We start from the raw sequence: 54,070 nt of genomic DNA, 5'->3' as shown, positions 1-54,070 counted from the left end.
AACAGAGAAAAAACACAGTTATGTCTTATTATAATAGATGAAATTAAACGTTAGAATTAATTGTTAATTTCCCACATGATAGACATAATTAATTACCTTTTAAACTACAACTGCACTAATTTATTTCACTACATTTCGCCCTCCAAATTGTATTTGTGAATGCTAATTGATGTAGTATTTTTCTTTTAAGCATTAAGATATGAAGGAAATTTGTAATGAGATTTAAACTTGACTTCCATGGTATATATGAGATGGGTCAAAGGATTTTGCACACAAGGGGATTAAAACTAAGACCTCTCTATCAATAGAATTTTAAATCACAGAATACTCTATAAATACATAGAATTTTAAATCACCCAATATTATGATTACCAAAAATTGCAACCTCTCATCACACTGAAATCACTAATGATTAGTGACAATGTTAAGAAGATTAACCCTACATCTCACCAATTCCCTAAACACCCTCTCTAAACCCTCTTCAATCCCATCAACACAACGATCAAGATTTTGCAAACTCATCAACACCCTCTCCTTACCAAATCCACCATCCCTCAAAGCCAAATCCACACATCCAACCTCATTCACAACACCTTTGTCATGATGTTCACATTTGTTACCCACCACCCTCGCCACCCGAGACCTAACCGAAAACGACGACGACGATGAGAAGAAGAGCAACGCGCTCCTAAACACCCCCACGGTGACGCCCCTCAAAACATGATCCGACGCCTCCAATTTCTTGAGCGCCTTGAGGCATTTCTTGACGCACTTGTTCACCCGCTTCCGTGATTCCGCGTAAGAAGCGACGTCGTTTTGGAGGGCTGCGTTGCGTCGCAGCGCGGACTGGAGGGCTCGGGCGCTCTCCTTCGCCATCTGCGTTACTTCTCGGATGCTGCTACAGCAGTCGAGGAGCTCCAGCGATTCCTCGAGGGCGTGGTCGATCGATCTCTGTGTGAGGTTGTGGATGGAGTTGTTGTAGAGCTCGGCCAGCGTTACTAGACTGGAGATGATGGTGTTTGAGGTGAGAGAAGAGGTGGATTTGAGCTTCTCTAGTTGAGCTTCGAATTCTGTTGGATGCAGCCTTGATGGGAGACTGATTGACCTAATGTCCATTTAAAGAGAGGTTGAGAAATGGCTGTGTTGTTTTTGCAAATGGTTGGTGATTAACTGATACTATATATATATATATATATATATAGGGACAGCCACTTTGTGGAATGATTAATGATTGTATTTTTTATATTGACTTTGTTGGGGTATTCACTATCAGTCCAGCATAATATAATGTTTTTTTGAAAAGATTAGGGTGATGGCAAGAGGAGAGACATTGTTTAATATTTTAAAATTTTGCAAAGCAGTCACACAAATGCATTGAATATTGACCATGGACTAATACTAGAATTTATATTTGTCTCTCGGCCTCCCCAACCAATACTAGGATTCATTCGACCAATTCTAGTCCCATTTTTATTTTTATGTCACTTGAAGGACTTTCAACATATTTGTACGTACGAACTTGAATTGCTATTGCTAATGGCTGCTAATATTTTTTTTATATAAATTATACTCCTAATTACACCACGAATGCCACGTGGCATCCTACCATATAAGGATTGTGTTGATAAAAGGTGAGATACAAGTCTTGCCGCGAAAATTACAAGGAAAAGGAAACAATGAAAATTACACGTTAAACGACTGAACAATTACACGGAAATATGTTGTGAAAAGCGGTAAGCCGAGTCGAGGAGTCCTCTTTCCGCAAGACGAGATACGCCCCGGTAGTGCTCTCGGTTTGGCGTGTCGTCCCCAAAGATAAAACGGCTTCGTCTCTGGAGTAGCAGCATCGCTAGCAACAGAGCTCCGACGAACCGGAGTGAGGCGGGGGCAGAGCTTCGACGGGAAGTTATGCAGAGAAGGAGTATGAAAAAATGCTTGTGTTATGTTCTATCTAGAATGCAGAGGATGCATGCCTATTTATAGGCCAAGTCCACCTGCAGGGCATTGATGGAGTCAACAGCCATTATGTGTGCCATGATGGCTTGACTGTAACCGCCGGGGGTTATTGACTGGTGCACTAGCCAGTGGGAGTTGAAGAGACACGACGCACCTGGACACGCTACACGACGGGATACACCATGGACCCGGCGGGGTCCATCGGGGATCTTTTGCCTCCCGTTATGGGTCGGGGTCCAGCGGGGACCTTTTGACTCCCGTTGTGAGTCGGGGTCCAACGGGGACCTTTGGTCTCCAGTTATGCGTCGGGGTCCAACGGGACCATGACGTGAACCAGGACCCGTCGGGGATAGCGTGGAGTTTGGGGTGGTCTAAAAAGAACAAGCGGGGCTCGAACCACGCTCAACGAGCAGCTCCAAAGAACAGCCCAAAGATCACACAAGGCACCCGATGCACGGGTCGCGGGCGGGCGGCGGCGGCGCGCCCGTGTGGGCTCTGTCACCCATCTTATTCCACGATAATTATGACACATGATAATTCATCTGATTAAATACTTCATCAAAGAAGTCTATCATCCCCGATGTGGGATAATTAACACTTAGTTAATTAATCCCTTAGTCTTTTTACATAGCTCATTTCTAGCTTTATTGTGACCAACTTTAATATATTATTTCTCACTCACCGGGAATCGGATTTGAGAAAATGAATATACTACGGTCATCTACTCGGAACGTAGATCGACGTTATTGCATTTAATTTCACAAAATTAAATGTCTTGTAACATTTATTATTAATCAAAAATCATTTGACCAAGCTCAATTCCAACATATTGTAGTATTCATTCTTGCCTATTGCAATATAGCTAGCTAGATTGATAGTTGTAAACTATGTTTAGGAAACATTGACCATGTGTGACAGTGACAGAACTCTATTTAATTTCAAGAATATAGTAATCTTCACTACTACGTACCATTTCCAAAAGACATGATCAATTTCGATGCTGTAAATTAGCTTAACATTGTTTCGACACAAATAGTGTTTACCACACTAGAATTAATTAACCTTGAACAAAAACCAATGATTTCAACATCAATATATTATTGGTAGCTAGGTGCTAAAAGGTTTGTTGAAAAGGAAAACTATAGGTAGAATATCTATATATGAAATGAAAATGAGTTGGCATGATAGGCTATGTTAGGCAGACAAGGAAGCACTCCGAATATGTGTCATTAGATTTGCTAATTATTGATTGATCCAGCGATCCGAGATTTGGAGTGGGAGAGGGTGGTTGCAAAATATACAAATGTAGATTTTTATTACACAAACTATAAACAGAAACTATAAAAAGCTTCTTCTAATGAGATTGATGCACAGAGAAGAGGAGACATGGGCATGTGTTTGAAGGCCAGAAAAAGAGCCAATTGTATGATTAGAGAGTATAAAAATCTTATCCCTATAAAAAGAATCAAATGAATACATTTTGGTTATAAACCATGTTTACCTTACAAGAAACAACAAGTACGAGATTTATACTGCAGCTCCACTACAACCATATAATTTACCTAAGAGTGGAGCAATTTTTGGCTTATTACTCTACTACTACAACAAACATGTGCTCGTAAAGGATTAATGTTGGGTACAGAAGAAGACAAATATAAGCTTGAACTATATAGAGTTCATTAGAGTTACAAGTTACAAACTACCACCCAAACGAAGACTCGTTGCCTCCATACCTGATCGAGCTGTTTCATATAAGAAATTCGAAAAACTGAAACTGTAATACTATATGATCAATGCTTATAGACGATTAGCACATGTCGCAGATAGAGTTCAACATCAATTCGGAACGGTTACTTCAATCCTGGAGTTATAAGTGTATTGTCTTAAAGAAATTGGAACAATAAGATGGAAACAAGTCTTAATTATAAGATGCAATGTATGGTATGCTCTTGCTCTCAATCACTTGATCAAAAACCTCATAAACTTTAGCAACTCCGTCTTGCCTACATAATGCCATCATGCAGTGGCGGAGCCAAAATTTTGACATTGGAGGCCCAATACTTAATAGTTGTAGGATATTTTTTGAAACTAGCGTCGCCGAAAGCAGCTCTGGCGTTAATAGCAGAAGATGTAAGAGGGAGAAATTAGAGGGTAAGTAATAGTAAGTGAACATATGTACATTGATTGTCACTAAAAGCAACGTTGACATCAAAAGAGTTGACATTTGGGATTTTAGCATTGGCATGCCATCATTCTTAGCTGCTATTAATAACACTATTCCTTAACAATGCTTAGTAACACCAAATAAAATATAATATAATTTCCTAAGAACAAAGCCTTAAAATTAAATGCATATAAATTTACACGTTTAATTCAAAGTACATAACACTTATTCAATAAATTATGCAAATAATTCAACATAATCAAAATTTGCAAAGGGAATTGACACAATAATGAGTAGTAGTACTAAAAATGAATTCATTTTAACGTAAAATAATAATAATCCATATATATTCAAAATAAAAACATAAGATGTAGAAGTCTTAAGGATAATAAATAGAATTAGAGAAGGATAAGAAAAATAATTGATAAAAAAACAAGATTGTATTTATAATTGTCAATCCTATGCTCTCATTTAACAGATCGAGCCAGGGGCGGAGCCAGCATGTATGGAGCAGGGTCAAATGCCCCCCTCATGCCTTCAACACTATAGTATTTTTATATATAAAATGCCAATTATATTAACAAACTACACTAAATGCCCCTCTTAAATGCATAAAATTTTTCTACACAATATATTTTTGCCCCTCCTCAATTAAAATCCTAGCTTCGCCCCTGGATCGAGCCATGAGTAAAAATGACTACTACACTAGTTTCTTCTGATCCTCTTGTTGTGATTGCCGGATTCGGTTCGAGAAGCACGGGGTAAGGACTTGGGCATGTTGGTAAGATTGAGATAGTCCCGCAAGTTTCGTGTGAGCCCAGCAAGGCCAATGGAAGTGAAGAAGTTAATAGCATACCTTGCGTTTTTGGGATGGTCGCCCTTGGGGACAATAGAGTGTTGCAAGAGACGTTGATCAAGCAAGTTGATGAAGATATGAGAAGAAGAGGTGGTGTCTTCTTCGGTGAGACATACGAGGGCCAAAACCTGCCAGGGCAAGGCATCGGCGGCAATCAAATGTGCATAGAACATAGCGAGGTTGGTGAGTTTGATGGTATCGAGACGGTGCACAGTGGAATAGTGTTGGGCAAAACATTTGTGGAAGTTGTGCTGATAGATTTTGTTCATGAGACACAAGCTCTGGCCAACAAGTGCGTAGTAGAGTGAGTAGCTTGTCATCCGGCCGCAACACTCCAAAAGCATATTGCAGAGTTCCATCTCCCCACCAGCAGCCCCCTCTAGTTTGATAATCTTTAAGAGCTTATGCCCTGCTTCTTCAAAATTGAGACTTGACATGATGGTTAAGTAGATGGCTTTGCGGAGGTTAATCAAATTTGTCTCAGTGTCGTCCTTGATTGAATATGCTGAACCAGACTCTTCTTCATCTTCATCATCTGCTTCTTCTTCTTCTTCTTCGTCATCAGGCAGTAATTGCTTCTTTAGATCTTGGTACCTGGTCTCGTTCTGTAGGAAGTGGGGATCGGGGTGGAAAACATCTAAACTGTTATGACCATCAATCCTGGTCCACTAGGTCGAGCGCTGGAGGGACGCCCTGAAACTTAGCTGCTTTGCGCAATGCAAAGAGGTCAAAGACAACGATACACGCACGGTGATGGTGGAGGAAAGATCCACATTCTATAACAAAGCCAACCGCAACCTCAACACTGTCATTGGTGGGATTTTCCAACAGCAAAGTGAGCATCTCAAGAGCAATAAGCTCATCAACCACCTGCTGCATCACCAGGTGAGCTATGAACTTGAGGGGAGGACCGCGACGAGCTGTGAATTGTCGTTGCGTTTGTAGGCCCTCTTAGGACGATCCTCCCGACCAGGAGACGGCCTATTTTAGGGAACTTAGTGTTGACCACAGAATACATCGGTGAATGTGGAGATGCCATTTGTGATTTTATGCAGGCGCGGCAGAAGAGGCCACGCCCTCGTATCAGATTTTCGGAGAAGAGCTCTGGGATGATGTTCTTGATGTTGGCTGCGTTCAGCAATCCGTTGATGCTCTTCCTCAGAGCCTCCCATTCCGTTCGTTGATACGCGAGGCTGCTTTTATCCCCCTCGATTTCCTTCATCCTCGGAGGAGCGGCTACGTACACACCAAGGCTCCCTTCCATATTCAACGATTCCGATGGAAAATTTGGGATGAGAAAAGGGAATATATATAAGGGAGAAGTAGAGCGCATGAGTTTAATTAAGGCAGGAAATCCATGCTAGGAGTAATTATGAAAGGAAAGTTTTTTTTATTTAAAGTTATAAAGGTAATATTTATAAAATAATAGTAGTAAATAAAATTATATGATACTATATTTACAAGATTAATAAAAGCGTGATCAAATAATGGTAATGATAAAAAATGCTCTATATATATAATAAATTCAAAATAAAAATATTTGAAATTCAAAAATCTTAACGCACACTAATTAAATAAATTATACTCCTTTCACCATTATGGTAGTTGAGTTGTATTTACTTCAACTTGGCTCATAGTTGAGTTATTTCATTTTTTAACAAAAAAATTATTTTCACTCTTATTTCTCTTTCTCTTTCTCTTTCTTTCTCGTACTTTATTATATTATTTGGTAATCCTTTATTAAAAAATTCGTATATAAAAATAATAATTAGTAAATACTTAGTAGTATAATTTTTAGTTTAAAAAAAGGACTCCCCTCGTTCCATGTTAATAGAGACGTTTTCTTTTCTGCACTCATTTCAGAAAATTAATAATAAATAGTTAAGTGGAGAAAAAGTAAATTAAGAGAAATAATAATGTAAAGAAGACTCTTCTCTATATTATTTTCTCTCTTATTTTACTCTTTCTTCACTTTAACTATTCATTACTCCATTTGTCCCACTTTAGGAGTCCCGGTTGACCATATTTGGGTGTCCCACTTAAGGAGTCATGATTGAAACATTCCATAAATGGTAATAGACCCCACATTCCACTAAATTTTTTACACTAACATTTTATTATAAAACTAATATATAAAAGTAGGATCTACATTCAATTATTTTTTTTCATCAACTTTCCTTTACATTTTTTAAACTATTGTCAAACTCAAATGAGACTCCTAAAGTAAGACAAAGAGATTATTTTTTTTCTGAAATGAGTGCAGAAAATGAAACGCCTCAATTAGTTAAGGCGAAACATAGGGAGTGTATTTTATCAATTTACTGATATTTTGTAGCTTAAATATAATGTATTATATCTTAAATTGTTGTTATGCACGTCTATACATATAATCATTTCTATAATAAAATAACTGTATTACTTATATCTGTAATGATACTGATGATAATTTTTTTATTTTGTATATTACTGCCCGTTGTCTATAAAATATTTTCCAAATTTCATAATATCATATTCCCTTCGTCCTACAAAAATATGCATTTTTTTCATTTTAATTCGTTCCAAAAAAATATGCACTTTCTAATTTTAGAAACTTTTATCTCTTTAATGAGGTGCGACTCATTATCAACTAACAATTGATTACTTTTCCTCTATACCTCTATCTTTCTTTACCAATTTTGCATTAAAACACGTGTCGAATCCAAAATGCATATTCTTTAGGGATGTAGGAAGTATATTATTGTGATGAAATGTACTAATTTTGAAATTAATTTGTATCGTATATTCTTCTATCATTAGTCTAGCTACATGCCGATATGAAAAATGCAGTGCGTATACTTCCAATATTTGTCCATAATGGAGTAGTATTTTTAAATCTCTTTCGTAATTATATGCTATTAAATTTAATCATTTAAGAATTCAAAAGAAGAAAGCTGATATAATATTTATTTCTTTCTATTTTGTTTTATAATTTAAGCTCATAAATATAGTTTGATAACAAGCCATGAAAGTCGAGAATTACCTAATGACGAGGTACATTGCAAAATTTTAAAGAATGAAAGAATCTACATGAGGTGATCAGTGGATTAGACAAAATTTAGTAAGGCAAAATTTAGTTTGATAGTTAACCTAAGACGATATTTATCAGTATAAAATTAATCTAAATTTAGATGATTTTGATCCCTCATAATAAAATTAATCAATAGCAACCAAACACTACTACTATTATCAATGTCGTACTAGTATATACTCCCTCCGTCCACAAATAGGAGTCCCGATTCACTTTTACCATAAATGGTAATAGGGTCTCACCTTTCACTAACTCATTTCACTCACATTTTATTTAAAACTAATATATACAAGTGAGACCCCTATTCCATTAACTTTTTCCACCTATTTTTTCTTAACATTTCTTAAAACTTATGCCACCAAGAAATGAGACTCGTAATGGCGGACGGAGAGAATAATTAGATTTCCTTTTCAAACGACAAGAAACATATTGGACTGAAATTGGGCCAGTCTGCTATATTACTTCATAGACGAAAAATAATCAAATCATACTTGAGAGAAGCAAATTTAAGATCACGACACTAGATGGGCCCACAGTTGGAAGTTGCCTATCGGATCGACTCAAGATGACCCTCCTAACTAAGATACTTATTACAAAAGGTAATAAAATATATTTATTTTTACTTTATCTCTTTTATACTTACATTCTCCTTTTACTTGACAAGTAAAATAAAATAAAATAAAACTGTTTAAAATCATATATCGCTTATCGCTCGAATATGAGGTCATTTTTTGGGCATCCACCTAGAATGTCCTTTAGTCTTCTCCAAGTTATAATTCACCTAGTCATGTTAGTATTTACTTCTTTTTCAGACTACAATTCATAATGTTATCTATCCAATTAATTTGCTTTATTCGCTATTTTTTACTTCAAATAGTTATAAATTTAAAATACATAGCAAAGTTACTTCATTAAAAAAAGAAAATTATCCATCCAAAATTTTAAAATTTAAAATCCTATAAACCAACCCCATCCTCCTCCCCGTCCCACGCCCCCATCTACAATGGACAATGCTGCTTGTTGGGACAGCTCGGGCGGCACGACACCTTCCCATGGCCTCCATTGCAGATGGCCTAGTTACTATTATTCGGTCTACGATTAAATTATCTGTTTTGTTATTTTGATTGCTCACAATTAAATGATTCATTTATTTATTCTTTATTTAGAGTAAGTGAATCTTATACTCCACTAATTTATTACTTTCAAATTTTATTATAAAACTAATATGAAGATGAGCCTCATATTATATTAGATTTTTTATTCACTTTATTTCAAAGTTAAATAGTGTCTTCAAATTGTGATAAGTCATTTAATTTATTGTTTTTACATTTTATTATAAAATAAATAAAGTTAAATAGTGTCTTAAAATTGTGATAAGTCATTTAATTTATTGTTTTTACATTTTATTATAAAATTATATATGAAGATTAATCTTATGTTTCACTTAATTTTTTATTTATTTTATTTCACAAAGTTAAATGGTGTCTTAAATTTCGTGATAAGTCATTTAATCACGAAGGAAGAGACTAGTAGTATCTTTAAACAATTCGTTGAATTCTAAAAATACCATGTGCCCTATTAATTTTATGGATTTCGATAAATATCATGTGCCAACCCAACCCCACTTGCACCGTGTCACCTTCAAACATAATTAAATTATTGAAGATTTCTTAATTAATTATTGTCTAGTAGCTTGGTACAACTAATTAGATAATGTTAATATTTCATGATAGCTCAATCAACCCATTTAACTTGCTTTATATTTCATGATAATGTTGTATGAACTTGCTTTATATTTTAGTTTCTTTGTTAGTTTACACATCATAAACTTGATTTTTTTAAGCTAATTTACTCATTATATATTTAAATAAAAATTATTTAAATTATTTTTAAAATCCGTGATAAGAAAAATGAGAGCTAAGCACTTAACTAGAAAAAAGTGTTCAATCATAGCAATAATCTAGTGAACTGATTTCGTTTAATTTTGTATGTAGATTATACCCGGTTTTTCTTATTAAAATTAAGTAAATACTTTTATTTCAGGATATTCAAATTCTGGAGTTAATAATTTTTTTAATCCCTTAACTAGATTCAATCTCATCAATTGTTTCTACTCTGAAATTTTGTTGTATCGATAAGAAATGTAGGTCCTATATATTTCTACTATATAATAGAATAACAAAAAAAAAAGTTTATTTTCATGACCAAATATATTGACGTCTGTTTAATTAGTTACTTTTGGGAGGACCAATTTGCGAAACCCCCAAATATTTAAACTTCCTTCAACTAGATTTTCCATTTTCTAATAATTTCGAGAGGATATTCATGCGAAGATTATCACTACAGCGCACACCCACACAAATAAAGACAAAGCCCCCACAAATAGCTAATCGAGTTTTTGATTGGTTCCATATTCAAAATTTTCACCTCAATTATAACACGATTAATCACAGAAGCTCTAGCCCTAGAAACAGCCATCATCCCAACATCGAACTGCAGCATGGAAGCTGATGTCTTGATTTCCCCATAGTTTGAAACCCCTTTTTTTAGATTTATTGAGCAAATAAAAGAAAATTGGAGAAGAGGGTTTTACGGGCTTTGTTGTAAATTTGGATAAAGTTGGGATTTTTACGGCTGGATGAAGATGTCTGATTTCTGGGTGTTATTCTGCTACTTGTTTTGTTTAATGGGCACTTTCGCAGCTTATGGAAACGTGGTTTTGATAGGCAACAATGTTACCTTGTCGTTCGAAGACATTGAAGCTAATTTTGGTTAGTTTTTTTTTGTTTTTTGTTTTTGGGGTGTGTTTCTGTATGATTTTTAGTTTTGGCGGAGTTTTCAACTCTTATTCAATAAATTTTGGGTGAAAAAATCGGATCTTTCTCATGTAAAACAGAGGTTCTTGAATCTAACTGGAGCTATGTGTCAGTTTGGTAAATTGAAATATTTTCCTAGCTAGTTATTAATGATAATTGGTTGTTGGGATGTTTATGTTAAGCTGTGATTTATAGATTTCGAGTTTGTGATTTCGAAATACAATTTTCTTGTTTATTACTGTTAAATTCAATAACTTGAAAACACAATTCTTGTTTTCTATGAATGGCCTATGACTGGTGTGGTTTATTGTGATTTCAGCTCCGTCCATTAAAGGATCCGGGATATGTGGGACGCTGTCTGTGGCTGAGCCTTTGGATGCTTGCTCACAACTGACTAATAAAGTCGTCCCAGTAGCGAATAACACCAGGTCTCCGTTTGTGCTGATAGTCCGAGGTGGGTGTAGCTTTGATGAGAAAGTCAGAAGAGCTCAGGCTGCAGGGTTTAGCGCGGCCATTGTCTATGATAACGAGGATGATTTGGTTGCAAGTATGTCTTCTCTTCTCCGCCTTAGCTTCATACCTACATTTCCTTAGATACATAGCTTCATCGTTCCTTAGGATATCCTCTTCTAATTAACCTAAGATATGTAACGTACTTTTTTCAGATAGTCACTGAATATGTTTGTTCTAAAATTTTTCGACATGGAAGTTGGTATTTCTTCGTGGCTCAAGTGTAATCTCTAGGGCAGCATCTTAGGTTACAGAAGTCGGGGTTTAAAGTAGGTTTCGACATGAATTTGGTATTTCTGCGTGAATCACAAACTCAACTTTTCCTGGTTATGAATCTTTGAGCCTCCATCTCTTTTACTTGTAAGGACTGAGCTGAGCCTAATGCTATAGTGATCATATATGTAAGCATTTCTACGTCGCTTTAGTGGATGTTTACTTTGAGTGATATTAATCTTAGACAGATTACAATAATATAGGTTGATTCACAGCATATTTTGATGGATTGAACGATTTTGAGTTGTTTGTTCATGTAATCGTTCAAATACTCGTTCATATATATTGTTTGTCTAATCTACATTAATAAAGGCTTCCTAGGGTAACTTCTACTTGTTCGGGTCCTTCATATCTGCTCTATTTTTAGCTGTGAAATGGTAATGGTCTCTCTATACGATCGAATATAATATACCCTGCATCCTCATTGTCGAGAGTATACGAAGAGGTTAAGATCTTGAAATATTTGTATCTTCTAAGTGGCTTTGCTTTTCCGTAATGTTTGATTCCAGTCTCTTCGATTTGATAATGTACTAAAAGCATTGGTTTTTGACATGAAAATGCAGTGGCTGGAAATTCTGCCGGTATAAAGATTCATGCTGTGTTTGTCAGAAAAGTCTGTGCCGAGGCACTGAAGAAATATGCCAATGTTAGTGACACGGAGGTGTGGATAGTGCCGAGCTTTGAAGACTCGGCGTGGTCTATAATGGCTATCTCCTTCATCTCGTTGCTCGCCATGTCTGCTGTGTTGGCTACATGCTTCTTTGTCCGAAGGCACCGTAGTAGAAGAGGACGACCTCAAGCTCCACGTGTGCGAGAATTCCACGGGATGAGCAGCCGCTTGGTGAAAGCCATGCCGTCCCTAGTGTTCACGGCTGTTCTCGAGGACAACTGCACTTCCGCGACTTGCGCCATATGTCTCGAAGACTATACCATGGGCGAGAAGCTACGGATACTGCCATGTCGACATAGTAAGTGGTCCCCTCTTTCGGCTGCATCTCAATTGTTCTTATGTATAAATTGCACTACAGTTGATAAATTTCTTGTTATTGCAGAATTCCACACGATGTGCGTCGACGCGTGGCTGACGTCATGGAGAACGTTCTGCCCAGTATGCAAGCGCGACGCCAGGACCAGCAACGGCGAACCACCAGCGAACGAATCCACACCACTGCTCTCGTCCGCGGCAGGTTCCCTCGCTTCCTCCTCACTCTTGTCGTCTTTTAGGTCGTCGCTAGCATCGTCATCAGCCATCCAAATAGGTGGATCTTCTCGGACACCGTCAGTCTCTCTGCCTCAGTCTGTCTCCTCGACCCCTTACAACCCGCATTCGCTCCTCTCTCACCACCAATCCTCTCATCTGAGTGCTAGCCGGAGCTCCGTCAACCTCCAGAACATGTCGTCGCAACGATCCCTCGGAGCTTATTTAGTTTCACCCCACTCTTTAGGTTACCCTTCCTTGTCATCTCTCAACTCAAGATACATGTCCCCTTACATCCCAAGCCCCGGCATGGGCTCCTCAAGCTACCTCGGGTCTTCAAGTCATCAAGCTAACCAGTTGCTCTATGGCGAGTCGGCCACGACTGAGTCGAGACCATTGCATTATAGTGGGTCGGTTACGAGCTTCTACGAGGGGTCTTCGAGCCATCAAGCTAACCCTTTGCACTATGGTGAGTCAGCCATGACTGAGGCGAGAGCGTTGCATTATAGTGAGTCGGCCATGAGCTTCTCGCCGTTCGCCTCAGCTCATTCGCTGCCGGACTGTTAGTGAAGAAGCTTCGTAGCTTACAGATACAGTGAGTGTTTGATTGGCGTGCTCAGTTGTTGTTAAACTTGTAAATTTGCCGTGTAAGTTGGTAATTATAATGATAAAAGCCTGTGCCTTTAGTCACTCACTTTTATTTTTCTTCTTTTCTAATTTGTGGGTTGTGCTCTTGTTTTGTATATATATATATATTTAAGATTGTTGGTGCAATTCCAGTTTGTGAGTTAGGGATTCTTACTTTAATTTTCTGACAATAAGATGTGAAAATGATTTAACAGAGTTAATTTGTTGGACAACAAAATGTTTTTTTCTTTGATTCATTGGTAATTAAAAAAATGACAATTACAACACCATCTTTAACTTTTTTTTTGGAAATAACTTAATTATATCAGTGATGAAACCATATACATTAGTGATTATAACCAATACATATAAGCTACCTTTTTGGTGACTACTGAGCATTTTTATCTAAAGCTTGTAATAGTAATAAGCAACAAGAAATTTTAACAAGAGGATTACTGATTCTTCTCTTTTCCATATGTACAAAATGGCGAAAGAGAGCCAAAATAAGCTACCTTTTGGTGACTGCTGAGCATTTTCTCCTAGCCTTCATTTGGGGATCAAGAGGCAACCCTGCAGCGACGACGACACAATCAGATTTGTGATGAGGAAGATAGAAGCAATACGAACAGAGCATAACCATACGTCGTTTACTGTAAAATGGTCTGAGCAGTTAAGTGATGGCAATAGCCATTCTGTTGAGAAAGTAGGCCGGTTCTGATGCTTGCTTTCACAGTCTGAGGGGACAAGTTACCATGAGTGATGGCGATGATGATAGGTAACAATGAACGAACAATTATAGGCACGGAGGGTTAGTCGATCCAAACCTAAAGCGCGCAGAAGCATTCTGTGTGAAACGAAGGACTGCATATTTGAGTGGAAACCTTAAACTGTGTGAGTAATACAGTTTTGCAGGGGTAATTAAGTTATATCATGATCGTGTGGAATCAGATCATACCTGCCACACTGATGGCATGAAACAACGATGTGGTTTATTTTGAGCACATCTTGGATCAGGTGTCTTCTCATTGGGCCTTTTTCTGGAACAAGACAGGCGACAAACATAAAGGAATAGAAACAGCAGTTGCAGAAATAAACCAAACTAGGCGTAGCAGTTCAGCATGATCAACGAGGAATCTTATATACTTGGCCTAACCTTATCACTTCAGTTATCGATTGTTTATCACCAAATGCAGCTGACTTAGTGGCTAAAACAAGCATGGGATGCACCACCAGAAGCCTCTGGATCTCCTGAACGACAGTTTCAACCACCGTCTGCAGGGAGAGGCTCTTCCTGTCCACAAGTAAGATAAAGGATCCGTTAGGGAGCATGGCAGTAAAGGAAAACTGGTAAATCGAAGCATACACAGCAAACCGAGAAACTAAACCAGCAATGCAGATGTCAAGAGCACAATAAATAAAGGCATGAAGACAAAACTAGTTCAGATTGATTGTATGCCTTAACATGAGGTAAGGGGAATGTATCAACTTGTGAGAAACCTTATGACTCAATGAGTAAGACCAGAAGCTGAAGAAAGAATTAGAATGATGAAATGACAGGCAAATAAGCTAAGAATCATCACAGAGACATCACCGGTTCTTGTTGTTCCCGGTTGATAAAGTTGGTAGAGCACGGTCCATCCAGTAAAAAGCCCCTATGCTGGTTCAGAGAATTGCTTATATGTTACTGATATTACATAGGTATCTACAAAATAGTTCTATGAACAAACTGCTCAAGAATTATAAAGTAAGACAATAACACATGAAGTTGCATAACTGTGTAAGCCATATTTCACCAACAATTTGTTATCTAAGCCACAATAGGAAAGGGCATTAAAGCCCTGGTGTATTGTCCATTCCATTCATCACCCATAACAGAAATGATCGTGCTACTCAGTCGACATTTGGCCTTCAAGACTATGAAAAGCTAATCCCAGAATCCAAGGTCATATACCTGCTTAAGGCCTTATCAGCATTTTGGGGTTTTGTGAATGAATCGGTTCTTGTGAAAGGAACTATGCACAAACTCGAATATGCTGCTAAACATAGCTAAACCAACCTGTCAATCAAAAGCATATATACAGCACTACCTCCCTTCTCCTTCTCCTGCTGAATCCGATGATGCAGTGTCTGCAACAAATGGACGAACGCTTTAGTGAGAACTATGCATAAACGAAATCTCATCACTTTTTCAAGTGGATGTATGACTTCATGATCTTTGATAGATAAATAAATGTCCAGAGCTGATGCACAGAAACTTAATTTCATCCTCTCTCAGAATCGAGGCATCCATTTGATGAAAAATAGTACAGTAACTGGCACAGATCTACAGCATATAATGAGACCTAATGTTTATGGGAGAAAAGAAATTGACAAAACTTGCAGTATAATTCATCACTATGGTAACTAGAAAACCCAATCCTCTCACCTTAAGAGTAGCAAGAAATTCGAAACTATTGTAACATCGCATATACAAGAAACGCCTCATGGATGCAGCAAACAACTCTTTATCATATTCATTTCCATTTCCCTTCAAGCTGCTTCTTCTTAACCCTGAACATCATCCACATATCAAACTCCCCCTTTCCAATTTCAGTTTATGGGTATACACTATCAGTCAATTAATCATCTAAATAAGTTCGATTCAGTAAAAAATTACCATTAGCATCGATGATTCGCCGCTGCAAAGCTCGTGCGATGCTCAAAACGTCAAAACGGCAGTCCAGATCGACGAATAGCACAGCGCGCTCCAGCCCTCCATAGCTCACGCCCTTCCACTCTTTAGGCAAAATGCAATTTATCGCCGCCTGCGTAAAATCCCAGCCATAAAAAATTTTTAACTATTAATTGAGCTTCAAGGAAACGAGGGGCATGCTATTATAGCGATTGGTCGGTGGAATCGAGGGCCGAGGCTATTTAGCTGCGGTTTTTACCTGGATGAGGATTAGGGTTTTGGCCGAAGGAGAGGGCCCCACGATTTCGACGACGTTGCCGGCGCGGAGGGGGAGGCGGTGGAACGGCGGCGGCAGTATGAGAAACGGGCGCTCTTTGAAGATTCTGACCAGTGCTTGCTCAGCTGTTTCGTCTGCTGTGATCCATGAAAATGCTGACGTCATGTTTCTCGGCGGGAAGAAGAGAAAAATTGCTTATATATGTTATTTTAGTTTTAAAATTGGACAAAATATAAATCATAAAATATGATCAAATTATAATTCATCCCATAGTTTTTTAAAAATTGAATTACATATAATGAACCGTTTAATTTTCATAGTCATCTTATTTTTCTCTATTTCGATGACATTTTCCCTTGTTTAAAATTGACTTTATACATTTGATCAAAATTTGATAAACTTTCACAAATTTACTATGCAAAAAACTTCCATTAATGATTTAAGTCACTCAAATATAGTGTCAAATAAAATATAGAAAATATAACCTCTATCGATAGTTTTTCCTACGTATTTTTCGACATGAATGCATTAGGGCATCAGTAACCCCGTCCCCATTTCCGGCCCCAAGTCCCCTCCACGTCATCATTCCTCTACAGTTGCGGCCCAGGCCCCAACTGCTGTAACCCTGCAGGCCGCAACTCGGGCCGCAACTAATAAATGACACTATTCACAACTCCAACCTATTTAACTCGAAAACGCAATTCGTTGAACAATTGAAACCGGGAAAATGCATTGTTCATTCGAAATTAACATTACATTACTAGACGAAGCAAATTTAAAATACAAGAAACCCGGGCCACGACTACTACTTCTTCATTTGGGCGCGAAGGTAGGCGATCATCTCACGGTGCAACTCGAGCTCCTCGTCCGACATCTTCGATGTATCCCTCGCTGTCAACTCCGTCAGCTGGCTCATCCGCCATGTAATATTCATCTCCGACAAAGTGTCGGACATCTTATCCACAGACGGATTGGTCGGCGGTGGCACCATAGCGGAGTTGCTCGCAGCTGCCTTCCCCTTTGCTTTCCTCTTGGCCGCCTTTGTTCCTGTCGGGCGGCTCTGAATGCTAGGAGAGGAGTAGAAGACATCGTCGTCTGTCACGTTGAGGTCGATCGCCGGACCTCCTTCGCTCGAAGAGTAGTTTCCGGAGGCGGAAACTTTGGTTCTCTTCGCCGCCCCAGTTGCCGCCGGCTCAGCACCGCTGGTGTACTTCGGGCTCTTCTCGACGAGCTTCCAAACTTCGAAGTACTTGAAGGTCTTCTTCCCGTCAGTGAAGAACGCTTCCTTTGCCTTCTCGACGAGGTCCGCCTCGCTGTGCCCGCTCGGCCACATACGGACTACGTTGGCCCACTTTCCGTTCCACTTGCTCATATCCGCCTGGACCCGGCCCCAATGCTTGCGCAGCTTCACGTAGCTACGCTCGCTCGACCCTTCCGGACGGCCAGCGTTATATTTCTGCGCAATCCGCTCCCAAAAAGCCTTGCCGGTCTGCTGGTTGCCGATGATAGGATCCTCGGAGACGTCGATGTAGTTCCTCGCAAGCCACATTGTCTCGGGCGGAGTGTACTTCTTCGGCCCATCCTCCTCCCCGACCTTCTCCTTTCCCCCCTCTTGAGCGGGCTCCATCTCACTGACCTCGAACTCGTCGGTGTTGACCGGCGATGTAATGTCGCCGTTGCTACCGACTCCCGGACTAGGCTGTGTCTGCGATGGTTGCGATGACGGTATGTACCAATTGTTCGAGTTAACGAACTCCTCCATCTCACGTTGATCGCTGTTGAACCAATCCATTGGCGCCGAAACAAAGGGTATGATAGAGTATTGAAATGGAACGCGGGATTGAAATGGATGGAACGCAAGCTCGTATTTATAGACATCGAATTTAAAAAAAAATACAAAATTGGATTTGCGTCCCGGCCCGAAGACCGTGTAACGCTGGGCCGGGACGCGGGACTTGCGGCCCGTCACCGTGCAACCCCGTCCCGGGCCGGGACGCGGGACGCTCCCCAGGCCGGTCACGCGTCACCGGGACGGGCCTGAGCCGTGCCGCCCTTCCGTGTAATGCATGGGACGGGCCGGGACTCGCGAGATGCGGCCCGGCCCCTTGCGTTACGCATGCTCTTAGCTCGGTTCGACTAATCCTTTTAGTACATAGCTCTGTCTCACCATGTGCATATTCAAATCTTGAAGAACCAAATAAACTTCCTCCATATCCATCTCAAATCCCCTTCCAACTGAAAATGAGTGAACCTTCTTCTTCACCTCAATCCAGCTCTGCGCCGGGACCTTCCTCAAACCCTTCTCCCTCGCCAACGTCCTCACCCCCGCCGCCTCATCCCAACGCCCATTCGTAGCGTACAAATTCGACAACAACATATATCCACCCGTCGCGCCACTCTTCATATCAAACATCACGGCCGCACTCTCCTCTGCATCATCTACATTCCTATGCATCTCACAAGAACTCAACAAAGCCCCCCAAACAGGCGCGTTGGGCTCCATCGGCATGCTCTTTAGAACCCGACGCGCCTCCTCAAGTAGCCCGGCCCGCCCTAACATATCCACCATACACGAGTAGTGCTCCACACCGGGCTGGACTTTGAACACCCCACTCATCTGGTTGAAAAGCTTGCGGCCTTCGGGCACTAGCCCTGCGTGGCTGCAGGCGGAGAGGACACCAACGAAGGTCACCTCGTCCGGCTTCACCCCTTCCTCGACCATTTGCTCAAAAATATCGAGAGAATCGAGACCTAATCCGTGCATTCCATACCCTGTGATCATTATGTTCCATGAGATTATATCTCTAAACACCATTTTCTTGAATAACATTTCCCCTGCCACTAAATTCCCGCATTTCATATACATATTTATCAAACCGTTCATCACCAATAAATCTTCATCCATACACAATCTAATCGTGTGGCTATGAATCTCTCTCCCAAGAGAAAGAGCTGATAATTCACCACAAGATGAAAGCACACTAGCAACCGTCAAAGAGTTAGGCCGAACTCGAGCACTCTGCATACGTCGAAAGAGCTCCAAAGCCGCTTCCTTTCGCCCCTCACTAGCAGCAAATCCGCCTATCACTGCAGTCCAACTCACTACATTAGGCCTCACCATGTTCGAGCTCTCCAGCCTTAAGAACACAGAGAAGGCGTCATCACACAAGCCGGTCCGAGCATAGGCCGAAATCAAGGCGTTCCAGCTCACTAAACTCTTCGAATCAAGAGATGAGAAGAGAAGCTCTGCTTTCCCCACAGCACCATTTCTCCCATACATGCTCATAAGAGCATTGCTCACAAATATATATATTTCAAATCCACCTCTTATCACATGGCAATGAACAATCTCACCTTTAGCAGCCATTTCTCCATCACACACTGAGATAACAACAGCTATAGATTCAGCTGTAGCATCAACCCCTCTCTCTCTCATCAAGCAATAAAACTCCCATGCCTTCTCATCAATCCCACATTTTGCAAAGCTCGAGATCACCGAGGTCCAAGTTACCTGATTTGCCTCCCACCCCTCGCCCTCCATCCGGTGAAGCATCCCAACTGCGCCTTCGCAGTCGAAGTTCTTGGCGAAACCAGACACCACAATGTTCCACGAGACACGGCTTCTCAGAGGCATTCGGTCGAACACCTTAAGCGCCGCTCCCATCACACCAATCTCTCCATACATTCCCATTAATTCATTACTAACATGTAAATTACTCGAAATCCCAATCCGCACAGCATGAGAATGAACCAATTTACACAACCTAACATCATCAAGCATCGCACACGCCCTGATAATCAGCGGAAAACCGAATTTATCAGGGTGGAGATCAACCTCCCGCATTCGGAAATACAATTTAACAGCAGCTTCATACTTAAAATCTGAAAGATAAGCACGCAGCATTGAATTCCAAAACAGAGAGCTACAGAAGCAGTCTATGGGGCAGTTATCAAACACCTTGCGTGCATCATTCAAAAGGGTGACTTTTGCGTAGGCAGAAACAAGTCTAGCCGACAAGAACGCCGAGGAAAACGAGGAAGTAACGGAAATCTGCGCGTGGATCTGCTTAACGGGGCCATCAAGATTGAATCTTTCGTCGATTTTGCTGATGCAATGCTGAAGAAGACGGTCGAAGAAATCAACGCGGCTATTTCCCGGTTGAATATGAGTTGCTTCAGCAGAGGGAGTGAGGAATTTGAATGATAATGGAAAGAAACGTTTGTTGAGTACAAGAGGTTGAATGGTCATTACGCTCAACCATCACTTAGATCGAACTCTAAAAAGTAAAATACTTATAATTTTGCATTATTTCATGATATTTTGGCTTTTTTCTTCACTTTTTGTCTCAACGGTATTTTTGTTATTAATAATAAAAAAAATACCTAAAACGATATTACAATCCTCATTTTTGTTAATAATAATAATAATAATAATAAAAACCTAAACGATATTACAATCCCCAGTACTCAGGTGTGCTAAAAAAATGCACCTTTTCCTTATTTATTTCATTCCCTTTTGCTATCTCACTTAAAATAAAAGTAGTAGTACTTAAGGTATGTAGTTCTACTAATATATACACACTAGTATAGACTATCAATCCAGCATAATGTAATGTTTTTTTTGAAAAGATTAGGGTGATGGCAAGAGGAGAGACATTGTTTAATATTTAAAAATTTTGCAAAGCAGTCACGCAAATGCATTGAATATTGAATACTAGAATTTATATTTGTCTCTCTGCCTCCCCAACCAATACTAGGATTGGTTCACCAATTCTAGTCGCATTTTTATTTTTATGTCACTTGAAGGACTTTCAACATATTTGTACGTACGAACTTGAATTGCTATTGGCTAATAATGGCTGCTAACATTTTTTACATATAAATCATAGTACTTGAAAGCCACGTGGCATCCTACCATACAAGGATTATTGTATTCATTTTTGCCTATTGCAATATAGCTAGATTGATAGTGGCAAACTATGTTTAGAAAACATTAATTGACCATGTGCGACAGTGACAGAACTTTATTTCAATAATATAATCTTCACTACTACCATTTCCAAAAGACATGATCAATTTGGATGCTGTAAATTAGCTTAACATTGTTTACTACACTAGAAACCTTGACCAAAACCAATGATTTCAACATCAATATTATTGGTAGGTGGTGAAAAGGAGGAATATAGGTAGAAAATCTATTTATGAATGAAAATGAGTTGGCATGACAGGCTATATATGTTAAGCAGACAAGGAAGCACTCCGAATATGTGTCATTAGATTTATATTCAAATCTATTCTCTCAATCCTTGGAAATTGGTGGAATTGATAATTATTGATTGATCCGACAATCCTAGATTTGGAGTGAGAGAGGGTGGTTGCAAAATATACAAATGTAGATATTTATTACACAAATTATAAACAGAAAGTCTCTTCTAATGAGATAGATGCACATAGAAGAGGAGACATGGGCATGTGTTTGAAGGTCAGAAAAAGAACCAAATGTATTGTTAAAGAGGTAGAGACCTTTAATTTCGTTCAATATTATAGAAAAGAAGATATAAAAATCTTATCCCTATACAAAAAATCAAATGGAATACATTTTGATTATAAATCATTGATATGTCTCGTTCTAAGCCTTGGTTAATGGTTAGGATAACGTGCTTGATTAAATATTTTGTGTAAAATTAGTTGCTAAAGTGTGCAGGGTGTCAGGTACAAGTCGGGAGGAAAGAGTCGCAAGGAATCCGGGTGAAAAGGACGTAGGAAGGGTGCAAAACAGTCAGGATGCATGCCATGTAGCTCGGGCACGAGATGGAAGGGATTGCTACAAAATGATCATCTAATCATGTTTACCTTACTAGAAACAACTAGTATGAGATTTATGCAACTCCACTACAACCAAATAACCTAAGAGTTGAGGAATTCATGGCTTATTACTTTACTACTACAACAAGAGAGACAACAAACATGTGCTCGTAAGGGTTTAGCAAACATTTAACAAATGTATTCAACTTCCAGATTATATTCGTTGTTAGGTTTTTAATATACGAATCCATTAATGGCTAAACATTTAACAACCATCATAGAAATTGAAAAATTGTAAGCCGTGCATCCGAATCGCGATCCTCAACAACCAAATTTCAACTTCTGAATAGAAATTACTTCAAACCGAAGCGAGACGAGAGAGAAGCTGCGTCGTCTCAGACTAGAAAACATTGAACAACAATTACCTTACAAAGGGGGCAGCGACGGGGCTGGAGTGGTGGCGACGGCGACAGGGGTGGAGTGGCGATGGAGACGAATGAGCTGGGATCGATGGAAGTGGCGAATACAGAGCATGCGTAAATGAAATCCCTTGCTCTATTTTAATTAAAATGCATAAAAAAATCCATTAATTTCTTTCATATTTTTTTATTTTTACTCCCTCCGTCCACGAAAAATAAGGCGCTTTGTGAATATTACGAGTTTTAATGTAAAATTGATAAAGTAAGAGAGAAAACAAAAAAGTAAGAGACAAGGGAAAATAGTAAGAGAGAAGTAGTGTTAGTAGAATGTGAAGTCCATATAATTAGTAAGAGAAAAGGGAAAATAGTAAGAGAGAAGTAGGGTTAGTGGAATGTGGGGTATATATTATTTGAATCTGCTTTATTTTTCGTGGACAACCAAAAATGACAAATGTGTCATATTTTTCGTGGACGGATGGAGTATATTTTATTAAAAGAATAATTTTTAGTGACAAATTTAATCCACCAATTTTGGAAAAATTAGATCCTTCGGCAATCATGCTACCAAAATTTCCAACGGATATTCCGCCACTAATCTATAAGTAATCAGTAATACTGGCTGAAAATATCTGCCACTAAAATCCGTCAGTCATATAAACATATTTTGTAGTGATAAAAAAAATGAGGAAGAAATAAAATGTTAAGCAATGAAAACAGACGAAGATGGGAGTGTTTTATGTACTACTCCAGTGTTTCTAAACCAACCATTGTTTCTAAACCAACAAATTCAGAGTGATAACAGTGTACAAAAAGAGAGAGAAAAAATCAATGGATCTAAAATAACAAAAGAAACAAAGCAAATTAAATTTGAATAAGACAGACAAAATTAAGAGGCGCGGAGAAAGGCTGCTCAGGCGCAGCAGCTATTATCAGATATGACAAAAAAGTGATACACATTATGTGGGCTTCTCTCATTTATCTTTATTTTAAATGACTTTATGTAAGTCCATTTTTGGTAAGATTTAAGGAATAAAAATTACCCTCGCCGTCCTCAAATAAAATCTCATTTTGTCATTTTAGGATATCCATAATTTATAGTCTCATTTAACTTTTTCCATTCTAAGTAAATAGACTCCACCATTCAACTAAATTAGTACATTCACATTCTATTATAAAATCAAGAGGGAACATCATTTTTGGTTCACGAACTTTGTCAAAATATCATTTTAGGTTTGTGAACTTTGAAAATATCATTTTAGGTCCGTGAACTTTGAGTTAGTATCATTTGAGGTACATTTTACTATTTCCAAGTTTTTTTTGGACGAAAATACCCTCAATACCTTAAAGTGTATATATTTTTAATAAATTTATCATATACTCATATTTTTTTATAAATATCTTTACAATATATTTTTGACAAATTTTCTAAATATAATTTGACCTTAATTATTATCACTTAATTTTGTGACATGCAGGTAAAATTGCTTCTTCAATTTTTTATATTAATTTTTTTTAAAAATTGAATAAAGAACTTTCTTTAATAATAAAAAATTGAATAAAGATCTTTTTATAAATACATTTACAATATATTTTTTGACAAATTTTCTGAATATAATTTGACTTTCAATATTATCATTTAATTTTGTGATATGCAAGACGTTTTGAATATATTTTGGCTCACTTGGGTCCGCCCATGCGTGTATATAAGCTATTGCCTAGATTTATAAATACAGGGTTACAATATATTTTAGCTCACTTGGGGAGTTGTTCATGGCAAATGTTTTTCCTCCAGAAACAAGTATTAGGGCTTGTTCATGTTCCCTGAAATGCCCAGATATTGGGCTAATTAATGGACTTTGGGGGTGTTCAAGGTTCTTGTTGAAGCCTACTAAAGCCCGGTGCTATTTATCGGGCCGGCACTGTTCAGTGCTGTTATCTTTTGAAACCATTTCAGAAGCAGGAGATGGTAAATCATTTCCGGTCTCGAAATTCGGATCAAGTTATGAGTGTAATTGACTCCTTTGCCCCTGAAATGTTTCAAACAAACACAGGCGTGATGCCCTTCTTCCCCCTTGTACAAAAATCATATGCAACCCTAGATCTTCACTACACGGTCTCATATATCGTCGGTGCTTTGGAGGTGGCGTGGTGAAGTTTTCCAGCTCCGACAATTCCCCTATTAACCCCAGGTATTCGCTTGTTGATTTTCATGGCAATTTGCTTATACTAATCGGCCAGTGGATTCTTCCTGTGCGCAAAGTTGAAGCATCAGGAAAGCTAAAAAGGAGAAGGCTAGAGTTCGTAATCGTGCTCCTCATCTTGTCTCTGGTAACCTCGGGTTAGCAGCAGTTAATCAAGATAAATTGTTAAATTTGGTAGATATTGCGCAATGTTTACTGTTTTTGACGGTATTGGTGGTCTTACGTTTGTCGTTCGGGCTAATATCGCCTCCCACCTTGTTTAGATCTCAAATTTCAGGCGTTTAAAGTCGTTTATGTAACTTTGAGTGTCAATAAAATTTGATATCACAAAAAATAGCCGATTATTTGCTCATCCATTGGTATTTAGTTAAGGCCAGTATTCGGATCTGTCAAATGAGTCTTCATGCTACCAAATCAGCGCATTTATGTTTGTTGCTCAAGGACATTATGCTCCTTTATCGTGAAGAAACCACTACATTGTTACGTCGCTACATCCGTGCCCGATGTAGACGTGAGAGACGTCAGATTGTAGAGGACGCGCGGCGACACAGCGTGCTCAACAAGATACCGGCACAGTTGAAGTACTTAGACCGGTTAATGAACGTCACAAGTTCTGCATGTGTTTCCAATTTACGTATGGACCGTAACACGTTTGGTAGGCTGTGTCGGTTACTTTCCGAGAGGGGGGGGGTTGACAGTGGGTAAATGCCTTGGTGTAGAAGAGCAAGTGGCCATTTTTGTATCAGTATTGGCACACCATCAGAAGAATCGAGTTGTGGGGACTACTTTTTGGCGTGCAGGTGGGATTGTATCGTATTATGTAAATAAGGTACTTGCTGCTGTACTTAGCCTGTATCCGGTACTCCTGGTGGACCCTGCACCCGTTCCGGACAATTGCACCGACTACCGGACAATAGACCAAAACACACCATCCTAGTTAGACAATCACATAAACGTACCGTCAAAACTATATGTCGTTAACTGAAGCAGATGGGTTTACATACCGTCGCAATCGACCCTGCTGCTAGGGCTACCACCCCATGGACGTTTTCCGGAGTTGGGGATACATACATTCGGTGTACCAGATAAGGGAGACAGACCTTAAGTAGTTGCACATATGTAATTATCAATTCACACAATAACGTAACCACAGTTACAAATCGGCAATGTTAGTACAGAACTCCAACAAATATAACACCTCTGCGTTAATTTACCCACACCGTCAACCAATTGAATCGGAAAATTATGTATGAACACCACGCGTTGTGGGGCAAAACATTGGAGAGCATCGTACATACCTTGCCCGTGCGGGTGACCAGCCTGCATCTTGCTGTTTGGCTTCTTGGGTCTGACGAAGCTCGTCTCCTTACTTTCACCAAATAAGGCTTGCAAGTGTAGAGCTTGCCGCCAAAGTAATTTGGGTGGCGGGCAAAGTCAAATGGAAAGGGCAGAGTAGGTAATGCATATATTGGGAACTAAAAAAATTGATTGCCCAAATTTAGAACCCCTATTTCCAGAAGCACCCAAGCATCTTGAACACATTAAAGTCAAGGCTTAAAAACGTAATTGCACAGTATCAAAATCGGATAAGATATAATTGAGCATATTTCATGTTGGCCAACTTGAACAGGCCCTTAGAGGGATAAGGCTATAATTGTGTGTGGCTGTGGTATTCTCAGTACATCATAGCTAAAATAACCACTCCCATACAATCCAACGTGGCAGGACATGCAACTGACACGTGACAAGAAGCCACGATTACTAGGAAGGAAAAAGAGGTCGGAGATTTGAAATTTGTTTTGGATTTCGGGCCTCCAGCCAAACCTAGATAATTATTGGTATTGGGCTATATAATTGGGCCACTATGACTGATCACTCTCAAATCTAGTTCCAACTTACAGTTAGCCTTCATACATTTAATTTTAATTTGTTTAATTAATTATTAATTATTATGATTGATGCATATAACTTTTTTAGGGGAATTGGTGTATAATTTTTTGAAATACTCCCTCCGTCCCGGGCTACTCGCTCATTTTCTTTTCGGCACGGAGTACAATTTTTAGTATGACTGTTAGTTAGAGTCTACTAAATAATTGTATTATAAATAATTTATTAGTGTGGCATAAAAATGTTGAGTTGTCCCAGTCCGACTACCCAAATCGACCGAGATAGATTGCAAATAGTACGTTGAATCAACGCATATTTAAAATATCTTTGTATCCTAAATAAAATATATTAAGAGTTATTAATTCATATTGGTGCCCATAATAGAATAGCGAATATTGTAGGGGTCAAAATGTAATATAATACAAACCAAAATACCAGATTCTGCTTCCTTCTCCGAGAACCTACTCGAGACTCCACGATCCTTGAATCAAACAAAAATCATCCACTCCCAAAGGAAATGTCCATTTCCCCCCCCTCCCATCTCCAGATTTCTCTAGAAATTCATGAGCAAAATTTCTCCCTTTATAAACAGCTCTTCCCGCCCCCTCCACCTCTACACCAAAACACCCATATAAAAGAAAAACGATCAAGAATCAATCAAGATATTACCACGCAGCGATCATGGCTACTGCAGCTCAACTGAACTACCCATTTCCCCAAATCGCAAAACAAACGCCTTTTCTGGGCTCGAGCAAGATCAAGAAAGCATCAATTTTCCAGGTGGGTTTGAGGAGAAAAAACGGTAACAGTGGATACAAACCGCTGAGAGTGGTGAGCGAGAAAGTGGTAGGGATCGACTTGGGCACGACGAACTCGGCCGTGGCGGCGATGGAGGGCGGGCAGCCGACGATTGTGACGAACGCGGAGGGGCAGCGGACGACGCCGTCGGTGGTGGCGTACACGAAAGGAGGGGACAGGCTGGTCGGGCAGATCGCGAAGAGGCAGGCGGTGGTGAACCCTGAGAATACTTTCTTCTCCGTGAAGAGGTTTATTGGGAGGAAGATGAATGAGGTCGATGATGAGTCGAAGCAGGTGTCGTATAAGGTGGTGAGGGATGACATTGGGAATGTGAAGGTGGAGTGTCCTGCTACCGGAAATCTGTTTGCCCCTGAGGAGATTTCTGCTCAGGTAATTTTTTTTTCTGGGTTTGGGAAAAGATTGGATTTTTAAGTCCTAACTCCTATGGATTCTTGTATTTTTGTGCTGATTTTGGTTTATGTTGTTAGTGTGATTGAGGCTCGGAGATGTGATTTTGGTTGATGTTGCAAGGTGATCTAATTTTTGGGTGAACTTAGGTGAAAGGTGTGATTTTTTTAGGTTGCTTTCTTGATCTTGATATGGTATCAAGAAACGGCTCCAATTGAGCCAAGTTTGGGAATTAGGGCTCGTGACATATGGTTGAGTTTTTCGTTTATTTTGTGGCGATATGTTAATGTTTTGAGTGTGATTGTAGCTAAGATTTGATTTTAGGTGATAAATGTGTAATTTTGGTGGTTGAGTTTTGGCAATTTAGCTTCTGTTAGTTAAAGGGCTCATCACTTGATTTTCATTGATGTTTATTGCAATAATCTTCATATGCTCGCTGTTGGTTTAGTGACTGTTTGAAATTGGTTTAAGACATAGATTTTTTCATCTTAGGTGTTGCGAAAGCTTGTAGACGACGCCTCCAAGTTCTTGAACGATAAGGTCACTAAAGCGGTTATCACAGTGCCAGCCTACTTCAATGATTCACAGAGAACTGCAACAAAAGATGCTGGCCGTATAGCTGGCTTGGATGTCCTTCGCATTATTAATGAGCCCACAGCTGCGTCTCTGGCTTACGGGTTCGAGAAGAAAAACAACGAGACCATCTTAGTCTTTGATTTAGGAGGCGGTACATTTGATGTTTCAGGTACTCACATTAGTCATTGTGGTGTTAACCCTTCGTTTCATATTGTGTTATGAAACTTTTTAACCTGACGGTGGCGAATACGCGCAGTTCTTGAGGTCGGAGATGGAGTGTTCGAGGTGCTTTCTACCTCAGGTGACACACATTTGGGTGGTGATGATTTTGACAAGGTATGTATTTGTCTAAAATGATCAATTAATCTTGGTGTTTTTCGTGGTACTAACATGTGGAACACGTTGGAATGAAAAAGAGGATCGTTGATTGGCTAGCCGATAGCTTCAGGAAAGACGAAGGCATCGATCTCCTAAAGGACAAGCAGGCGCTGCAACGCCTTACCGAAGCAGCTGAGAAGGCAAAGATCGAGCTCTCGTCTCTAAGTCAGACTAACATAAGGTATAATCCTTCGTTTCTCATTGTGCTTTCGTGTGATGTATGAACTTGTTTATCGAGGGGTTTTGTCATGTGACAGCTTGCCCTTTGTCACTGCTACTGCGGATGGTCCGAAGCACATCGATACGACATTGACACGAGCCAAATTCGAGGACTTGTGCTCTGATTTACTAGACAGGTATATATGCATCTCTAGATTGATCACTTTGATTGAGAATGAAAAAAACTGTAGGAAGGTTTTGGTTTTTGGTGTCTGAGATTCATCTGTTTGCAGGCTTAAGACGCCGGTTCAAACCGCATTAAACGATGCGAACCTCTCGATCAAGGAGATAGACGAAGTGATTCTAGTTGGAGGGTCGACTCGGATCCCTGCTGTCCAAGAGCTCGTCAAGAAGATGACCGGTAAAGACCCTAATGTCACGGTCAACCCGGACGAGGTGGTTGCTCTCGGAGCTGCAGTTCAGGTGAATGTCATCCCCATCATCTCGTTATCTTATATATATATCTTCGCTTGGTTTTGCTGTGATTTGACGATCTTCGTGTCAGGCCGGTGTGTTGGCAGGAGACGTGAGCGACATCGTGCTCTTGGACGTGACTCCCCTGTCTCTTGGGTTGGAGACGTTGGGAGGGGTGATGACGAAGATCATACCGAGAAACACGACGTTGCCAACCTCTAAGTCGGAGGTCTTCTCCACAGCTGCGGACGGGCAGACGAGCGTGGAGATCAACGTGTTGCAAGGGGAGAGAGAATTCGTGAAGGACAACAAATCCTTGGGGAGTTTCCGGTTGGATGGCATCCCACCCGCTCCCCGTGGCGTCCCTCAGATAGAGGTGAAATTTGACATAGACGCCAACGGGATCCTATCCGTCGCGGCCATCGACAAGGGGACTGGGAAGAAGCAGGACATCACCATAACCGGCGCCAGCACATTGCCTAAGGACGAGGTATGCCCAAACTTCTCTAATGCTGTCGAAATTGCACTTATATATTGCTTGCATATTCTCCGATGTGGGATGGTTTGAACCTCAACAGACATTATAAATCATCGACAGCTCTGATCCTTTTGTGTACTTTTCCAGGTTGATCGGATGGTGAAAGACGCGGAAAGATACGCGAAGGAAGACAAAGAGAGACGGGAAGCCATCGACACCAAGAACCAGGCGGAATCTGTCGTGTACCAAACCGAGAAGCAGTTGAAAGAGGTCGGCGACAAAGTTGGCGCCGACGTGAAAGAGAAAGTGGAATCGAAGCTGAAAGAGTTGAAAGATTCAATTTCTAGTGGAACAACTCAAGCCATCAAGGATGCAATGGCAGCACTCAACCAAGAAGTGATGCAGCTAGGCCAGGCTTTGTACAGTCAGCCGGGAGCCGCGGCAGCTGGTGGCGGCGAGCCTGCAGCTGGCGGCCCTAGCTCGGCTGGGAAGTCGGACGGAGACGGAGAAGTCATCGATGCGGACTTCACTGAGAGCAGCTAAGCGTGTTTTGTTAAGACAATTTATGTGAATTTTGAGAGTTATTTTTTCCTTTTCTTTGTGTTGTATAGGTTGTTTGTTTATTAACTAGGTTTGAGTAAATGGAGGTTATGGAATGAGTGGAACTATTGTAAATGAGTATGTATAGATATGTGATAGTTGACATAATTGTCATATGTGATAGAGGATTTAGTTTGTTTAGTGTTGTTCCTTGAAATCATTTCTGTGGATTTTGACCACTGATTTAGTGGGAAGATTACACATAAGTTGTCTCAAAGCAATGGAAATGGATTTGAATTAAAGAAAATTGAATTGAAGCCTGAAATAAGTAACAATAGTGGAAAATACTCCTATATAACTATAAAATCCGTACACATACATGATAAATCAATAGGCATTTTCATTTGCATATAGTGGAATATATTTAACTTTTCTTTTAAATTTGCAGTAAAAGCTAGAATAATAAGAATTTTGAAGGTAAATTGCCAAAAAAAATATTCAATTCTGATATGACTTGTAGTTTTTAAAATTAGTCATAAAAATTATGAAATTATAATTTGTTTTTAAATATGGTAAAGAATTTTTTGCTCCCAACGTGTAATACTATATTTTTAATGCGAATCAAATGATGTCAATTTTTTTTATGAATATACAACATTGTTTAATTGATTGACGATAACGCCTATGTATAATTATTTGACAGTCATATCATATTATCGGATACAATTTCATGGAAAAAAATAAATCCATCGTTCTATAATTAAGAACAAATTCAAACTTAATTATTTTTATTGGCTTAATGGTGATTTTCATATTTGGGCAGCCATCAATAGAGGAGTATATTATATATCATGTATAGTAGACGACTAACATAAATATACACACATCCGCGACAGAATTGGAAATGCGAGTTTAGCTTTGGATGATATTTAGAGCCTGAAGAGACGCCTAAAAGCGCTAAACAACTTACCTTTTCTTCTTCACATGACTCGACCCGTTGCATTTCCCACCACCTCCTTGGATTCTCGAGTAGCCGTCGTCGGTGACGGAGGCCGATCTCCGCATGGATGAGACCGCGTCTTCTCCTCCTCGTCGTCGCGGCGGGCGAGGAGGACCCCGAAGGCCTCCCCGTGCTCGGGGATGGAGGAGTGGTCGCGGGCGGGGGTGGGGTTGAATTTGGAGGGAGCGAGGGAGAGTTCGGCGAAGTCGAGGGACTTGGAGCGGTTGTTTGGGGCGGGTTTCTTGATTCTTGAGTAGCCGATCATCTTGTGCTTGGAGAATGGGGAGCAGATGTGGTCGAGGTGAGGGAGGAGGGATGGGAATTATGTTAGGATAGTCGACTGCAACATTAGTTTGATATTGTCCGCTTTGGGTCAAGCTCGTATGGATTTATTTTTGGGTGTCACTCCCAAAAGGAGTGAACTAATTGGGGTTGGACATGAATTATATACACCTTCCAACAGGAATTATATACACCTTCCAACTTCCCTCACTCATCCGATGTGGGATGAGTTTGTACCCCAACAAACCTCCCATCAAACCGAGACCACATCGGGAACGCAGTCGACACGAACATGGGTCGTTCCAGCCCTGGCCCCTGGGTCATCCTGGGCCCGACTCTAACTCTGAGTCCTTCAGGGCCCGACCCTAACCGGAGCTCATCCAAGCACAACCCATAGTCACCTGGGCTCTGATACCACTTGTTAGGATCGTCGACTGCAACATTAGTTTGATATTGTCCGCTTTGGATCAAGCCTGCACGGATTTGTTTTTGGATCACTCCCAAAATGCCTCAAACTAATTGGGGTTGGACAGGAATTATATACACCTTCCAACTTCCCTCACTCATCTGATGTGGGATGAGTTTGTACCCCAACAAATTCTTGGAAGATGGTGCAGCTTGAGTCGATTATGGATGTGTTTGTGATGCCTAGATTTGGAGGGAAAGACATTTCTCTCTATGTTTGTAGACTCTGTGTTATGTTGGGGTTGGTTTGGTGGTTTTTCATCAATTATATATATGGTGGATTGTGTGGAATAATACATCTAGATTAGTATAGTAATTTTTTTTCTCTAAGCATAATTTTGATGCGATTGAGTCAACTACTTGTGATATTTAATAGCGGATGGAGGGAGTATTACTACTAGGACGACAATAGATGTAGCTTTTGTCGACGAAAAGATGTAGGAGTATTTATTGGTCGTGATCTTAAGAGATTCTGATTACCGAGTGTCAATACACACAAGGAGAGATATTAACATAGGGATAAAACTGTCAAAAACACTGATTGTGCGATGACAATTATTTTTGGTTGTTTCGATATTTAAGAGATCCAAATCACGAATGTTTGAAATCCATATTATGCACGGAGACATTGCTTTTGCCAATTCGATTTGAAGGATGATATAAAATCAGCCTATTTCCGGCATCATATCCATAGTGAGCGCATTCATCATAGTTAGCAGTTCCAGCTCCGGTTTGCGCCGTATTAACCCCGCGGCAATACCCGTGTAATTGTGTTGATATACCCATTAAATTCACACAAACAAGATATTGGAGTAATATAGATATACTATTATAGTACATTCGTCCTCATGTGAATGAGAATATATCGAGGCGGATAGGTTTCAAATGTGGTATTATAATTGATTGATTTGAATGTGATGAGATTATTACTCCATGTAGTATGTGCAAACGACACAAGCTCGAGTAATGGAAAAGAATAGTGTGGAATAAAGGTCAAATTATTGTCGAGTGGTAATTGGAATTATTTCAGAATTCAGAAAATTTATAGTACAATCAAATGTTGACGAATTGACCTTCAAACAGCTCCTTTATCTATTAATAAATGTATTTTCTTTATTTTTACTTGTACTTTATCTGTTTGTATAAATGGAGATGGGTACTAAACATAATCAAGTAAATATTCCAAACGATGCTATAAATCAATCTTTTATCCGAATATTTACAATATTTAAATAGGGTTAAATATACATTTGGAAAATCCAAATTGTTACACATAAACTCAAATAAACATAATTCTACTTCATATACATTATTGCATAAAATTGAATAAATTCGTAAAATTAACAAATTATACCTAGACTAGACCCCATGGAAAAAAAATAATTGAGAGATGGGGAAGATCTATGAAGCATGTGGAGTGTTTTTTTTGGATGATAAAAAATCCAGCCTTGCAGAAACCTGTTTGGTTATGGTGGCAAAGAGGTGACTTAAGCTTAAACAAAAAAGTTGCTTCTCTTTTCACTATCACTCTATTGTATTTTTCCTATTTTTTGTCACATCTTTTTGCAGAGAATCTATTCTACACCTATATTTCTAGTGCTTCATGCAGTGTAACAGGTCATCTTTTATTTGTTTCTTCTTACTGTAATGTTTTACACCAATGTTAAAAATGTCACATATATCACTATTGCTTTTTTTTATAAAATTATGTTGATTTTTTTTTTAAATTTTAAAATTAGAGCATGTGATCTAGCTAAAGCAATAAGCGTATCTGCGTATGCTAGGAGATCCAGTATTGAGGAGCAAAAGTCATCAATTAATGCTATATTGTTTTCATGATAGAATATATAATCTTATTACTATTGTTTTAAGTGATTATCCTAACTTCCAATTTATAATCTTTTTTTTTTTTTATTTTAGGCCCAAATAATTATATGCCTGGTGAGGCCAATAATGTTAGGCATAAATTTGCTAGGTTATTGGGCTTCAATAAATTTGTACATATGGGAGTCGACATTTAACTTTCTCAATATCTTTTCCAATTTTCTACTTCTGTTAGTAATATTTTTATTTAATTTTTTATACCCCTATTTGCATTTAAATAAGTGATTAAATCTAAACTATTATTAGTGTCCGAAGATACCCACCCTTTGTACAACTCATGTATATCCAGTGGTTGGTTCATATTTTATTCTTAATTTTCATCAAGTTGTGTGTATATATATATATAACCATGTATTAGTGCCTAAGCTAATTAACTACTTCAAATTAATTTGTATGTGTCCTATCCTTAGCTATATAGTATAATACTATAACATGACACTCATGGAGAAAAAATATTTAAAAACTTTAAAGTAATAGTATAACTGATTAAAGCAGGTTACACATGTACTTTAAATATTTGTTTAATTATAAAGAACATGAAACTTGATATCACGCCAGCCACCGTATCAAATACTCCTACAATAGTATTAATGTATTAAGTATAATGTAAAGTCGCAGGTTGCATGTTTTCTTTCCCTTTTTAATTTCACTTGTCATTATACTAAATTGACAGCAAGCTTGTTGTTTTCTATTTTTTAAATTTATTCTCTTATGTATATTGTAGTGGTTGGAGATGCTACATTAAAGCATGAAATTGGTCTGCTATATTTATTCCGTTTATTAGTATACCACTTTGCTCAAGCATTGTTAACATTTAAATCCTGAGTTTTATTTGCCAAATACTTTGTAGCTATAAATTTATTTTGTTTTAAAATAAATATTTCATTCACACTAACATTACATAATTTTTATTTCTCATAACAAATAAAGTCACATGGAACTACATAAATAAGTACAAAGTTAAATAAGTTGACGAATGAACCATAAACAAAACTAATTCTACGTATTTTGCAAACAATCAAAGCATTTTTCATCGTCATTAGTTTCTGGAAATCTTTTTATTCAAATGCTGCTGATGCAGGTTTGGGAGGGTTTTTGAGGAAAACGTCGAGCATTTCATCGACGGTGGAGAATTTGAGGTCGGGATACAGCGAGGAAGCCTCAACATCATTACCCCCGATCTCAAAATCCGCGGTCGCGCCTTTTACGAACACACTGTGAAGGATGGAAGCTGGTATATTTTGGGGATCTGGCAGAGCTGCAACCAAAGAATCATCATTTTTCTAATTATCCCTACAACAAACTCATCTTACGAAGACACAATTATTTGCAATGGAAAATTTTAAAAAATTACCAAAATTTAGGGGCAAAGAAAAAGCATTTTTTAAGTCGAGGATACAATTGTCCATTACAATTTAATCTTTTTGTTTTTATGTGACGCTTTCATTTGCATCCTTAAATTTAGTTTGGATATCAATAATATCATACATAGATGGCGTGTTTAGAAACATATATTAACGTAGTTAATTAAATTAAAAAATGTCGTTGGCCGTTTATATTTTTGATGTTCAACATAAATAAACTACACTTACTTTGTGAAAGTGTCACAATTTCTTCTTCTAGGATGTGAGTTTTCTTGAAAATTTTGCCAGTTTTCTTCTCCCAGAGAGAAATCAACTCAAGTTGTGATACAGCGTTTTTCGACGGCCGGAATATTACGATTCGGTTGTGCATTCTCGGATCAGTAGCGATTTTGATCGTGTAAATGCCAATGTCTTGTTCATCATTTAGCACGGCTGATGCAAACACACATATTAATCGAAAATGAATAAAAGTGTAGTAATAACGAGTTTTGCTCACATTTTCAAGTGTCATAAAATGATGATTTTGTAGTAGCGATTGTTACACACCTTTAGCTTCGCCGCTGCCATAAACAGTGATTTCATGTTTGTTTGGATGGGAAGGATTGAGCAAGTAGTTGATGAAGTAAGATCCGTAGCAGTTTGCGGAGATGAAAGTGTAGGGTATTTTGGCTTCTTCAATAGCTCTTCTGATTCTCCTCTTCTTGTTGAGGAACGCCTCGAATGGTGGCAATGCGCTCACCCGATCCTCCTCTACTCCGAAATCCGATGGCAAAAACCTCTGGATGTGTTTTTGTCCAATAGTATATTATTAGATGAGCTAATTTGGTCAATACAAAACGTGTTATAGAATGACTGAACTGAAAAAAAAATACGGAAACCCTAAACAATTCTTTAATAAAAAAAACATTATATACCTTTATATTACCGGAAATCTTGATGGCCTCCAAAATCTTGAGCTGGTCAAGAACTTGTGGATATGCCAATGCCGATATCACAACGTCGACTTCCCTCAATGCCTCGACGAGCTTTTCGTGCTCATCCACTCTTCCCTGCAAAAACAACATCAAGACACTTCATATATCTCAAGAATGCTTCTAAATCGAGATTACATTTTAAATTCTAGATAAGCATACTTTGATTATGATTGCTCCCATGGATTGGAACTCGTTGATGGAGTCTTTCTTGTCGGAATCAGACCTTGTAAAAACATAAGTGGGATGTCCAAATTTGATGCTTGCCTTCACCATGTGGCTCCCTATGTAACCTGTTCCTCCAAATATGAGAATTTTGCTCTCATTTTGCTTCATTGTAATCCCCATTATTTTTCTTGATTTCTTCCTTTTATGATTTTCTCTTGTTTTTGCTATTCAAAGTTTGTTAATAGGTAGGCTTATATAGAGTGAGGTGAAGCTAAAGCAGATTAGTCGAGTTGTATATGTTGGACTGGATTCAAAACTGACGAACTAATTAATAATTATGAAATTAAAGCAAAGTACAAGATCGTATGAAACATAGGACATGACACATGACTAGAATATTGTTCAAATTTGAGTAGCACACCACCATCCACTGCGAGGGCAATGTTTTCCTCTCCCTTAATAATTTCCACTTGTAATTTGTTTGAAATCGAAATAAGGAGTAGTAACGACTAGTGGGCTCATGTGTGATGTCCCTTTAATATTGTATAGTAATTTGTATGCAATTATTGCTTTCTATTTTTTCATAAATATTTTTAGTAGTTCATGAAACGCTAGAATATATTCTCTTCGTCTCATAAAAATATGAATATTTGAATCGGCACAAGTTTTAATGAAAAATTGATAAAATAAGAGAGATAGAAAGAAAAAATAATTGAAATATTGTTAGTAGATAATAGGACTCATCTCATTAGATAAAAACAGTTACCAAAAATAGAAGGAATTTTATGGGACATACCAATATTTTTATGGGATTGGGAGAGTACTAAAATTGACGTGAGAAATTGAAGAAAAATTTAAACTAATTTGACTTTTATTAGTTAGCATTTATTGATATTTTTTATGGGATCAGGAGAGTATTATAATTTGCGTGAGAAATTGAAAAAAAATTTAAACTAATATTACTGTTATTAGTTAGCATTTATTGAAATTTTTATGGGATTGGGAGAGTACTAAAATTGGCGTGAGAAATTGAAGAAAAATTTAAACTAATTTTACTGTTATTAGTTAGCATTTCATTTATTGTACTCGAATGACTTCACAATTTTATTTCAATTATACTGATAAAATATTACTAACAGAATATCCGAACTTAATCTGCAACTTCCACACATAAATGTTGATTTCCAACAACAAATAAGCATTCTTTGTAGAAAATAAAAGCACCATGAACGATGTGTGTTGGTAAATGTTGGCAGTCGTATTAATTCAAATAAAACTGCAAATCAAGCCAAAAATCAAATTTGGCTTTGTGAGTCATTGAAATGCAACCAAAGCAGGCTTGGGCCCATCATGTTTGAGAAAAATGTGGAGAAGCTCGTCGACGGTAGTGAATTTCATGTCCGGATAGAACGACGAAGCCTCCACGTCCTTCTCCGCAAAATCATAGCCCGTCGTCACGCCTTTTATGAACACACTATGCAGGATAGCCACCGGTATATTGTCTGGGGCCGGCAGCCCTGCAATAAATGTAAAAAACGAAATAATGGCTCATTTTATCATTTTAGAATGTCTATAATTTAAATATCCATTTTTTTAACTCAACGTCCAACTAATTATTATATTTACATTAATCATAAAATTATACAAAAAGTGAGACTTATATTTTTATTAATTTTTTTTCACTCGCGTTCTTTCGTAAAGTTAAGTACTAATAGACTTACTTTTCGAAAGGGCCACAATTTCTTCTTCCGAGGCATGAATCTTTTTGAAATTCCTTCCAGATTTCTTCTCCCACAGTGAAATCAACTCGAGTTGTGTTATTACGTTTGTCGAAGGTCTGTATATCACGGTGCGGTTGCACGTTCTTGGATCGTTTGCAACTTTGATCGTGTAGAGCCCGATGTCGTCTTCGTAGTTCATCACAACTAAGCACACAATCACAAAGAAAATTATGTGGGCATCCCATTCCATCATATATTAATTAGAAGGCAGAAGTTGTTACATTTAGCTTGGCCGTCGCCATAAACAGTGATCTCTTCTTTATTTGGATCGGAAGGATGGAGCAAATAGTTGATGAAGTAACCTCCAAAGCAATTTGCAGAGACAAAGGTGTATGGAATTTGTGCTTCTTCAATTGCTCTTCTGATTCTTCTCTTCTTGTCCAGGAACGCCTCGAATGGCGGCAATACCCTAATTTTGTCTTCCTCCACCCCGAAATCGGATGGCAAAAATCTCTATATTGTGAAATCAGTAGCGAATGCAGAATTTTTTATTAGAAAGTGAGTCATATAACAAATAATTATGTCATGCAAAATAACAATAATGAGTAATAATAATAATAATAATAATAATAATAATAATAATAATAATAATAATAATTTATTTGGAATACTAGTAGAATATTTTTTTCCTAGTATAACAATAATTCAGTGATATTCTTCACTTGCATATTCATTATTCATGTTCCATCTCACTACATAGTGACGGAATTATCCGTCACTAATCAGTAAAATTTCTTCACTTAACGGGTTAGTGACATAGCAAGTTTCGCCGATCCGTCATTATAAAACTTGTCAATGAAAAATATTAGTGACGGATTTGTCCATCACTAAAACTATTAATCCACCCAATGACGGAAAACATAGGCGACTGCTTCATTTTAGTGACGGAATATTATGTCATTATTTAGTGACTGAGGTTTTCCAGTCATTTTCCGTCACTGTTGTTGAGTTAGTTGCTGCCGTCACTAATTTCTGTACTATCTAACGCTTTTTTTTAGTGTCTCTCATTTCAATACGTGGGCACCACCCTCTCTTTTTATCACTTATTTAATTCTATTACTTTTTAATCAAAAAAATTATTATGCCCTTATTATGATTATTAGGTTAGAATTGATAATAAACATTTAATGAGAATAGATAAATCATATTGGCGATTAATTCATTATTAATAAACCATAATTAAAACCTTGAATATGAATTTAATTTAATTGGGATTAATCATTAATATTAGTAAAGCTTTATTAAAATTTACTAAATTCTACTGTGGTAGTAAGGAAGGTGATCAATTGCTAACTTTCTTAAGTTGTTAACTCTGTTAACTCATCAACGTATTAAATTAAAATGTCAACAAGATGACATTAAAATGTCAACACATAATTTTATTGACATTTCAATATACTTTGTTAACATTATGTGTTGATATTTTAATGTCATCATATTAGCATTTTTAATATATTGCATTGATGACTTAACAAAATTAGCAATTTAAAAAGTTAGAAATATAACGCAACCTATTATAGCAAATTGTATTCATTTTTGTAAGTTTATTATTATCCTATTTAATAGGATCATACAAACTTCCAAAAAATAATTTAAAGCAGCAGTGTAGCGTCCATATCACTACTGAGTCTATGTCGATTATCAGACACAATTTATTGAATTTGTACTACAATACTTAACATGTTTTTAGCGAAATCCCACGCATTAAATTTTTTCAGAAAGAATATATAATTCTCATAAAATACCACAAAAGAGGATTTTCTGTGTCCGTAAGACCGTAACAATATTGTCTACTATCTCCGTCCACTAAATATTGTCTACATTTGACTCTGCACGAATTTTAAGAAATGTGAAGAAAAGAGAGTTAAAAAAGTCAGTGGAGAACGTGGATCATACTTTTAAACTAAGTTTTATTAATAGAATGTGAGTGTAATCAGTTAGTGGAAAGTGGAGTCCACTTACCGAAAAAGGAAAAAAAGCAAAGGGATTAACTTATTTTGAAATAAGTACACGATAAATTAAGTAAATCCTAAACTATCAACATTTTAACAAAAAACGAAGTTAAAAGGGACTTTTTTTTTTTTTTTTTTTTAAAGTTAAAAGGGACTTACCAGGATCGTTTTGAGCTACGGTTTAATATACTTATCGATATTGAAATCACACAATCAAATATATCTATGTTTTCCGTAGCGCTAAGAACTTAAACATTCACATATAGAGTAGTAATTACTAATTATACCTTAATGTATCCAGCAATCTTGATAGCCTCCAAAATCTTGAACTGGTCAAGAACTTGAGGGTATGCAACTGCAGATATCACAATATCAACCTTCTTCATCAATGAAACAAGTTTCTCGTGCTCATCAAGCATTCCCTGCAAACACATTAATTCCAATATAAGAGAGTGAGAGAGAAAGAGAGTGAGAGAGAGAGATACGTTGACTATGATGGCTCCCAAGGAATGGAAGTGGTTGAGGAGGTCTGGTTTGGAGGAGTTTGGCCTTGAGAAAACATAAGTTGGGTGCCCTAGTTTGAGGCTTGCTTTCACCATATAACTTCCTATGTAACCACTCCCTCCAAATATCAGGATCTTGTTTTTCCTATCAATTTTCTCCATTGATTGCTATGGTTTTTGCCACAATCCTCACCACTGTTATGTATACTTATAACCACACCACACTAGTTTGAAAAAATCTTATCCTTGTTGGAACTTGCATGGTGTACGAATATATATTTTCGAATTTTCTTTTCCCCTAATTTCAATTTTGTTTTCAGACAGTGCCTTTATGACATGTGTGCTATTTTGTCACAACTTACTTTGCATGTGCTATTTTGTCTACGCATTTTACTTGTGCAGGAATATTAATATAGGATAGGCAACCAAATTTTGTAAAACAATACTGTATTTTTTTTCTATAATAATAAAATAGTTTAGTTGATCAATTATGTATATTACTCTGGATCAAAAGTTCGATTTAGTCTTTGGATATATTCTTGCAAAACTTGTGATTTTTTTTAGTTATTGAATTTGTAAATAGAGAAATGGCTGTGACGATTTAGTCCCTGTAAGGCCATCCGCAATGCTGTCTTTTATCCGTCTCTTAACAGTCTCGTCTCTTAACTATTCATGGCCCTCACTGTACTTTTTACTCCATCTTTTAACTAAAAGACAGCACCTGCAACCCTCCATCTCTTATCCGTCTTTTAACCATCTCATCCCTTAACTATTCATTCAATTTCATTTTTTATTTTTATTTCCAACAAATTCAATTAATAAAAGCACACTTCATTAAATAAAATAAAATTACAACTTGAAATCCAAAAAAAATACATAATTAAATTCGTGGCAAAATAAATAAAAAAGACATAATTTAAAATACAAATTTATAAAAATTATAAAAACTACTCCGCCGGCGAATCATCCCCTGAAGGCGGTAGCGGTACACCGAATGGAGGCGGAATACCAAGTTGTCCCGCCAGATACACAATGCCGGCATGATGAGCTTGATATTGGGCGGGCGTCATCCGGAAAGTGTCCGCCATCGTGGCGGTGAAGTACATGGACATTAGGGAGGAGGGCGGCCCTTGGGAACCCGCCTGGCTTGATTCGTCTCGGCCCCTCCTCCCTCTAGCCGCCTTCGCCGCTTTGGTCCCCTGCGGCCGACGGCGCACACGGGAGGACCCCCCTGCATCGTCTGCCGTGCCCTCAACCTCTTGCGAGGCAACCTCTTGTGCGGCGCTGCCTGAACCGCCCCCACTAGACGAGTATTGGCCACCCGCCGTGTACTTCGTGCGTTTCGAGGTCGAGCCCGTGCTGGACTGGACACCGCCGGCCAACCTTTCGACGTCTTTGACTGCCTCCCAAACATCGACATGTTTGAATTCTTTGTCGTTGTCGTCGAAATAGACTCGCAAAGCTGATCTCTGAATGCCGGTTCCAGTGGCTCCGCTTTGGTAATGAGCCGCTTCATTCTTGTAGATGCCGCAAAATTTTTTGACCTCTCTGTCGACTCGGTCAAAATGACTTCGGAGCATCTTCAATGTGCGGCGGCGGGACCCCATCGACTTAATCTCGTTGTAGGCCTCAGTGACCTTTTCCCAAAAGCACTTCCGGGATTGTTGATTCCCAATGATAGGATCGTACGAGACGCTGATCCAGGCGTTGTACAGAGCCATCGTGTCCTTGCGGCTGTACGGATGACGACCTACATCCTCCTCCTCCTCGGCCGCCTCCTCCTCTTCCTCCACGACGTCGAATGCCCTGGAGCTTCCACCGCCTCGTCCTCCTTCCGGATTGGGTTCATCCGGATAATCTTCCCTAATTTGAGATAATACCTGCGAATACCTCGGGGCGGAGGGACGAGCGTATGCACCCACATCAAAATGAGGTGGTTGGTACCCCGCCGGCGTCGATGAACCGGAACTGAAACCACCCAAGACATTGTACATGCCCCCCAGTTGCTAAACGAGTTGATGTCAAACCCGCCGGAGCCGCCAGAGTTTCCATCGCCGGACATTTTATGATGAAAATTGGAGAGGAAATGGAGATGATTTGGGAAGAATAGATGTGTGTTTGTGTGTATAATGAGGATGAAATATGAGTATTTATAGAGTAAAAAAAGAAAAAATAAATAAATTAAAAACTGTCGAAAACGGTAACATTACCATTTGAATTTTTAAATTTTTTTATTAAATTCGAATTTTTTGAAAAAAATGATCTATTGCGTCACGTGACAAAGCCCACTCCTGGGCCGGTGAATGGGCGTCACGCCTAGCGCCAGCGCGCGCGGGAGCGTGGCGAGCTGGCACGCCAGCCGTCTCGGTGGGACGGGTGTCTCGGCGAGACCGGGACGAGACTGGACTCTGTAACGCGTCTCGCTGTCGTCTCGTCTCGGAGGGACGAGACACGAGACACCCGCGTGACGCGTTGCGGGTGCTCTAATAAATAGTCCCCGTCGCGCGGGCGCGTGGCGAGCTGGCACTCCAGCTGTCTCGGTGGGACGGGCGTCTCGGCGAGACCGGGACGAGACTGGACGCTGCAACGCGTCTCGCTACCCTCTCGTCTCGGAGGGACGAGACACGAGCCCCAGTTTTCTTGTTATATTAAATTTATTACTTATTATTTCATTCGTAGAATAATACTCTCCCGACTAATTCAAAACGATTATCTTTCTTTTTTATAATTTGTCTCAACTATGATGCCATCTTTCTTTATATAGAGAATAAAATTTGTCTCGCGCCTCTCATTAAACATTGAACTATCATTTTTCCGTCTACTTTAATATACTCAAACCATCTCATGGTACACTAAAACATAAAAAAATCTAAAAAAAATCTAAAATAGATTAGGCAATTAGCTCCAAACCTAAAATACGTTTTCATATTTTGTGAACAAAAAAAACAAAAGAAAAAACAAACAAAAAAGGAAGTATAATATAGAGAATATTCTTTTAAGTTTGAGTTTAATATAAATGGTTAAAATAAAATCAACAGTTAATGAAATATTTACACTAAAATATATTTGAATTTAGTGTAAATGGTTGGAGATATTTCAATAACTCAATCTGAAATCGCATTACATTCAACAGCAGGTAAACTTGGATGAGAAATGGGATAGAGGGAGTAAAAAGAGGAAAATATGTTTGTAAAACAGAGGTTGACTAAGAATAAAGCATAGATGTCGTGGGGTAAAGAAAATCATCTTGAAATTCATCTCATGCTGCCATAGAAAAGGATCAAATATACTACTCCCTCCGTTTCTTCATAGTTGAGGCAAAACTTTTCGGCACAGAGTTTAAGAAAGAGATGTTGAATGTATTAAATAAATAGATAAAAAGTAAGAGAGGGAAAAAAGTAGAGAGAATAAAGTAGAAAGTGAATAAAGTAGAGAGAATAAAGTAAGAAAGAGTAAAGTAAGAAAGAGAAAAAAGTTACTATATAGAGAAATGACTCAACTATGAGGAAACTTCCCAAAATGGAAAAATGACTCAACTATTGAGAAAAGGGAGTACTACTTACTAAATTGGTGTTGCTGAAACACGGTTTTGATGCAACACAACACAAGTTGAGACTCAAAATCATCAACAATTAAGGGGAGGGAGGGAGGGAGGGTGAGAGAGATAAAACATCTATATATCCAGCCATTTTACAACCTTGAAGCTCTTTGAGTTGCAATGATACACTGAGGACTTCAAACCAACCCTGTTCAGCAAATTCCATTTTCTTCTACAGCTAGATCATCACCACTTGTACATTTTCGAGTATTTATGAAGCAATATAAATACTCGAAAATGTACAAGTAACAGCACTGATTGCTTCTTGCGAATATTAACTGAACCTCAAGTAACAGCCAATTTTTTCAGATGCTTTTACGTTGCAGGCATTAACCTTAGAGTCAATTATAACAACTAGTCGAAAAACTGATTTCTTAAGGAAACCAAACTTATATGCTGTTGATACTCTACCAACATCCACAAATCTGCCAAACTTACTATGATCAGCAATGATTCTGCTTGAAATGCTTTCCTTACTAAATAACTCACACGAATTCAACTAAGCTACCGATTCATCAACATCATCTCAATGTAATTCCAACTTTATGCCCTAAGAAGTTTATACTATTTCACTAATCAATGACAATTAGGATAAAAGCTTACAGTGAATTCCCTATATCAACTCAGACACAAATTGATCACAAAGGTTAATCCGGACAGGCTGTGGCAACCAAGAACAGAGCTTCTTAAGAATCCAAAACTGAACTTCAAAAGGCCACAAGCAATTTTATGAGAATCTGCAAACATCAAAAGGTTTCTTATCTATGGGGAGTTGAAACACGATTTATCAGCTATGTTCAATCCTATTTTCCCCTGCAAATTACTGCTGCTCAACTCTGTTTATCAATTCTCATTATCATAAATTGTCACAAAGTCCTAAGCTATGAAATTCATCGATTTAGCAGTGAGATCAATATTGAGGAGATTAAATGGGAAAATAGCATACGTAAATTCATCAACTCAGCTGTGAGATCATGCTAAACTTTGAATTTCACCAAAAATTTAAAACAGTTAACCTAATTAACAAAGCAATCCCCTTCAAGTCTCCAATTAGATGCAACAACCAATAAGATCTTCAAAACAGAAACCATAATTTTCAAATTCAATTCCAATTTTCCGTAGATTTTACAACATTTCCAACATAATCACAATTACGCAAACAAATTAACCGCTTACAGAATAATCAACCGATCGATCAATCACCGACTCGTCGAAGCCTCATCACGATTGCCGTTGCCCTCAACATCAATATCCCGTCCACAATCGTGATCGTGATCGCACTCATCGTCGGAACCGTCCTCGTCAAAAGGCTTCTCCTTGTGAAAGATGCAGCATTTTTTGGAGCTCTTTTTATTCATAAACTCATTGTCTACCGTGCCTTCCTTCCACGACACCTTCTTCTTCGGTAGCTTCAATTTCAACACTAGCGAATCCCTAATCTGCGGCTGCTGGTTGGAGGAGGAAGACGATGACGTCTCGAGTGACACGGTGGTGGTGGTGGTGGTGGTGGTGGTGGCCGTAGCCGGTGCCGTAGAAGGGGCGATATTCAATTGCCTGCTGTTGGTCGGCCTCGCCATTGCTGTGATTGAAGCTAGGGTTTGATTGATTTCAATTGGGGGGAAAAGTTGCGTCGTTTATAGGCCTAATTTTGTGCGTTTTGGTGGGACAGTTACCGGTTGATTTGTTGATGGTGTTGGTTTATTGATTAGGTTCTCAATATTATTTTGCTCTTAAATTTAATAAGTAATCCCACATTAATTAACACCTATTGACTTTGCATTAGTTTTAAGAAATATAATGGAAAGTGGATTATTTAACAAATTTTGAAATTTAACTAATTTTTCTTGCGTTACCTTATTCATTTCTTTCATTACTTATTTAAAATATTCCATTTGCAATAATTTTTAAATAATATTGTAACTGAAATAATTTAAAAATAAATTAAAGGAAAAATAAATAAGTAAATTTTACTATAAAGTCCGATAAATATAGATACAACTAAATTGAAAATAAAAAATAAAAAAAATTATTAAATCAAAATGCATTAGCATAAAAACCTAATGAAATTAAAAATTGTAAAATGAGTAACATTCAATTTCATACAAAAGCAAATTATAGCACAATCTTGATTAATTAACCAAACCAAACCAAACCAAACCAAACCCTAACCTATTGGCCTGAATAGAAACTATACCACGTGGACGACTCTCCGCCGTTCTTAGCTATATCTCAATTAAATCAAACCATCCAAATAAATAAAAATAATACTAACAATAATTATAATTTCTTCGTTTCTACTTAGAGTATCTTTTCTGGTCACCATTTTACACATCACCGGAAAATCAAGGGACTGTTTGGGAGAACAGAAGAAGATGGCGTCTTCCTGCAGCTGCAACTCCGGGAATTTCAAAGCAGCGTCTTTCCATCCAAACAAGCCCTTAGCTCCTACACCCAGTCATCTCCTCCCCACTTCGAAACCTTCGCAGCTCGCCTCTCTCTCTCTTCGTTTAAATCAAAATCCGTCGCAAACCCATTTCAGGAAATCGAAAGCTGTTCCTGGTTTGCAGGTAAAGATTCTCTTTTCCTGGTGATGATTTTTTTGGGGGTGAATATTTATTGATTTTGTGGCTGGAAAATGAAAATAGGTTGTTGCTTCTGGTCAAAAGGGGGAGCCATTGAGGGTTATGATATCAGGAGCTCCTGCTTCTGGGAAAGGAACCCAATGTGAGCTTATTACTAAAAAGGTATTTCTTGTTTTTATTTTGCAAATTTAATTTTTTTTATTAATTTGAGCTTTGTAATATTGAGTATATGCAATCTGTTTTTCTATTTTTAATTGTATATTGCATTTTTGGCTTTCTATGTATATATGTATAGTGAAAAGTTTAAATATGAAAATTGATGTGACAAATGAGAATGGACAATAATTTTCTGTCTTTCATGGTGAATACATCTCCTTGGTGGATGAATGCCTGAGTTGGAATCTCATGAGGAGTGAAATTTTCTGTTTAATGCAATTAATTTCACATTATACATTCACTCCAGTTTTAGCTGGTGGATCATGGATGATCAGTTGATTTATCAGTTTACCTAATGAAACAAAGTGAGAATTGTTTTCAGGTATCATAAGCAAACCAATGATCCATTATATGAATTTTATGAACATATTGGACAACCTACATTATCTTGGAAGTTGGGATTAGGGCAAGATAAAGAATGGGTCGAAATTTCTTAGTGGAGTAGTAGGGATAGGAGAAGCCAGGCATGTGGGTCTGTTTCTGAATGATATGCTATAGGGAAAAGGGAATTCTCATGAAGATCCCAATGAATAGATGGAATTGTAGATGTAATGCCGCTCACTTTGTAGTTTGATTGCTCGTGATTATCGTGCACTGCCATTGCAATAGAGTGTGACTTGTCTTATATTCCCCTCTACATGAACATTAAAAGAAAAGGTCGGATATCAGACAGTTGATGGTAAACATGAAAGTAGTTCCGTGGTTGTGACATTGTCATTTTCTCTAATCCATATCTATGTGTGCTGCCATTGTATCTAAAACTGTGTCCTCCTTGAGCTTAAATGGTGAAATATGGAGTATCTGTTAATCAATATTCTTTCCCTCAAAAGATAAGCATTTCGTTTTTTACCTTTTGATTTCATCAAAAAGTGTGTTTTACTAAGTTGTTTTGTTACTCTGCAGTATAACTTGGTGCACATTGCGGCAGGAGATCTTCTTCGGGCTGAAGTTGCTGCAGGGACTGAAAATGGGAAGCGTGCTAAGGAATTCATGGAAATGGGGAAGCTTGTTCCCAACGAAATAGTTGTCATGGTAGCCTTTGTTTTTATGTTCATTTTCCCACTTATAAAAAATCCAAGATTTATTGGATACAACTCTCACAAACAAACTCACCTCTGTTGCTGGTTGCAGATGGTTAAAGAGCGGTTATCACAGCAAGATTCTCAGGAGAACGGCTGGCTCCTCGACGGATATCCAAGAAGCGAATCCCAAGCTACCGCTCTCAAGAAATTTGGTTTCGTTCCAGATATCTTCATTCTTCTCGAAGTGAGGTTCTACAGTTGGTCTTGTGCTATTTTTTATTGAAATTCTTTATTCCTTCGAGTAGCTGGGTATTATTTGGATTCAATGTTAATGTGTTACTTAATTTGATTATGAAACGAATGCAGGTCCCTGAAGAGATCCTCGTTGAGAGAGTTGTTGGCCGCAGACTAGATCCTGTCACCGGGAAAATATACCATCTTACATATTCTCCCCCAGAAACGGAAGAAATCGCTGCAAGACTCACGCAACGTTTTGACGACACTGAAGAAAAGGTCTGCACTTTTTTTCTTTGATCAGATAAACATAAATTTTAAAGGCTCCATCATGGTGGTCTCAAACCCAAGACCTTTGGCCTCAACCATTAACCATTTTATCAACTGCTTCATGTTGTTTTTGTCTTCTGATCTCTCTTTCATATGTCTAGCCTGTGACACGGCTTTATCTTCGTCTTTCAGGTTAAACTGCGTTTGCTCACTCATAACAGCAACGTGGAGTCCGTGCTTTCATTATACGAAGACCAGATAGTCAAAGTATGATACAATAATCTCTTGAGTTTCTCTCTTCCTCTTCCTATAGATCAACTATAATCACTAGTGATCCTCGTTAAGATTCTCTGCTTGCTTGAGTGAACCATAGCTGGTCGGGAACCTAACTTTTCGCACCTTAACTGCAGGTGGACGGAACTCTCCCCAAAGAGGAGGTATTCTCACAAATTGACAGCGTACTGACAGAGCTTCTCGCTAAAAAGGGAGCTGCATTTGGCTCACTGGCTGCATAAAACTGGCTCAGCTCTAGAAATGGAGCAAGATTCGTGCGAAAGGGAGGTACATAAATATAGAGAAAAGATATCAAATTCATAACTATTGCCTTACCGAAGAAAATATCATGTTTCACTGCTTTGGGATGATAGGGAAGAATAAAGAACATCATCTCTTCGTATACCAATTTGCAAGTTTTTTCTTCAATTCATCCATGTTTGTACATAGGTGAAGAGATTTGAATTAGCCATTGCTGCATTTTCGTTAGTGCTCATGACGTCTTCAAGACTGATTATCGATGTTTATGAAAGTCGATTATATGCTCTTGATGTTGCAATGACTTGTTCAATGATATATATTTTTCTAGTATGTATATGTTGTTCTTGAATTTGCATAGGTCGTGCTAGTTGTCGCATTCTATTTTTCTTCTTTGTGTGAGAAATGGTGTCACACGTTAGTGATCTTTATGCCTTGATTCTTACTCCATTTGACTGCAAAATTTTTCTCTTCTAAGGAAATGAAAATGGTCCAATTCATATTTGATGTCTTAAGGAGTATTAAAATAGTTGATAATTCAAAATCAATCATAGGGTGCTACTTGGTCAAGAATGTGACTTTCAAATTTGCAGACTTGCATTTGACTTTCTACAGAGTAGAATTAAGAGTGTTAAGTTAAACGACGTCATTTTGTGTTAGGTGCAAATGGCAACTAAAATTGAATTGAGACATTCCATCAAAATTTGAATTTGTATTTTATTGGATTCTACAAATATATGTACCAATTCTTGTATGAATTTGATTCAGACTAAGTTTACATAAGAAAACCAAAAAATTTATGTTGATGAGATACTAGCTGATCTAGACAACACTTGGGGCGCCAAACATGCCTCCAATGCCCGATCTAGGCTATTTGCAACTTCGCTCATCGTCGGCCGATACCGGCCCTCTAGCGTGACGCAATCGGCGGCCAAGTACCCAACGTACCTCACTGCCTCAATCTCGAACGGAGATGGGGGCGCGACCCTTGGGTCCAAGATTCGATGGATGTCGTCTTGTATTATGTAAGGGACAACGTAGTCCACTACGTTCCTAGGCACGCCAAACTCGTTCTTGTGGATCGCCTTGCAACCCGAGATCAACTCCAACAATACAACCCCAAAGCTATACACGTCGCTCTTGGTTGTCAGGAGCTGAAGCCTATAGTATTCAGGATCCATGTACCCCATAGTCCCTGCGGCCCGTTGTGACAGGTGGGACTCATCCTCCTCCGGGCCCCTCAACGACAGGCCGAAGTCGGACACCTTGGCACCTCCTCTGGAATCAAGCAATATGTTGGACGGCTTGATGTCACGGTGGATGATACTTGGCACAGCGTACTCGTGCAGGTATTCGATCCCCCGAGCCGCGTCAAGAGCCACTTTGATCCGAACCGGCCACGACATGAGCGAGGTCTTGTCAAACTTGTGAAGATGATCGGATAGGGTTCCATTGTCTAGGTACTCATATACGAGCACAAGCTCGCCCGATTCTTCGCAATAGCCCAATAATTTCACGAGGTTCTTGTGGTTGAGGCGGGACAAGAACTCGAGCTCATTCACAAACGCAATGTCCCTATCCTCCTGCCCCCGTTTGCTGGCCATTGCGTATGAGGAAGACACTGAGGACTCGGCTCTCTTGACCGCCACTAGGCGTCCGTCTTCCAAAGTGGCACGATAGACTGATCCGAAGCTACCGCTCCCGATCTTGAGCTCCTCAGAGAAATTATCGGTAGCCATAAGCAACACTCCGAGAGAGAACTCCTCCAAATGGCCTCCGTTACCGGTGCTGATCAAGTGGCTAAGTTTCTTCTCCAAAGCCGGTCGCCTCACTAGTTGAGGCGAGCCAGGTTCGCCCTCCCCGTCGCCCTCTTCCAGACGACCAGAGTCATGGATCCGACTTCCCCTAATCTTGATATACCGCAAAAACAAGAACACACACAAGGCCACCAATGATGACAAACTCCCAACACACCCAACCACCATAAAGGCCACCATTCTCCTATTCCATTTGTTGCCACCACTAGACGGCGGAGGAACTGGTGCAGCCACCACCGGCAGCTCTGGATCACAAGGCTGACACATCACTAGCCCTTCATCCACACAATAGTCACCATAACTAGGCCAATAACCACAACCACACTCCTCCTTAACCATACAAGGGAATGGCACAACATCACCAAACACAAATGAATCACTATCAAGAAGAACCTCATTACCCCAACACACCAAGCTATTGTTAGACTTCAAAACACCACAAAAAATGTCTCTCCTTCCTTGAATGGCTACAAATGCCTCATCCCTCAAAGACTCAGGTAAACTAAACTCCCCTCTCCCCCAACAAACAACTACGTCGTCTGCTCTTGCTCTTATCGCGCAGACGCGATCCTCCCCAACCGCAACCGATTTAAATCCTCCCTGAGGCGCCTCTCCCGCCAAATTTCCACCCCAGCATTCCAAGCTCCCGTTCTCTCTAACCCCACACGCGCCACGAACACCGGCCACGACAACGTTGAACTGCCCGGTGGGCCAATCGCGGGTGGTCACATTCCGATCACCGCCGGAGCATGAGATCTCTCTGGATTCCGACAAACCACACAGGAAATCCTCTCCCACCGCAAGGCTCGAAGCAAAGACTCCGCCGCTGCTGCCGATATCGCCGCTTCTCTTCGGCCAGCACTCCGCGGCGGCGCCGGTGGCGTGGATGCCGCAAATGCGGGAGTTGGAGGAGGTCAAATCGGTTAACAGCGTGCCGTTGTAGATTCGCTTGCGATCCATGGGAATGGCGGCGTCTGAGAATCTCCAGCAGAAGATGATGGATTTGAAGGTGGGGTGAGAGGAGCTCAGGGCGCAGATGAAGCCGTCTCCGGCGGCGACCGCGGTGAGAGAAGGCGGCGCGGGGCTGAGGAGGAGCTGAGTTCTCTGAGGGAAGAGGGTGCAATTGAGGGAAAAGATTGAATTTTGGGATTTGATTAGGGCGCAGATGACGGCTTGGTTGTTGGTTTCGGAAATGGCGAGGGTGGAGAGGGAATGGGAGAAGGGGAGGAGGGAGACGAAGAGGAGGCCGAGGAGGGAAGCGTTCATGGCCATGGAGAAGGTTTTCTCATGGTGACGATGCACGATTAGAGAGAGAGAGAGGGGGAGACACCAAGATTGTTGAATATTGTAAAAACTGGATTTTTATGGTGAGTTTTAAGGGGATGGGAGAGGAGGGAAAAGACAAAGGGAATAACGCGGTTGAGAGAGAGGAGTGAGGACCAAGACCGAGTCTGCAACTGGAGAGACAGAGAGAGGCAGCGCGTAGTCAATGAAAACGAGCTTCGTTTGTTAAAAAGGAAAAGTGGTGTTATTTTTTGGGGGGGAAAGGGGGCCATGAAGCGATTTTGGAAATGGCTAAGAGCATCCACAGTGGGATGGATGTCCCGAGAGACATCCCGACGGACTTCCCAAAACCATCTTCTGTCACGTCACAAGAACATCTTACTGCACTGCCACGTCATAAGTACATCTCACTGCACAATGGCGGACATCCCGGCGGACACCCCCCAATGATAAAAATTCACAAATTTACCAAATTAAACAATTTACGGAATTAAATAAAAAAATAAAAAAAGTACATTTCATTAAATAAATAAAATAAAAAATGAAAAGTACATTTCAACAAAAAAAAATTCTAAACAAATTATATTCTAAATATCAACGACTATCCCTCTGCGTCCATATCTCTTCAATAATATCATTCTGGAGTCGAATATGGGCTTGTCGTTGGCGCATGTCGGCAAATGCACAGACTCGATCATCCTCTTTATGGGGTATCCCCATACTTACATTGGAGGTGGTCACACCGTGGCTTGGACCGGCAGCATCAACATCATCATTGGCCCAATCAGTCAGTGTTGGACCTTCATCTAGACAATCATGTTGTGCATGATAATACATGCGTACATGATATCAACAATGCTGTCAATATACCACAACCGTGATAGACCTTTCACTGCCGCCCATCGAGCCTGGAGCACACCAAATGCCCGCTCCACATCCTTGCGCCCTGCCTCCTGAAGACCCTCAAAATAGACCTTCTTTTCTTCTGTGGAGCATCTGATCGTCTTCACAAAGACAGGCCACATATGGTATATCTCATCCGCCAAATAATAGCCCATGTTGTGCTGGTTGCCGTTGGCGATGAAACTGACGGCCGGACCAACACTCATACACTGCTCGTTGAAAAGGGGCGATGACTGGAGGACATTGATGTCATTGTTCGACCCGGCTACTTCAAAATACGCATGTCAAATCCACAGCCGGTAGTCAGCTACCGCTTCAAGGATCATCGTGGGATTCTTGCCCTTGAAACCGGTAGTGTACACCCATTTTCAGGCGGCGGGGCAGTTCTTCCACTCCCAATGCATACAATCTATGCTGCCCAATATTCCCGGAAACCCGTGCTGACTCCCGTGCATATCAATCAGAGCCTGGCAATCTATATAACACCGATACGCCACCCTGTTGCCGTATCACGTATCGGATACGTATCCGATACCGATACGCGACGGATACACCGTCGATACGTATCCTGGGCGTATCCGCGAGCTGGGCCGTATTGGGCCGGGAAACCTCAGATTCGATACGTATCCTTCGGCGTATCCGCGAGCTGGGCCGTATTGGGCCTTCATCCTCCTCTATCTGCAAAGATCTGAGGTTCTCCTCTTC

At 39.2% G+C, this 54,070-nt stretch overlaps 10 protein-coding genes and 1 pseudogene across 13 annotated transcripts; 3 read left to right on the top strand and 8 right to left on the bottom strand.

The window, feature by feature from the left end:
• Positions 1–405: 405 nt before the first annotated feature.
• On the bottom strand, positions 406–1,116 carry LOC121793105. Its single transcript, XM_042191297.1, has one exon. It carries the CDS (start codon positions 1,114–1,116, stop codon positions 406–408), a length of 711 nt encoding a protein of 236 aa, XP_042047231.1.
• Positions 1,117–4,825: 3,709 nt separating this feature from the next.
• On the bottom strand, positions 4,826–6,240 carry LOC121793103 (annotated as a pseudogene).
• Positions 6,241–10,355: 4,115 nt separating this feature from the next.
• Positions 10,356–13,614, top strand: LOC121782178 (receptor homology region, transmembrane domain- and RING domain-containing protein 2-like). Its single transcript, XM_042179915.1, has 4 exons — positions 10,356–10,814; positions 11,179–11,406; positions 12,206–12,610; positions 12,695–13,614. Exons 1-4 carry the CDS (start codon positions 10,682–10,684, stop codon positions 13,405–13,407), a joined length of 1,479 nt encoding a protein of 492 aa, XP_042035849.1. The 5' UTR covers positions 10,356–10,681; the 3' UTR covers positions 13,408–13,614.
• Positions 13,615–13,759: 145 nt separating this feature from the next.
• Positions 13,760–16,893, bottom strand: LOC121782164 (DNA repair protein XRCC2 homolog). Of its 2 annotated transcripts, XM_042179895.1 has the most exons (10): positions 16,398–16,892; positions 16,124–16,271; positions 15,893–16,017; positions 15,524–15,594; positions 15,059–15,124; positions 14,621–14,758; positions 14,423–14,504; positions 14,292–14,328; positions 14,110–14,201; positions 13,760–14,037 (listed from the first exon to the last, which is right to left on the bottom strand). In XM_042179895.1, exons 1-10 carry the CDS (start codon positions 16,578–16,580, stop codon positions 14,014–14,016), a joined length of 966 nt encoding a protein of 321 aa, XP_042035829.1. In that variant the 5' UTR covers positions 16,581–16,892; the 3' UTR covers positions 13,760–14,013. The 2 variants fall into 2 exon arrangements, with proteins under 2 accessions (XP_042035829.1, XP_042035838.1); XM_042179904.1 differs by lacking the exon at positions 15,059–15,124 and having other exon boundaries at positions 16,398–16,893.
• Positions 16,894–18,458: 1,565 nt separating this feature from the next.
• On the bottom strand, positions 18,459–20,664 carry LOC121782154 (putative pentatricopeptide repeat-containing protein At1g17630). Its single transcript, XM_042179884.1, has one exon. The coding sequence runs from the start codon at positions 20,662–20,664 to the stop codon at positions 18,538–18,540; it is 2,127 nt and encodes a 708-aa protein (XP_042035818.1). The 3' UTR covers positions 18,459–18,537.
• Positions 20,665–27,210: 6,546 nt separating this feature from the next.
• On the top strand, positions 27,211–30,739 carry LOC121782146 (stromal 70 kDa heat shock-related protein, chloroplastic-like). The gene is made up of 8 exons (XM_042179872.1): positions 27,211–27,915; positions 28,426–28,678; positions 28,766–28,845; positions 28,926–29,068; positions 29,145–29,243; positions 29,340–29,529; positions 29,612–30,010; positions 30,146–30,739. Exons 1-8 carry the CDS (start codon positions 27,409–27,411, stop codon positions 30,539–30,541), a joined length of 2,067 nt encoding a protein of 688 aa, XP_042035806.1. The 5' UTR covers positions 27,211–27,408; the 3' UTR covers positions 30,542–30,739.
• Positions 30,740–35,040: 4,301 nt separating this feature from the next.
• Positions 35,041–36,879, bottom strand: LOC121770831 (eugenol synthase 1-like). Its single transcript, XM_042167610.1, has 5 exons — positions 36,667–36,879; positions 36,448–36,582; positions 36,080–36,311; positions 35,762–35,965; positions 35,041–35,427 (listed from the first exon to the last, which is right to left on the bottom strand). The coding sequence occupies exons 1-5, from the start codon at positions 36,850–36,852 to the stop codon at positions 35,228–35,230; spliced, it is 957 nt and encodes a 318-aa protein (XP_042023544.1). The 5' UTR covers positions 36,853–36,879; the 3' UTR covers positions 35,041–35,227.
• Positions 36,880–37,763: 884 nt separating this feature from the next.
• Positions 37,764–41,174, bottom strand: LOC121769722 (eugenol synthase 1-like). Of its 3 annotated transcripts, none has more exons than XM_042166479.1 (5): positions 40,897–41,172; positions 40,693–40,827; positions 38,675–38,906; positions 38,394–38,597; positions 37,764–38,189 (listed from the first exon to the last, which is right to left on the bottom strand). In XM_042166479.1, the coding sequence occupies exons 1-5, from the start codon at positions 41,068–41,070 to the stop codon at positions 37,987–37,989; spliced, it is 948 nt and encodes a 315-aa protein (XP_042022413.1). In that variant the 5' UTR covers positions 41,071–41,172; the 3' UTR covers positions 37,764–37,986. The 3 variants fall into 3 exon arrangements, with proteins under 3 accessions (XP_042022413.1, XP_042022407.1, XP_042022398.1); XM_042166473.1 differs by having other exon boundaries at positions 40,891–41,170; XM_042166464.1 differs by having other exon boundaries at positions 40,693–41,174.
• Positions 41,175–45,575: 4,401 nt separating this feature from the next.
• On the bottom strand, positions 45,576–46,192 carry LOC121768343 (protein phosphatase 1 regulatory subunit INH3-like). Its single transcript, XM_042164819.1, has one exon. It carries the CDS (start codon positions 46,081–46,083, stop codon positions 45,706–45,708), a length of 378 nt encoding a protein of 125 aa, XP_042020753.1. The 5' UTR covers positions 46,084–46,192; the 3' UTR covers positions 45,576–45,705.
• A 597-nt stretch (positions 46,193–46,789) lies between these two features.
• Positions 46,790–49,713, top strand: LOC121762921 (adenylate kinase, chloroplastic-like). The gene is made up of 7 exons (XM_042158952.1): positions 46,790–47,073; positions 47,152–47,250; positions 48,208–48,336; positions 48,436–48,570; positions 48,693–48,839; positions 49,023–49,097; positions 49,241–49,713. Exons 1-7 carry the CDS (start codon positions 46,879–46,881, stop codon positions 49,343–49,345), a joined length of 885 nt encoding a protein of 294 aa, XP_042014886.1. The 5' UTR covers positions 46,790–46,878; the 3' UTR covers positions 49,346–49,713.
• Positions 49,714–50,053: 340 nt separating this feature from the next.
• On the bottom strand, positions 50,054–52,637 carry LOC121782136 (serine/threonine-protein kinase-like protein CCR4). The gene has a single exon (XM_042179862.1). The coding sequence runs from the start codon at positions 52,448–52,450 to the stop codon at positions 50,159–50,161; it is 2,292 nt and encodes a 763-aa protein (XP_042035796.1). The 5' UTR covers positions 52,451–52,637; the 3' UTR covers positions 50,054–50,158.
• Positions 52,638–54,070: the final 1,433 nt, after the last annotated feature.

Source organism: Salvia splendens, chromosome 2, assembly GCF_004379255.2.
Source record: "Salvia splendens isolate huo1 chromosome 2, SspV2, whole genome shotgun sequence".
NCBI classification, from domain to species: Eukaryota; Viridiplantae; Streptophyta; class Magnoliopsida; order Lamiales; family Lamiaceae; genus Salvia; species Salvia splendens.
Note: the sequence above shows the minus strand (reverse complement) of the source record. Positions and strands in the feature narration are given on the sequence as shown.

What these genes read in the sequence shown, in the direction of transcription:
- LOC121782154 (XM_042179884.1), bottom strand. Translation starts at nt 20,664, where the DNA reads ATGACCATTCAACCTCTTGTACTCAACAAACGTTTCTTTCCATTATCA.
- LOC121770831 (XM_042167610.1), bottom strand. Translation starts at nt 36,852, where the DNA reads ATGGGGATTACAATGAAGCAAAATGAGAGCAAAATTCTCATATTTGGA. An exon ending in AGATTTCCGGTAATATAAAG is followed by an intron (nt 36,312 to 36,447) that starts GTATATAATGTT and finishes AAACACATCCAG; the next exon opens with AGGTTTTTGCCATCGGATTT. An exon ending in TGGCAGCGGCGAAGCTAAAG is followed by an intron (nt 35,966 to 36,079) that starts GTGTGTAACAAT and finishes TGTTTGCATCAG; the next exon opens with CCGTGCTAAATGATGAACAA.
- LOC121793105 (XM_042191297.1), bottom strand. Translation starts at nt 1,116, where the DNA reads ATGGACATTAGGTCAATCAGTCTCCCATCAAGGCTGCATCCAACAGAA.
- LOC121782136 (XM_042179862.1), bottom strand. Translation starts at nt 52,450, where the DNA reads ATGGCCATGAACGCTTCCCTCCTCGGCCTCCTCTTCGTCTCCCTCCTC.
- LOC121769722 (XM_042166464.1), bottom strand. Translation starts at nt 41,070, where the DNA reads ATGGAGAAAATTGATAGGAAAAACAAGATCCTGATATTTGGAGGGAGT. An exon ending in TGGCGACGGCCAAGCTAAAT is followed by an intron (nt 38,598 to 38,674) that starts GTAACAACTTCT and finishes TTGTGTGCTTAG; the next exon opens with TTGTGATGAACTACGAAGAC. An exon ending in AATTGTGGCCCTTTCGAAAA is followed by an intron (nt 38,190 to 38,393) that starts GTAAGTCTATTA and finishes CATTTATTGCAG; the next exon opens with GGCTGCCGGCCCCAGACAAT.
- LOC121782146 (XM_042179872.1), top strand. Translation starts at nt 27,409, where the DNA reads ATGGCTACTGCAGCTCAACTGAACTACCCATTTCCCCAAATCGCAAAA. An exon ending in CTGAGGAGATTTCTGCTCAG is followed by an intron (nt 27,916 to 28,425) that starts GTAATTTTTTTT and finishes TTTTCATCTTAG; the next exon opens with GTGTTGCGAAAGCTTGTAGA. An exon ending in TGCTCTGATTTACTAGACAG is followed by an intron (nt 29,244 to 29,339) that starts GTATATATGCAT and finishes ATCTGTTTGCAG; the next exon opens with GCTTAAGACGCCGGTTCAAA.
- LOC121768343 (XM_042164819.1), bottom strand. Translation starts at nt 46,083, where the DNA reads ATGGCGAGGCCGACCAACAGCAGGCAATTGAATATCGCCCCTTCTACG.
- LOC121782178 (XM_042179915.1), top strand. Translation starts at nt 10,682, where the DNA reads ATGAAGATGTCTGATTTCTGGGTGTTATTCTGCTACTTGTTTTGTTTA. An exon ending in CGAGGATGATTTGGTTGCAA is followed by an intron (nt 11,407 to 12,205) that starts GTATGTCTTCTC and finishes ATGAAAATGCAG; the next exon opens with TGGCTGGAAATTCTGCCGGT. An exon ending in GATACTGCCATGTCGACATA is followed by an intron (nt 12,611 to 12,694) that starts GTAAGTGGTCCC and finishes TTGTTATTGCAG; the next exon opens with AATTCCACACGATGTGCGTC.
- LOC121762921 (XM_042158952.1), top strand. Translation starts at nt 46,879, where the DNA reads ATGGCGTCTTCCTGCAGCTGCAACTCCGGGAATTTCAAAGCAGCGTCT. An exon ending in GTGAGCTTATTACTAAAAAG is followed by an intron (nt 47,251 to 48,207) that starts GTATTTCTTGTT and finishes GTTACTCTGCAG; the next exon opens with TATAACTTGGTGCACATTGC. An exon ending in TTGACGACACTGAAGAAAAG is followed by an intron (nt 48,840 to 49,022) that starts GTCTGCACTTTT and finishes TTCGTCTTTCAG; the next exon opens with GTTAAACTGCGTTTGCTCAC.
- LOC121782164 (XM_042179895.1), bottom strand. Translation starts at nt 16,580, where the DNA reads ATGACGTCAGCATTTTCATGGATCACAGCAGACGAAACAGCTGAGCAA. An exon ending in GCGAATCATCGATGCTAATG is followed by an intron (nt 16,018 to 16,123) that starts GTAATTTTTTAC and finishes GATGATGTTCAG; the next exon opens with GGTTAAGAAGAAGCAGCTTG. An exon ending in AATTTCTTGCTACTCTTAAG is followed by an intron (nt 15,595 to 15,892) that starts GTGAGAGGATTG and finishes CATTTGTTGCAG; the next exon opens with ACACTGCATCATCGGATTCA.